At 38.3% G+C, this 72,089-nt stretch overlaps 1 protein-coding gene across 4 annotated transcripts; it reads left to right on the forward strand.

The window, feature by feature from the left end:
- The first annotated feature begins 14,847 nt into the window (after positions 1-14,847).
- LOC143855244 (coatomer subunit alpha-1-like) lies at positions 14,848-30,370 on the forward strand. Of its 4 annotated transcripts, XM_077365488.1 has the most exons (6): positions 14,863-14,985; positions 15,097-15,144; positions 15,398-15,430; positions 16,559-16,803; positions 26,143-26,637; positions 27,113-30,370. In XM_077365488.1, the coding sequence occupies exons 4-6, from the start codon at positions 16,596-16,598 to the stop codon at positions 30,067-30,069; spliced, it is 3,660 nt and encodes a 1,219-aa protein (XP_077221603.1). In that variant the 5' UTR covers positions 14,863-14,985; positions 15,097-15,144; positions 15,398-15,430; positions 16,559-16,595; the 3' UTR covers positions 30,070-30,370. The 4 variants fall into 4 exon arrangements, with proteins under 4 accessions (XP_077221601.1, XP_077221600.1, XP_077221603.1 ...); XM_077365486.1 differs by having other exon boundaries at positions 14,848-15,144; XM_077365487.1 differs by lacking the exon at positions 15,398-15,430 and having other exon boundaries at positions 14,864-14,985.
- Positions 30,371-72,089: the final 41,719 nt, after the last annotated feature.

Below are 72,089 nucleotides of genomic sequence, written 5' to 3' on the forward strand. Positions count from 1 at the left end.
GGGAAAACCCAAAAATTCTAAAAATAACAGGTTTTTTTCAGTTGGTTGGAAACTTGAATTTTCATCTTCTAGATACCATTGGAATACCCTAGAAACCTTTAAGATCGCGAATCAACTTCAGAATTCCTTCAACGAAGCAAAATCTACCATAAAATGCACAGATGCTTAATCCTAGATGGAATACGGACTCAAAGCTTGACAAACTACCAAATTTTTTACTTTTTAAAGCATAGCAAAATTGGGGTGTCTACAGGTTGCCCTCCAGATTCTCCAATTGATATGATCCTGGTTGTAGTATGCGGGAGACGCGATAGGGTCCTTAGGAGTCAACTTCCCCCAGTTACGAGGGTCGGAGACTTCCGCTCGTCGTAGCACTAAGACTCCTATTTTTACTGCCCTTTCTTTCATTTTGGAGTTGTAGTATCGGGCGACCCTCTGTTGATATGCTGCCATCCGGACTCGGGCCTATTCTCGGATTTCTACTACAAGGTCGAGGCTACTCCTTAGATGTTTGGGGTTCGCCTGCTCGTTGTATGTTTCAGGTCTTGGGGAGTGGACACCAATCTCCACTGGAATAACGGCATCTACTCCGAAGGCGAGGCTAAATGGCGACTCTCCAGTTGCAGTTCTAGGGGTGGTTCTATAAGCACAGAGGAGACTAGGTAATTCTTCTGCCCAAAAGCCTCTGGCATTTTCCACGCGCTTTTTTAATCCTTACAAGAGTATTCGGTTGGTTACTTCAACATGTTCGTTAGCTTGTGGATGACCGACCGAGGTAAATTGTTGTTCGATGCCGAGCTTACCACAAAAGTCTTTGAACCGCCTGCTTGCAAACTGAGTTCCGTTGTCGGTAACGAGGACCAGTGGAATCCCGAACCTGCAAATAATATCATGGTAGAAGAACTTTTTCGTTTCTTTGGAGGTGATCTTTTTCACCGCTTTGGCTTCGACCTATTGGGTGAAATAGTCGATGGCAACATATATCATTTGGTGTCCCTTGGTCGAGTTCGAAAAAGGTCCTAATAAGTCCATTCCTCACATGGCGAGCAGGACCGGGTTGAAGATGGGTTTGTAGGGAACTGCACGAAGACGAGGTACGGTAGCAAACTTCTGGCATTGTTCGCATTTTTTGACAAAATCCGATGCGTCCTATTAGAGAGTTGGCCAGAAGAAACCTCGACGGAGTATCTTATGAGCTAACACCTTCTCGCATGAGTGATCACCGCAGATTCCTTCGTGGACCTCTCTCATAGCGAGCTCCGCAGCTGTGGGTGAGAGACATTTCAATAGAGGCCAGGAGAAGGACCGCTTGTACAACGCCTGTCCGTCGAAGATGTAATGGGCGGCTTTGGTGATTAAGCGTCGGGCCTCTTTTTTATCAGGGGGTCAGGTGTCGTCTCTTAAGTAGAGCACTATCGGGTCCATCCAACTAGGCTCTTCTCCAATTTGCAGGATTTCCTTTCCTTTGATACTGGGTTGAGAGAGAATTTCGATGAAGACATTTCCTGATTCAACTATGCCAGATGACTCCATTTTGGAGAGTGCATTGGAACGGGAATTCATGGTTCGAGGAATCTGCACTATTTGGAATTCTTCGAAGGCGAAAATCTCCTTGCGTACATTTTCTAGGTATTTGATCATTCGCTCTTCTTTAGCATCACTAAAACCGTTGACCTGGCTCATGACTAATTGTGAGTCACTATGTGCTCTGACACGGTTGGTGCGTGACTCGACAACGAGGGTTAATCCGGCGATTAAGGCTTCATATTCTGCTTCATTGTTCGAGGCTTTGAAGTCCAGCTTCAGAGCGTACTCTGTGAGGAAGTTGTCAGGTCCTGTTAAAACCAATCCAGCGCCATGCCCCCAGTGGTAGCGGAACCATCAACGTATAGCATCCATAGAGGATTTTGGTCTGGCGATCCATGAGTCGGCTCTTGTGTTTCCGGTTTGTCCATTGGTGTAGTACGTTCGGCAATGAAGTCTGTGAGTACCTATGATTTGATCACAGACCGTGGTTTTAATTGAATGTCAAACTCCTCTAACTCAATTGCCCAATTAATTAGTCGGTCTGAGGTATAGGGCTTCTGCAATATCTTTCGGAGAGGTTGGTCGGTGAGGATTGTAATGGGATGGGCCTGAAAATATGGGCAAAGCTTCCTTGCAGATACGACGACCGCAAAGGCAAATTTCTCAACCTCTTGATATCGTGCTTCGGCGTCATGGAGCACTCAACTAACGTAATAAAAGGGTTGCTCCATTTTTCCCTCCTACCGAATGGACATGGAACTTACCGCGATGGGCCCTACAGCCAGGTACAAGTATAAATCTTCCCCCGGTACCGGCTTCGAGAGTAATGGAGGTGTTTGGAGATATGCCTTTAGTTGGTCAAAGGCAGTATGCCATTCTTCTGTCCATTGAAAATCTTTTACGCTTCGGAGGGTTTTGAAAAAAGGTAGGCATTTTTTGGCAGATTTAGACATAAACCTGTTGAGAGCTGCAATTCTGCCTATGAGCCTCTGCACGTTCCGAATTTCCTTTGGCGCTATCATCTCTAGTAACGCTTTTATTTTCTTGGGATTCGCCTCAATTCCTCGTTGGCTGACCATAAAGCCTAGGAATTTTCCAGAGGTAACCCCAAAGGCGCACTTCGCGGGGTTCAACTTCATTCGGTTTCGACGGAGCACGGCGAAGGCCTCTTCAAGGTTGGCAATGTGGTTTCACACTTTGAGGCTCTTGATGACCATATCGTCGACATACACTTCCATGTTTCTTTCGATTTGCTTGGCAAAAATCTTATTGACCAATCACTGGTACGTGGCGCCGGCATTCTTGAGGCCAAAGGGCATGACCTCATAACAAAATAATCCTTGGTCGGTGACAAAGGATGTTTTTGGAATATCAGGTCCGTACATCTGTATCTGGTTGTAGCCGGAGAAGGCATCCATGAAGCTCAGCATTTCTTGTCCGGCGGTTGCGTCAATGAGATGATCGATCCTTGGTAACGGGTAACAGTCCTTGGGGCAAGCTTTGTTAAGATCAGTAAAATCTATACAAATCCGCCATTTTCCATTAGACTTTTTGACCATCACCACATTGGCGAGGCACTCTGGGTAACAAATTTCCCTTATGAATTTGGCCTCAAGAAGCTTATCCACTTCTTCTTTGATGTGCTTTTGTCTTTCGGCAGTGAAGTTACGTTTCTTTTGTTTGATCGGCTTGTAACTCGGGTCCACATTTAGTTTGTGGACTGTTACGTCGGAGGGAATTCCCTGCATATCTGAGGCGAACCAAGTGAAGATATCCGAATTAGTTTCAAGAAATTGACAAGTTCGGCTTTAAACTTAGCTGTCAAGAGAGATCATATCTCGATGGTTTGTTCGTCGGATCTTGGAAACAAGGGGATCTTTATGAGTTCCTCGACTGGTTCTCCCTGCTTTATTTCAACTTGAGGGTCGAGGCCGCCGATCGAGAAGGTTTGTTTGGCGGCTTTTCTCTTTTTTAACAGGGTGGCGTAACATTCGCGAGCTTTCTCTTGATCGCCAATGACTTCCCCGACGCCGACTTTTGTAAGGAATTTTATTTTCAAGTGGGCAGTGGAAACCACTGCCCCCAGTTCATTCAGTGTTGGCCGTCCGATGATACCATTATAGGCAGAGGGGACGCAGACTATCACGAAGGTTTGCATGATGGTTCGCCGAGCAGGGTAAGTTCCAAATGTGACGGGGAGTTTGATTTTGCCCTGCACTTTGACCTCTGCTCCGGAGAATCCAAAAATAGACCAATCCATCGGTTCCAGCCTGTCTTTATGGATGTGCATCTCGGCGAAAGCATCGTGGTGGAGAACATTGACAGAGCTTCCAGTATCTACGAGAATTCGACTTACATTGAAATTAACGACAGCGAGTCGAATGACTATAACGTCATCATGATGTCGGTCTATCTTTTAGTAGTCATTCTCAGTGAAAGTGATAGGCACTGAATCCGACTTTGACTTTTTCGAGGAAGTCTCCACAGAATTGATCTGTCCCGCATATCGGTTGCATCCTTCCACAGTCGGTCCACCAGAAGCGGGACCACCATAAATGGTATCAATGTTCCCAGTGATCTTGGGTGCCTCTTCTTGATCCAAAGTTCTTGGTCTTCTACCCTTTGCTTGGGGACCGGGTGAACGTCGATGTTCGTCTGGTCAATGTACTTCGGATCTGGGTCGCTGCTGACTTCTCAGAGGGTTTTGGAGGTAACGATCGATCCGACCGAGTCCCGCAAGTATTTCAATTTCATTCTTAAGATGATAACAATTGTTGGTGTTGTGCCCATGATCTTGGTGAAAGTGACAATATTTAATGGAATTTCTTCCCTTCCCCGCGTTTCGCATTCTCTCGGGCCAATGTACAGGCTCCTTATTTCGAATCTCATACAGGATATTCGACACGGTGGTGTTCAGCGGGGTATAGTCGACCCTTTCAGGATGGCGATTAGGGGTGCGACGATTCTGGCGGTCGTTGTGTCGTGCTTGCTTGTGGTTTGGTCTCGATCTGAAATCGTCTTTCCGCTTCTCACTTCCTCGAGTACTTTCCAACTCTTTCTCCATCGTAAAAGATTCCTCGTTATTGATATACCGATCCGCGGTGGCCATGAGTTCTTGAAGGTCTCGAGAAGGGTTCACATTCAGGGCTACTTTCGTGTCCCTATCCCGAATGGCGTCGCGAAGCATGGTGCGAACCATATCGAAGTTTGGTTCGTTGATCTGGTGGAGTTCCGCACGAAAACGACCTATGAACCTCCTGAGTGTCTCGTCCCTCCCATGTCTCAGAGTCAGAAGAGTGTCGGCTGGTTTCTTTCTGGGCCGACTATTGACGAAATAGGAGACAAATTCCTTCCTCAATTCGTGAAAGGATTCGATGGAGTTAGGCCTCAGTCAGCTATACCAGTTACTGGCGTGTTTCTTCATATAGGCGGAGAATGCCTTGCACATTGTGGCGTCAGAAGCGTTCCTAATTACCATTGCACGGCGATAGGTTCGAAGGTATAAGCCCAAGGGTTCCCCATGGGTTCTATCAATCACCTTGTTTTAATGATTAACAAATGCAAATCGATTAGTCGTTTATGGACTGATCATTTGCCTTGAGTGTTGTGCTTTAGATAGGTCCTACACAAGTCAAATCATACTAGCACACACCTTGTTGGCCTATGCTTGAAGATGAACCAACCAATGGACGAATGAGCTAGAGCATTCTTGGACAAACCACACCTTGGAGGATCTACCAAGGAGAAGCTCAACATCATCCATATCAAGCATTGAACATACAGAGAAGATCATGAAGGCCAAAGCTGGAGGATCAAGAACCAATGCAAAAGACCAAGGAGCTTGTACCACAACTTGAAGAAGTCAAGCATGGAAGCTCAACCATAGAAGATCCCAGCTCAAGAGAAGAGTTCAAGAGAGTGATAGAAAGAGTAGAATGTATTCCTATCTCTCTTGTATTTTCTCTTGTCAAGGCATATTGTTTTAAACCCTTAAAACTAGTGAAAAATAATATTTTTCAAAGAGACTACAACACACCCTTAGAGCCTAATTGGATTAGTGAATGTCTATGTGGTGTTCCATCATTGTGGGACCCTCATATCATTCCAATCTTCATAGAAGATGAGTTCCAAAAGCCAAAGAAAATCAGCACTGGAAAACAGGAAATCCTGCTGTCTTTAGGCCTCTCGGAACTCCGAGAAATGGACCAGGAGTATAATTCATACTCTGTCCATTTTCTCGGAATTCCGAGAAATGGTCCAGGGAGTGAAATTTCACTTTTTAACTGTTTTCTCGGAACTCCGAGACGATTTCTCGAAACTCCGAGAAATGTTCTCTGAACTCCGAGAACACTATGAATTCAAAAAAATATAGTCGTTGCGGCTACAACGGCTAGTGGTCTTTTTGACCCAAAAATTACCAGTTTGCCCCTAAAACGGTAATATTGAGTTGGGAACCTATATATACATGTTGTATGGTTTTCAAATATCATGGAGACCATTTCCAACTCTAATTAAATCCTAGAAACACACTTGCAACTATTTTGGGTTAATTTTTCTTACCAACTAAACTCATTGTGCATTGATTTATAAAAATCATTTGAGATTGGTTTAGGCTTAAAACTTGTTTAGTTTTTAGAGAACATTGTGAGAGCTTCAATGTGCATTGTAGCCTACTTAGAGGCAAAGCTATCTTCTTCTTTGAAAAGCGCTTAGATCTCGGCGGTGAAGGAGAGACAAGAAAGGTGGAAGCGCTTAGAACTCGGCGGAGAAGGAGAGTCATTGTAAAGGTGGAAGGGCATCCTTATTTAATTCCCTTGGAGTGTAAAAGCCTCGGAGCCGGGCGTCGTGGAGGTCTCAATAGTGGAAATCCTCAAGTGCGACCTTGAGTAGAGTGGAGTAGGCCTTTGGCCGAATCACTATAAATCCTTGTGTCGCTTGTGTTGGTATTTCCCTTCCTCTCTCACCCTCTCACTCTATTATTTGTGCTTACATTTTTACATAGTTAGAATTGAGTGAGTAGTTAGCATGTTGTTTTCATTTGAATAATTGTACCATGCTAACTAAGCTATAAATCACCTAATTAAGTTTGCTAATTAATAAGGGTTTTGGAACTTATATTAATTTGTAATATTGTTTAAGTTCAACTATTTCAAACTTAATTAAACAAGGGATAGGTCTTGGGTGAAATATTATGAAAAGTTTTTTAAAAGGCAAAAGGTTTTATAAACATCCTATTCACCCCCGTTCTAGGTTGCCAAACCAAGTCACTACTTAGATTTCATTTGGTATCAAAGTGTGGGCTCTTGATTAAGACCCTAACCGATTAAGAGTTAAAAGATCAAATTTTTGGCAACTAGAAGATGGGATCTAGACTTCCAATTTTGGATGGTTAGGATTATGGATCATGGTTGATCCATATGAAGACATATTTAAAAGGTCTAGATAAAGATATGGTAAAGATAATTGAAAATGGATTTGTTTTAAATGCTAAATCTAAAGGATTAAATGAATATAATAAAAAATTATCTTTGCTAAATATAAAAGCCCTAATTGCAATATGTTGTGCATTACCACCTAATATTTATGAAAAAATATCCTTTTGCAAAAATGCTAAAATTATTTTGGACTCTATTGAAAATCTTCAAGATCAAAACATGTGCTTAATGGGATTATCTAATGAAGACCCATTGGATAATGTCGAATTCACATTTGAAGAACTTGTTGAAAATGTCCAAGAATTACATAAGAAACTTGATGATCAACTAGCTAAGAATTCAAACTTGAAAAATAATTTAGCTAGTATTCACAAGGAGTTTAGGTCAATAGAAATAGATCATGCACATCTTAGTGAAGAAAATGAAATTTTTAAAAATAATTTTATTGAACTAAGTGATACCATTTGTTCACTAAGAGAAGAAAATCAATTCCTTAAAGAAGATGAAGATAAATCAAGAATTTTTCATCTCTTGAAACAAATAACTTCAAAATGGAATCAATGATTTGAAAATCAAGAATGAGAAACTTGAGTTGGAAAATTACAAACTACAAGAAACTGTAAAACATAATTGCCATCATGACCATTCTTGTAGATCATCATGTTCATCCCTTTCATCTACCTACTCATATATGTCTTGTGATTTTTGTGGTAGATTTGGACATTACAAATCTAAATGCAAGTTTAGATTTGTAAAAAGTAGTAAGTTTGTTTGGGTTAGAAAAGATACATCAACTAGAATAAACTTGCTTGGAACCAACATGGTTTGGGTTCCAAAATCCTCTACCTGAATCACATCATATGATTAGTAGATTTAGGAGTATGAGCTTTAATTTAAATATCATTTCATAAATTTGATTGTATAGATACCATATGCTTAGTCTTGTTTTGATTCCATGTATCTATGCATGCTTGATGCTTAAATGATAAATCTATTTTTATAATCCAAAGTCTATATACTTAAATTTTGATTTGTATTAGTCTTTGACACATGCGCTAATTGTAATATCCATTGAAAAGGTTCCCTAGATATTCCATGTTGATATCTAGTTTATGTTTGTGCTTAATGATTACATCTTTGTAAAAAAATAAAATGTAGATACACTAGACTTATCATGTTTGATCCCCATGTATCTATGATAGGCTATTCATACCATATGTGACATGAGACACTAGAATTGTCTAATTTGTAATCTCATGTCATTATGCCTAGTAGAAGTAAACTAACCTCTTTGGTATGAATAGATTTTTGGCTAAGTGCACACACTATGACTTAGATCCTATTGCACTTAGTATCCATCCACATACACTAGAACCTAATGTAAAAATCATAAATTGATCCTTATAGAATATTCAACCACATCACTTGCCCATGTGTTCAAATTGTACTCACAAGTATATCCTCAAATTTGAACATTATTTGGTAGTTGCTAGAAGCTAGATTATACGATCTATCACATCTCTCTAGCGAAACCAAAAAGAGAAGAAACCCATAGGTTTAAAGACTTGAACTAAAATGAAAATTTATAGCATCAAATAATATTTGAGTAAAATTTGTGAATATGCCAAAATATTATTCTTTAAACTCTATTTTGGACAAACATGGCACTTGCTAGATAATTGGGTACTTAAATTGTTTTAAAATATGATTTCTAGCAAAACTAAAATATTAAATATCTTGTCTAAGAAAAACACATCAAATCCTTTCTTAGACATTTCTTGTGCCCTAGGTGAGCAACCATTTCAAATGACCTAGCACCTAGTTGTCCTTCAAGCCCATTCTATTACATGATTTATGATTGCCATCAAATGTAAAAAGAATCATAAATGGGTCATAATCAAATGTATTTCCAAAGGCTTAATTGGATAATCTCATGACTAAGTGTTTTCTTCAAGTAGTCATGAAGGTTCTTTTTGAAATACATTTGTCCAAGGTATTACCACTTATTGAATATTCTCTATGTCCTTGGATCATTCCCTAGATTCTTAAAGAATATATTGCGTAGGAAAAATTGAAAATGGTCTGGATTCAATGTATTTAATTAAAATTGAAAACATCTTATGAATCTAGTATCTTTTTGGGCATATTTCATCTTAGTGGTTGATACCCTATACCTTGTGATGGGAACATGTGTCTCCCACACATTTTGGTTTTCCTATGGGCTTAGGCACCTTGTGCTTAATGCCTTATCTTTACATATGTGGTATGTGGATGTAGGAAGTAGATGTTTGGAATTTGTACTTCATTTGTCATGTTCACCTTGTCCAAACATGATTGACTATCCATGAAGGCCTTGATATGGATCATATCTTTCTCATAAGGTATACTCTCACCTTCATGAATCATGGATGTCTCTCTAGTATTAATTGACCGTTCTTACTATGTCTTAATCCTATAGAATTGAACTCAAATTGGTTTATATGTATGTATTCTATAGTTATCACTCATTGTTTGATAATATCTACACGTATGAGATGTTATACCCTTACCTTAAAAATCACTCAATTGGTGCCCTTAGCCTTCTTAGTTTCTAAGAGGGAGATGGTACATTCACCTTAATTAAAACACTTAATTATGTGCTCTTGTGCCAACATCTCAACATGGAAAGATATATATTTGTGTGATCTTCCTTATCTAGTTTATATGATATACACTTATGGGAAATAAAATTTAAAATTGTAATCATTAATATCACACTTAGGGGGAGCATAAGCCAAAGATTGAAAATCTTTCGTGCTATGCTTGTTTATCATGATAAGCTAGACTATGGCTATCATTTTATCATGATAAACCGACACTTGGAGAGTAAGTGTCATAGTAGCCTAAGGGTTGAGTCTAACATGTCATCTTTTGAAAAATATATTCAAAAATCTTTAGAGTCTATGGAAGGACATCCCTTTGGATTCATGCATTGCATGATTCATTTTCGAAGGGGGAGCTTAAAGGTAAATTTGTCCTTAATTACTTATCATATGATTCTTAATGTGGTTATCACCTCACATATGATAAGTACAATCATTTGGAGCATGGTTGTTCCATATGGGTTGTCCAGGCTTGTCTTGTGTTCTTATTTTGGTATCATTTTCTTTTTGTATAGACAAAAAGCCCAAAGCTTAAAACTCAATGTCATATTTCTTTAGGCTTTTGACTTATCTTGGATAATTGAATATGCTATCATCCATTCCAAGGATAAGGTTTGTTGGCCAAGTATTCAATTGTTATATCTTTGGCCTATTGTGTCATGGCATGCCTTGCTTCATATGGTTTATATAAGGCCAATGACAAATACAAAGGGGAGAGCTAATCCTTGCTATTTTTATTTTTACATGAATCATTGTGAGATGCTCACATTGTCCATTCAAATAAATTCCCACTAATAGTCCTAAAAATTGCATATCTTTCTAAATATACATTCATAGGAGTGAACTAAAATTGCTAATCTTAGTTTCTATTGATTTGCTTGCTTATCATGTGTACCTTCACTTGGATATTTGTATTTTCATGATAAGTTTCACTGTCATGCCATATATCCTAATAGTTAGTCATATTATGTTCAAATGTTCATTTCTATACATGATAATTCAAAAGAATGTTTTTAACTTGAAAAATATATGTTCTTGCTTGTCATGATGAGTCTATAACTACATATCATCTCATGATAAGATTCTAAGAGGAATTTCAAAAACAAAAGGGGGTTTATCATGCTAAACTTTAAACTTGCTTGTTTTCTTTCATGATAAGTAAAATATAAGCTTTAACTTGCTAATCTATTATCATAATATGGGTCATAGGGTAGATTTATATTGAATTTATATATATACTAAGATATACCCTACAAATTTATGCTAAAATTGGAATGTCTCTTTGTTTTTTCAACATAGGCTTGATTTGTATTAGTTATTCCTTTCCTATGTTGTTTATCTCTTATGATGCCATATATAATTGATTTCATTGGCTAATCCTAAGAAGAAGCTAGGGGGAGCATCATATTCTTATTGAATATTTTTTATGCTTTATGTAATTATGCTTAAAATGCTTAATCATTCTTTTTTGCTTATGCCAAAAGGGAAAGAAGTTGTATAATTGATTAGATCCATTATCATATGCATTCTTGTATTATAACTTATTAAATATAACTCATGCATATGTGGAGGGGGAGTAGTAATGAATAAATTATTTATCTAATTCTCATAAGAGGTCCCTCCCACCTAGCTAATCAATTTGGTTTGTCATCATAAAAAAGGGGGAGATTGTAAGCCCAAGGGTTCCCCATGGGTTCAATCAATCACCTTATTTTGATTATTAACAAATGCAAATTGATTAGTCGTTTATGGACTGATCATTTGCCTTGAGTGTTGTGCTTTAGACAGGTCCTACACAAGTCAAATCATACTAGCACACACCTTGTTGGCCTATGCTTGAAGATGAACCAACCAATGGACGAATGAGCTAGAGCATTCTTGGACAAACCACACCTTGGAGGATCTACCAAGGAGAAGCTCAACATCATCTATATCAAGCATTGAACATACAGAGAAGATCATAAAGGCCAAAGCTGGAGGATCAAGAACCAATGCAAAGGACCAAGGAGCTTGTACCACAACTTGAAGAAGTCAAGCTTGGAAGCTCAACCATAGAAGATCCCAGCTCAAGAGAAGAGTTCAAGAGAGTGATAGAAAGGGTAGAATGTATTCCTATCTCTCTTGCATTTTTTCTTGTCAAGGCACATTATTTTAAACCCCTAAAACTAGTGAAAAATAATATTTTTCAAAGAGACTACAACACACCCTTAGAGCCTAATTGGATTAGTGAATGTCCATGTGGTGTTCCATCATTACGGGACCCTCATATCATTCCAATCTTCATAGAAAATGAGTTCTAAAAGCCAAAGAAAATCAGCACTGAAAAACAGGAAATCCTGCTGTCTTTAGGCTTCTCGGAACTCCGAGAAATGGTCCAGGAGTATAATTCATACTCTGTCCATTTTCTCAGAACTCCGAGAAATGGTCCAGGGAGTGAAATTCTGCTTTTTGGCTCTTTTCTCAGAACTCCGAGAAATGTTCTCTGAACTCCGAAAACACTATGAATTCAAAAAAATATAGCCGTTGCGGCTATAATGGCTAGTGGTCTTTTGACCCAAAAATTACTAGTTTGCCCATAAAACGGTAATATTGAGTTGGGAACCTATATATAGATGTTGTATGGTTTCAAAATATCATGGAGAACATTTTCAACTCTAATTAAACCCTAGAAACACACTTGCAACTATATTGGGTTAATTTCTCTCACCAACCAAACTCATTGTGCCTTGATTTGTGAAAATCATTTGAGATTGGTTTAGGCTTAAACTTGTTTATTTTTTAGAGAACATTGTGAGAGCTTCAATGTGCATTGTAGCCTACTTAGAAGCAAAGCTATCTTCTTCTTTGAAAAATGCTTAGATCTCGGCGGTGAAGGAGAGACAAGAAAGGTGGAAGTGCTTAGAACTCGGCGGAGAAGGAGAGTCATTGTAAAGGTGGAAGGGCATCCTTATTTAATTTCCTTGGAGTGTAAAAGCCTCGGAGCCGGGCGTCGTGGAGGTCTCAATAGTGGAAATCCTCAAGTGCGACCTTGAGTAGAGTGGAGGCCTAGAGTAGGCCTTTGGCCGAACCACTATAAATCCTTGTGTCACTTGTGTTGGTATTTTTCTTCCTCTCTCACCCTCTCACTCTATTATTTGTGCTTGCATTTTTACATAGTTAGAATTGAGTGAGTAGTTAGTATATTGTTTTCAATTGAATAATTGTACCATACTAAGTAGGCTATAAATCACCTAATTAAGTTTGCTAATCAATAAGGGTTTTGAACTTATATTAATTTGTAATATTGTTTAAGTTCAACTATTTCAAACTTAATTAAACAAGGGATAGTTCTTGAGTGAAATATTAGAAAAAGTTTTTTAAATAGCAAAATATTTTATAAACATCCTATTCACCCCCTCTAAGTTGCCAAACCAAGTCACTACTTGGATTTCAGAAGGAACTCAAGAGGGTCAGGTGATCCGTCGTAGAGGTCCAGTCAAGGGATATCCGAATTCGTAGCAACGATGGCATTGGCAACTCTCAGGATGAACGGGGAAGCGATCTCGGTATCCCATTCTGCCAGGAAGTCCGGATCACATGGTGCCTTCATCTGCTGTTGGAGTTCTCTTATCTGACGCTGGAGATCAGCCATGACGGTGGGGTTTTCTTCTGTTTGGTCGTTTTTCATCGGGCTTTCTCTTCGCGAAGGTATCTGGTCATCATTTCGTGGAGCCAAATTTATGGGTTCCATCATCGGGTCATTGCGTCTTTCACGACGGTCCTCATGACGATAGCTAGATGGCGAACTAGTGATTGATGCAGATCCTTGTTGGTGCTGGCGGGGTCTATGATTCCAAGGATTTCGCCCTTCTGAAGATTCTTGCTCTTTTGATATTTCGGCGTGTGAGATTTTCTCGGCTGGCGGGTTTACTAGCGGAGGTGGTGCCACCGGTTGAGGAGGGATTCTTTGAAGTATCTGTTGGAGTGCGACTGCAACATCTCCTAGTTGTTGAATTGGTTGAAGGCTGTCATAGTAACTGGAGCATCACCGGAGACACCATTTCTTCTGTCTCTTTCGGCCGTCCCTGGTTTCGTTGACTGGCTTGTCTTCTCGTCACCATTCTACCGTTAGGTTGGGATGTAAGTTTTGGTCTTGGCATAAACGGTCCCACGGATGGCGCCAATCAGATGACGCCCAAAATCTGACTGCACGAACTAGCTTGGCAAAACCTGGAATCCTGCGCTCACAGGAAAAGCGTCAGTGGGCCCGGAGTTGTGGCTCCGGATGGCCACTTCGACACTCAAGTTAGAAATAGGCAATCACAGATAGTGGACGGTGAATGGGGGAGAGCCAAGTCAAGTTACAGGACCAAAGGGGAAGAAGGAGAAGTGGTTGAATGCCTTCGCTTGAGTGTGCAGACCCCTTTTTTATAGGGAGGGAGACCCACGATCTTGGAGATATCAATTAGGCCTTTAATTTAGCCCACGTGGAGCGTGATGGATGGAGAATAAAATCGTGGAGATATGATTTCCGATGATTCTGGGCGGAGATCTTGGATAGTGGCCTGGGTGGGATGTTTGAATTTTGAATATTACGCCCGGCGTGCAACGGTAGTCTGGATTGGTCGCACAATGGCGAGATTCCCGTGATTGTGTTTGACTTCTTTTGAGGTTCGTTACCGTGTGAAGGCGTAGTTTTATGGGTGTGGTTCGTTAATGAGTGTTGCTTGTGGAGGTCAACGGGATCTAGTCAAATGACAAAGGATGGATTTGAGGGTCGGTACCGTGTATACCGATTTTACCCCTAACAGGACCCAAGGTTCTATCAGTTCAAATACACATTCAAACGAATCAAATTGAAGTGCGCCAATTTAATAGGCAGTAATGAAAAAGGAGGACTCTGTGGATGTCAGAAGGGTATCAGGGTCATTTTACCACCAAATTTTGAAGAATCGCCCGTGTTTCATTCTTTGTTTTAAAAGGTACCCGAAATGTAATTCCTTGAACCCAGAAGGGTGTGGCTCTTTGGAGTAAAGTCATGGGTTTGCTCCCCACTGACGAGCGTTCGAATCCCCCCTTGCTTACCCGATGTGCCTGGTTTCCGGGTGATTGCGCGCATCCGTAGGGAAATAGTCCTACCCTCGAAGTGGGTGGGGACACCCTTCGTTACCCAAAAAAAAAAAAATGTAATTCCTCGAAACATGTACCCCAGTCCGTACTTTTCTCTCATTTGAATGCTAGATCTTACTTAATGACTAAGAATCCGGGTCCGTCTATTTGCTTTCATTTCAAAGGATTTCCCTCATCTCTCTCTCTCTCTCTCTCTCTCTCGCTGAAACACACTTCTCTTGTAACGGGGGCCAGATCTGCGTAGGCCGTAGAGCGCAAACCCACTCTCTCTGGTCGTCTGTCTCAATAATTTTTAACCCTTCCTGATTAATCTCTACACCCTTATAGTTCTTCATTTTGCTTCTATTAATTTTGATGATGTTGGCATCGTGGATATTATTTAGGGGCTGATGGATACTCCTTGATCACGCCTCTCCCTTTTCAGATCCGAGGTAACATCTTTTTCTTTTCTCTCCACTTCTCTTCCCCGTAGATCTTCACCTCTAATTCTCTGGATCCGAAACCCTTAGGTGTCTCTTTCTCTCTGTAATTCGAATTGTTACAATCGAACCATCTCCCTTATACTTCTTTTATTCCCAATTACACCTTTTAGGTTATCTGAGCCGATCTGTGAAATTTCCTAAATATGTTGTATTTGTTGAAAGGAATTAGGTCTATCCCTTTAACTTTGTTTTTTGTTTACAGATTGCGCCTCTTAGGTTATCTGAGCTGATGTGGGTAATTTTCTAAAAATGTTGTATTTATTGAAGGGAATTAGTTTTTTGATTAGATTGTAATCTGTTCGTTTCATTATGAGAAGATCCTATTGGCAGATTTATTTTTCTTCTTACGAAGAACCCTAGATCCACGTTCTTATGTCTGGGAAAAGTAATGGGAAATACTTTTATATTGGCAATTACTTTGATTGAGATATTTACTGGTCGTTGAATCTATGTTTTCATTTGATAGATCTAAATCAGCTTATGATCAATGAATTGTTTTATGATTTGTTGGCTTCATATAGTTGGCCATTTTTACGGGGTTTTGTTAGACTTAAGTAGAACAGTTTTTTACCAGATCCTATGGTGAAATTTCAAAAACCCTCTTTTCAATTTTCTGTTTCATGAATTTTAGATAGCATTTCATTAGAAGTTGATTTGGACTTGTGTTTTGCTTTTTAAACCTGGGCATCAGTCGATTTAAAAGATCTATACTGTCTGCAACTCATTTCAATAAGATCTGGTCCGGACACGTTTCTACTTTTCGCAGAACTCAGAACAGTTTTCTTAGAAACTGTGATCTGTTACTGTAGTTGATTTGCATTGAATCTTTTAATTATATGATGTGATTCGCAAGTTGTGGCAATGAGTCCCCGTTTTAAAAAATTCTTTGTTAAGTATCTATGGTCGATCTTTTCGGATTCTTCAATGCATTTTTGAGTACGTAATTTCTGCCATATTTCTTGTTAAAAGAAATGTTGTTTTTTGCAACAGAAACTTTTTTAGAAACAAATTGCAATATTCAAAATTGTAATAATATACTGAACATGAGAATGGCAGAATGACTGAGTAAGAGAGTGGCATAAGGTGAGAAGAGGAATGAAAAAGTGAAATGAGTAACTAAAACGAAATTGATTTTGTTTAGAAGAAACTAAATTTTAACTCTATAAACTGAATTGGTAAAGGCAGATTTCATACCCATCTCCCCATAGCAAGGGAATTGGCCTTGGGAAATAATTGGATGGGCTTAGAATGTAAATTTCTTGATAGCAGTGGGTTTTGAATTTGATCAAAAGGTACATTTTTTACTGTTTTGTCTTTCATTCTCTATTTATTTATTGATTTATTTAATTTGGCTTTGATGCAGCTTGTATTTTTAGGGTTTGAGCGGCAAGATTCTGACAATGCTGACTAAATTCGAAACAAAGAGTAACAGGGTCAAGGGCCTAAGCTTCCACACCAAGAGGCCATGGATCTTGGCCAGCCTTCACAGTGGTGTGATCCAGCTGTGGGATTACCGGATGGGAACCCTCATCGACAGGTTTGATGAGCACGATGGCCCCGTCCGAGGCGTCCACTTCCACAAATCTCAACCCCTCTTTGTTTCTGGAGGTATAAAAAATCTTGCAACTGAACATTTGTTACTTTTATGGTTTTGTAATTTCTCTGATTGTACTTGCTTATCTTTCCCTCCAAACTAACTTGGATTGGTTCACTTACTTTATTATAATGGGGGATTTGCTCGGGACCATCACAGAAAGGCACTTTACGGCTGGCTCTTGCATGTGAGAGCGGCCACCTCTGATGAATTAAATGAATAAGACAAAATCTGCTGGAAAGTGAGCCTGTGTGGCTGCTCTCTCACATGCAACAGCCAGCTGCGAAATGCCTTTCTGTGATGGTCGCTAGCAAATCCCTTCTAATGGATTTATAATTGATGTTTAGCTCAAGGAAAACGTGTTCTCTCCTTCTCTCTCTTAACTGACTGTGATGAATTTTGATCATGATCTTCTTCATGTTTAATGCTTATTGTTGCAATTTGTAGCAATAGGAATGTTTCCATGGAGGCTTAGCAGCTCCAAATCCAGTCCCCATAGAACCTAACCTGCTATTACATTAAAAGGAGCAAAAAAGAAGATCTAAATAAAGGCTTGCAAAATATGCCTTATTATTGATGTAATCACCGACATCTGCATGAGGTCCCACATGCTTTTGTTGCATGAAAAGAAAAGGAAGGCATTTTTTTTAATATGATGTTTAGAAGATTCTTATGTGGCTTTTGAATGCATTTTATATAAATTTTTGGAAAGTCTTAGTCTGAAATATTTTTTGGGGCAGTCTTTTTAAACATTGCAGTTAGCTTAGGAAGAAGTTTTCGATGTTACTAGAACTGGAAACAATCTAGGTGCTTGTGACTAGAAAGGCAAGTGTTTGGAGGTGCTAGACTTCTTTATATAGGGCTTGGAACACTTATACATGCAGTTTTAGCTGGAATTATCAATTTATTGTTTGATATTTTGCTGTTTTCACATAGAAAACAATTGGTTGATACTATCTACTCCTCTCCATTATATCTTTCCATCTTTGCTTTTAGTGTGGTTGAAAGTACATCTCAATTGCATCCAAGTTGCAATATAGGTGTACATCCAAATGCACATTTACCTATTTGGGATTACAATTTAAATGGCTTGCTTGTGTTTTATGTTATGCACTAACGTATTGCAATTCTTCTCGGATCATTAGCTTTGTTAAGAAGAGCTGCTTTGGCTGGCATGTGTTTTATGTCAATGCACTAGAGCATTGCAATTCTTCTTGGATCCTTAGCATTGTTGAGAAGAGATGCTTTGGTGGTTGATCTTTGTTCGTAAGTATAAATTATAGAATTACTTTGATCCATCTATAGAGACCGTCGGGTTGAAACTTTGAATATCGTTTCCCATTTTTCTCTTGGATATGTTATAACCAACTTACCTATTGTTGTGGATAAAGAAAATGGACTCATTCATTGTTGCAGTGTTTTCCCAATTTCGTAATTTAGGTGCACAATCTTGTGAATAATTTAGTGCATGAATGACATGAGCTGTTTATTTCTAACCAAATAATTTGCCCTCACTTGTCGAAGGATTTTGCTTGTGTCACTTTTTTGTTGCAATTATTCTTGGATCATTAATTTTATTAAGAAGGATAGAATGGCTCCGGTGTTTGATCCCTTGTTCATTAATTTTCATTGTCGTCCATGTGATCTCTGAGTAGTACATCCTTTTGAGCATTAGCTAATCCTTCTATAGAAATATCATTGCTATTCAATGGCATCCGAACCAAAGCTCTGATACCAATTTGATGTAGGACCAACTCTGGGAGGGAATTTATAATCGAAGATTTGCAGAATCTGAAACTAGATGAAAACTGATCGTAGTCCAAGATTTGGGCAATGGACTAAGCTCAGTTGTACTAGGGTTTACGATATGGCTGAATCTGGACTTGTTGAGGTTAATAAATGTCACTTCTAGTAATTTGGAAGCACCTAGCAGTTGAGGAAGTGATCTAACAGTCCAAATCATATATGGAATTCTTAGAACAATATCAATGTTTGCATAGGGGTTATCAATAAGAAAGAAACAGATATTCAAGGATTGAGTTGCTTGCAGCGTTAGAAGTTGATCTTAAACCATTCAGAGGCTTGTGAAAGGACGAAAATGATCACAAGGCTTGAAATATATGGATCTAATGGAATTGTTAGGGAAGAAAAGAAAGAACTAAGGATTAGTGTCATGGCTCAAAAATTGTAACATTGGTATAAGTCTCAGGGTGTGACATCACGTGGTTATGCACTTAGAGCTTTTGAAAAATATTCACTTAATTTCATTATTTATTATTATAAGAGTACAAAATCAGAAGCAAAATTGAAGTTTAGAACTATCTCATTGTACAATGGGGTCTAAAACAAACAAAGTCCAAAGAGCTATAATATACAATAATCACATTTATCTAGATCTCAAAATTTACAACAATATCCGTCTCACTCTGCAAGCACACTAATATTCTCTTTTTATTCTATCTTATAACTAAAGGGAACTATCTTTGTTCCACGCATCAAATCTTGACACTGCAGTCAACTCAACATAAATGATAATATATAGAAGGAATGAGCTATAACATCTCAATAAGCAAACTTGAATAATAATATATAGTAGGAAAGTGAGCATATGTTACTCTATGGATCCATCAAAGTCACCTTCCATGGAGGGGAACTCCGCCAAGAGCCCTCAAGCTCTCCAAACTTTTCAAACTTCTCCAACCTTTCTAAAAAATCCAGGACTGTTTGAGTTGTACACCAGTGATAGGCACACTTGGAATCTTCTAGAGAGTCCAACTGGCAGCCAGCTCATTATCAGCTGTCTTGCCTGCTTTAGAGTGTAGACTGCTCATTTGATGATGATGTGGCACCAGAGACAAATTTATAGGCACACTTAGAATCTTCTAGAGAATCCGCTGGCAGCCAGCACATTATCAGCTGTCTTGCCAGCTGTAGACAGCGCATTTGATGATGATATGGCACCACACTCGTGTCCCCACGTGTCGACACTCCTTTGGACACTTTTAAAGGTATTGCTAGAAGTATTAGACTTAATGTGGGCATGTAGACATAATTTTGTATTGTGTCCGTGTCAAGTGCGACATTCAGTTTTATTATTGAATGTTGTGTTTACCTCTTTTATTATAAATTCTTTTTTTAGCTCTCCTTTAACTAATATTTGTTGTTATATCCCCTCCCATGAACCTAAAATCCTAAACAAACTCTCTCTTATACCAACACTATATTCATTGTATCATATTGGTCTCCCATTCTCGTTGTCTATTGGGGATGGAAGAGAACTATATTAAATTGATGAATGCATTTTTATTTGATTATCTCATATTTGTTTTAGATTATAATTGATTAATTCTAAGATTTATTAGTTTGTTAAATGAATATCATATTTATACAACTCAACTCAACTCAACTAAGCGTTTGTCCCAAACTAGCTGGGGTCTACTAATGAATCTTTTAGAAAATTTTCATAAAGAAAGTGAAAGGATCTACCCGGCTCAAATTGACTAAGTCTAATCCTGACACTAGTTGGGTTTGTCTACATGAATCATTTTCTTCCATTCTCTCCTATCCAAGGTCATGTTCTCTGTTATGTTCCTAGCCCTCGAGTCTTTTCTCACTATTTCTGCCCAAGTTGTTTTCGGTCTGCCCCTACCTCTTTTTACTCCATCAACTTGGCATGAGTCACTTCTTCTCACTGGAGCATCCAAAGGCCTACGTTGGATATGCCCAAACCATCTTAAGCGGTGCTCTCTCATCTTCTCCTCAATTGGTGCCACCCCCACCTTTTTACGCATGTCTTAATTATTAATTCGATCTAACCTTGTGTGGTCGCTCATTCATCTAGGCATTCGCATCTCCGCTACACATCTTTTGCACATGCTGCTTCTTGGTGGCCCAACATTATGAGCAGTACATCATGGCTGGCCTCACAGTTGTCTTATAAAACTTTCCCTTCAACTTGGTAAATATTTTACAGTCGCATAGAACTCCTAAAGCATGCTTCCACTTCAACCAACCTGCTCTTATTCTGTGGTTAACATCTTCTTCAATCCCTCCTTCCTTATGTAGGATTGAGCCAAGATAGCGAAAGATATCCTTCTTAGGTACCTCCTGTCCAGTCATATTTACTACTTCCTCGCCCCGCCTTCTTACATTGCTAAAGTTGGACTCCATATAAATGAATATCATATTTATATTGTTACAAATTATGATAGCAATAAGTGATTTTATATGTATGTACGTGTCACCATTTCTATATTTTAAGATGTTCCGTGTCAAACAACTCGTATCCGTGTGGAAAGACAACTCATCAATCTGTATCTATAAATCATGATCATATGTACTTTGTATTTTAGCCGTGTCCCCGTTTCTAAATTTTGGGGGTTTGCCTTGTCCGACACTGCACGTCTGTTACGGACTCGCGACACTCGTGTTCGTGTCCACAAATCATAGTGTAAAATGCATATACTAGAGCCTTAAAACTCTTAATGAATCTAGGTCTTCATCATCAATCACATCAATTGCGCCATCTTTATATTCACCAACTTCCTCAGTAACATCTCCAATATACATAATCCCTATCCCTTATTAAACTACATGCATCAACTTCTTTCATAGCCGCGTACTTGGACTATTTACGAGAGAAATTTACTAAACACATATTCTTCCCATCTCTGCTGTGCTGTCCACCCATCAGACATAATTATGCATCCTCTAGTCTTTTTCCATTATGTTGTTTATATTTTAAGCTTTATCTTTGAGGATCATCATTTTCTTGAATTATCTTTGAGCTTCAGTGTTATCATCTCCATTTTTTTGTTGAAAAAGACAACTGAAACTTTATTAAAGGAAAGAAAATGATTACAAGTCATTCAGCATACCATTCAGATAAAAAAGTCAATTCAACAAATATTGCGAAATAACTAAAGACCGTTCTGAAACTTTATTAAAGCAAATAATTACAAGAAGTCATTCAACAAATATTCCGATTTATCAACTATTGTAATCCCAATGGTTCCCACCTTGGCATTCCCATCTTCTTTTGATGATTCCAATACACAAGTGATTTAGATCACTAATGTGTTTGTATGTCTAAGTTGTAGATCATAATGGTGTTAAGACAAGATTGCTTGGATTGAGACCAAGAAGCTCTCATTGGACCACATTCAGAGGCTAAAGACATCGGAGATCCAAGACGAATGAAGACTTGAAGCATCACAATTGAAGATCGAAGTTTTTTTAGAATGTAAAGATCCAATCCTAGTTTAGGTGTTTAGAGGCACAAATAAAGTTAATCTCACACACCCTAAATGTTTAAGTGATTGTCCTTGTGGTGTTCCAACACTTTGGAACCCTCATAACAATCCCAACTTGGTGTAGAGTTAGAAGCCCAAAAACAAATAAGAAACAAAATTGAAAATCTGCCTGGAAATAGGCTTCTTGGAACTCCGAGAAATTCCTCGGAGCTCCGAGATTTGGTCCAGTAGCTCTTTTCCAACTTTGGTTTATATTCCCGGAACTCCGAGAGAAATTCTCGGAACTCCGAGAATTTCTCGGAACTTCGAGAAAATTTCTCGGAACTCCGAGACCACTACTTCGGGAAGAAAAAAGAGCCGCTGGTGTTTTTGCCAGAATTACGACTATGCCACCAAACGGTCATATTTGGGTTTTTCTATAAATATGGGTATTCTAAACTTCCTAACAATCCATCCTAACACTCTAAAACTCTATTTGAATATCCCAAGAGTGAATCAAAGCTTGTTTATGCCTCATCCTTTAAGATTTGGATTTGGATCATTAGGCTCAAATTTGTACATCTTCTACAAATCTTGTGAACCCTTGTGAGGGATTGTTTTAGTTCTTTTTTTCTTATTCTAAAGATTGTATTCGGGCGAGTGTTCGGAGAAGCGAAGCCCACTCTCCGTGGTGAGGATTGCCGCCAAGGTTAAAGGCGATTGGAATTGTAATCGGCATTGATCTTCGCCGAAGTTAAGAAGATCAAATAGTGAAGCCATCAACGGGTTTAGTTGGTGGAGTGGAGTAGGCCTCGTGTTGGAGGACCGAACCACTTTAAATCTCGGGTGCACTCTCTCTTATCTCTTGCTCTATATTTGCATTGCACTTAGGATTTAACTTGTGTGCTTAAATTTTCATCTCTGATCTCTTAATCTTCAAAATTGGGTTAGAAGTTTTCAAAAGGTTAAAACTTGTTAGCAACCTAATTTTACCTCCTCATTAGTTGCCGTTAGAGTAAGTACTCGGGACCACCCTTGGAATTTCAACTATCAATCTTCAAATGCCCGATAAGTATAATGAAGCGTATTGAATATATTGAAAGAAGATTTCTTTTTTCTTTTTTTGGGAGTGGGGGGAATTCTAAAAGGAAAATGGCTTTGCTGAAATGGAAGGAAGTTTGCAAACTGGTTAAGTCGGGTGGCTTGGGGATTAGAAGACTGGAGGAGGTAAACATGGCCCTTCTAGGCAAGTGGCTGTGGAGATTTGGGGAGGAAAGTCAACATTTGTGGGTCCGCATAGTTGGAGATAAATATGGAATAGTGCCTAGAATCTAGGTGTCTGACGATAAATTCAAGAAGAGGGGTGTGACAGTGTGGAGTTAGATTTTGGCTTGATAGGTGGTGTTCTCAAGATACTTTTAAAGAGTTGTTTCCTGATCTTTTATCTATTACAGTTGATGGGGAGGCCTGAGTTTTGGCCTATATGGTGCACGGAGAGAATGATATTGCTTGGAATTTTAATTTTTGCACAAACTGATTTGATTGGGAGCTAGAGGGGGTAGCTCGTCTGCTAAAAATCCTAGACTCGCAATACATAAGTCGCTCAAGGGTGGACAAGAGGGTTTGGATTTGGTTCACTTCAGAGGAATTCAATGTCGATTCCTTCTAAATTTAGCTCCCTCCTTGCACGAGATCTCTGCAAGAAGCCAAAGTATGGAGCTTCCCTGCTCCCCACAGGGTTTGTGCATTTGGTTGGACGACGATTCTTGATAAGATCCCAATGGTTGACCATCTTAGACGTCAGAATATGTTGATAGTGGATCACTGTGCTTTGTGTATAGAGGCAGGGGAGTCGGTGGATGACCTTCTCTTGCACTATAGTTTCGTTAGATTCGTGTGGAGCAGGATCCTGTAGAGGTTTGGATTGTATTGGGTTTTTCCCTCTAAGTTGGTGGAATTGGTCGATTGTTGGGATGTCTCCCCATGGCATCAGAAAGGCAAAATATTATTGAAGTTATCTCTGCTGGCTGCGATTTGGTCGCGTTGTAAGGAGAGAAATGCTAAAGGAGTGAAAAGAGTCCTCAGTTCGTTTCCACCATGGTTTTGGCTTTAGTCATCTCTTGGGCTAGATCTCTCTCCGAATTTAGATTCATCTCGGCTTATGATCTCTGGTATGGTTGGATGGTGGTTTGTTCTAGCAGTGAATGTGAAGAATCAAGTGGTCCTAAATGGAGTCCTCTGCCCTTGGGTGCCTTAAAATTAATTTCGTCGATCTTGTTTAGGTAACCATGGTCCTTCAGGGATTGGTGTTCTCCTAAGAGATGAGGCGGAGGTCACGATCTGGGCCTTTTCAGGTCCGATAGGAGTGGAAGACTCTAATGAGGCAGAAATCAGAGCGCCTTTACAGGGTATCAGATTTGCCGAGTCTCTTGATTTGGAGAAGGTGATCTGGGTGGGTGATTCACATAACGTCATAAGGTGGCTGAAGGAAATAAGCCCACCCCTTGGAGATTTGCCGGGTGGTTCGATGAGATTAGGGATCGGTTGGGAGACTCTGAGGTATTCTTTCAGCATGTTAAAAGGTCCGCTAATGTAGAGGCGGATACTCTTGCTAGAGCTGGAGTGGGGTGTCAGAAGCTAGAGCTCTTTGTTTTTTGCCCCCTTAAGAGCCGCGTTCAACGAACTGTTGATTTGTTCTTCTTTCTTCTTTTTACTCTCGGTCAACTTTCTCAGTCGGCTTTGCTTTGTATCCTATTCGTCTTCTTCATTAATGAATTTCTTACCATTAAAAAAAGAAAAAGAAAAAAAGATTACAAGTCATCTATTAGAGATTGCTAAATAACTAAAGACCATCTATAGACGGTCTATCAGCCAAGTCATTAGCAATTTTAGCGATACCTCTAATAAAGGCTTCCTATATGAAAAATACACTTAATAAAGGCATAACTTTTGGAAATGTGCTATGGATATTATTTTTCCATATAAAACTTTCACCTCAATAAAGGCTTAACTTTTGGCACCTTCCTGTTCTGTGGTGTTCTGGGAAAACAAAAACCTTCATGAGCCTGTTCAACATGGGGATAACAAGCAGGGATTTATTTTATCCTTGGATATACTTCCTATCCTCTGCGAACTTCTTGGATAAAATATTACGAGAACAAAATTAGTAAATAGCGGACAAGATAATTTTTAGATAAACTTAACCAAGCAGGGTACACAATTGTAGGAACAGCTTATCCAAGGATTTCTATTCCTGTAACGAACAACCTCAACCTTGGGACTCTCAAGGATTTTGGGTTTTGTTTGTTTCACTTTATTCACTAAATTACTGTGAGCATGGTAGTTTGTTGGATAAACTATTACTAGTTTATCTAGGGGACCGGGCATCCACAGTCCGATTGACCCTGGTTTCAGGATTTCTGCTAAAACAGAGGCATTGATTCTCTGATTGAGGGTTCATTTGATCTAGAATAGTTACAATTCATCATAAGATGGAGGTGAATCCAAGCAAGAAGACTGCAGGGTGGTTTGTAAAATGCTCTTCGGAGGGATCAAAAGTTGCATCTGAGAATGCTTTTCCAGGGAATTACGCTTCACTGCATGATCGGTCACCAAAACAGAGACGTTTAGGATTTGTGGAGAGGCTTCGCTTATGCGAGAAAGTTCTATTCATATTTCTTCTCGCCGTTTGAACTGTAATCTGCCCTTTCAGTCACTAATTCCTAGGTGAGAGTGCTACATCACAGGTATATATTTGGGACTGGCATAACCTGATTATTGCTACTTTAATAAAATATTTGTTACTTTTTGGTGAATGGATTATTTATTAATGTTTAATATATATTCTTAAAGAATTATGAATTCTTCTAGCTTTATATTGGTACCTAGGATAATGCCATGAACTCATGGTGGAATTTGAAGGGAATTTTCTTTCTTAATTCTTACATAATATTTTTTGTATACCAAATAACATATATAATTGTTTTATTGAAAGAACAATGAATGATGCATGATGAATGCTTTTCCTGTACTCACGTCCTTTTCTTTGAACAGAAATTTCTTTTATTTATTTTCTTATTTTTTTCGTAGCACTTCTTTTATGACCAAATCTGGGTTTTGCAGGAGATGACTACAAGATCAAAGTCTGGAATTATAAGATGCATAGGTGCCTTTTCACTCTCCTTGGACACCTCGATTACATCCGTACCGTTCAATTTCACAACGAGTACCCATGGATTGTTAGCGCTAGTGACGATCAAACTATAAGAATATGGAACTGGCAATCACGCACTTGCATTTCTGTTTTAACTGGACATAACCATTATGTCATGTGTGCTTCCTTTCATCCTAAGGAAGATTTAGTCGTTTCTGCTTCATTGGACCAGACAGTGCGTGTTTGGGATATAGGTTCCCTAAGGAAGAAGACTGTATCTCCGGCAGACGACATTCTGCGGCTGAGTCAGATGAACACTGATTTATTTGGTGGAGTTGATGCCGTTGTCAAGTATGTCTTGGAAGGCCACGATCGTGGAGTTAATTGGGCTTCATTTCATCCTAGCTTGCCTCTGATCGTTTCTGGAGCAGATGATCGTCAAGTAAAACTTTGGCGGATGAATGGTAAGCTGAGAACTATGTCACAAATATCTCTGATATTTTCAAAATATTGCATTTTTATCTTGACATTTTGATAAAATGACAAAATCCCAAAATTAAAAAAATATAGCGATATTTTAATTTTTATCGTTAAATATCACGATAATATCATGATATTATCCTATATTTTTACGATATTTTTATTTTATATTTTTCTTAAATTTTATCTATTAATATATTTAAAAAAAATTATTTTTATCGCTTTTTACCGATATAAACCCGAAAAAAAAAATTAATATAAAAAAATATCCTAAGATTTTCCCTTGCCGAGAAATTCCCGGGAACAATATTTGTGTTGTGACATAGGCTGTGAAACCTGTGTTTTCTAGCTTTAGTCCCTTTGCGTTTAATGTTTATCATTTGTCTCAGTTATATAGAATTCAGAGAGTTCATGTAGTTACATTGGAACCTAATGCTAACTTGTGTATTTTATTATTAGATACAAAGGCTTGGGAAGTGGACACATTGAGAGGGCATATGAATAATGTGTCTTGTGTAATGTTCCATGCAAGGCAGGACATTATCGTGTCGAACTCGGAGGACAAAAGTATTCGTATGTGGGACGTTACTAAACGGACTGGTGTTCAGACATTCCGTAGGGAGCATGACAGGTTTTGGATTCTGGCAGCACATCCAGAAATGAACCTTCTGGCAGCTGGGCATGATAGCGGTATGATTGTCTTCAAGTTAGAGAGAGAAAGGCCTGCTTTCTCAGTGAGTGGTGATTCTTTATACTACGTCAAAGACCGGTTCCTACGTTTTTATGAATTTTCGTCCCAAAAAGATAACCAAGTAATTCCTATTCGTCGACCTGGTTCCAATACCTTGAATCAAGGACCGAAAACTCTCTCTTACAGTCCTACGGAGAATGCTGTGTTGGTATGCTCAGATGTAGATGGTGGATCATATGAACTTTACATTGTTCCCAAGGATAGTATTGGCCGGGGTGATACTGTGCAAGAAGCAAAGAGAGGAGTTGGTGGGTCCGCTGTTTTTGTCGCTCGCAATAGGTTTGCCGTGCTCGACAAGAGTAACAATCAAGCATTGGTCAAAAACCTTAAGAATGAGATTGTTAAGAAGAGCACCCTTCCCATTGCTACGGACTCAATTTTCTATGCGGGGACAGGGAATTTGCTTTGTAGGGCTGAGGATAGGGTGGCAATCTTTGATCTCCAGCAGAGGACTGTCCTTGGCGATCTTCAGACCCCATTTGTTAAATACGTTGTTTGGTCGAATGACATGGAGAGTATTGCTTTGCTAAGCAAACATGCTATTATTATCGCCAGTAAAAAACTTGTGCACCGATGTACACTTCACGAGACAATTAGTGTCAAGAGCGGTACCTGGGATGAGAATGGTGTCTTTATATATACGACCTTGAACCACATCAAATATTGCCTTCCAAATGGAGACAGCGGAATTATCAGGACTCTTGATGTTCCCATATACATCACAAAGGTTTCTGGGAGTACGGTTTATTGCTTGGACAGGGATGGAAAGAACCGTGTCATAGAAATTGACGCAACAGAATATGTTTTCAAACTCTCCCTCATTAAGAAAAAATTTGACCATGTTATGAGTATGATTCGGAGTTCTCAGCTTTGTGGGCAGGCCATGATTGCGTATCTCCAACAGAAAGGTTTCCCCGAAGTTGCTTTGCATTTTGTCAAAGATGAAAGAATGCGCTTCAACTTAGCACTAGAGAGCGGTAACATCCAAATTGCGGTTGCATCGGCAAAGGAGATAGATGAGAAAGATCATTGGTACAGGTTAGGGGTAGAGGCCCTACGGCAAGGCAACGCTAGCATTGTAGAATATGCTTACCAGAGGACAAAGAACTTTGAGAGGCTCTCCTTTTTGTATCTCATAACAGGAAACATCGATAAGCTATCCAAAATGCTAAAGATAGCCGAGATTAAGAATGATGTAATGGGTCAGTTTCACAATGCCTTGTATCTTGGTGACATTCGTGAGCGTGTTAAGATCTTAGAAAACGCTGGTCATTTGCCTCTCGCATATGTTACGGCTGCTGTTCATGGGCTCGGAGAAGATGCTGAGAGGCTTGCAGCTGAGTTGGGAGATAATGTTCCGTCTTTGCCTGAGGGAAAAGTTCCTAAACTTTTGATTCCTCCTAAACCAATTTTGTGTGGTAGGGATTGGCCCTTGCTTAGAGTCATGAAAGGTATCTTTGAAGGAGGGCTGGACAATATCGGCAGAGGCGGGACTGAGGAAGACGACGAGGCTGCTCCGGCTGACTGGGGTGATGACTTGGACATAGTCGATGCAGATGGCATTCCCAATGGAGATGTTGGAGTAATAGTCGAGGACGAGGAGGTCAATGAAGCGAATGACGAGGAGGGAGGGTGGGACCTCGAAGACTTGGAGTTACCCCCTGAAGTTTATACTCCAAAAGCCACTGTCAATACCCAATCCACCTTGTTTGTTGCCCCAACACCAGGTATGCCTGTGAGCCAAATATGGATCCAAAAATCATCTCTCGCAGGGGAGCATGCGGCTGCTGGCGATTTTGACACTGCAATGCGTTTACTAACCCATCAGTTGGGTATAAAGAATTTTGCTCCATTAAAGCCTATGTTTCTAGATTTACACAGTGGCAGTCACACCTATCTACGCGCCTTTGCTTCATCTCCAGTGATCCCACTGGCAGTCGAGAAGGGATGGAGCGAGTCTTCTAGCCCCAACGTGAGGAGCCCACCTGCTATCGTTTACAAGTTTTCACAGTTGGATGAGAAACTTAAAACCGCTTACAAGTTCACCACAGAGGGGAAGTTTAATGAGGCTTTAAAGCTTTTCCTCAATATCCTTCATACCATTCCACTCATTGTGGTGGAATTGAGGAGAGAGGTGGATGAAGTTAAAGAGTTGATTGTTATAGCAAAAGAGTATGTGCTGGGCCTTAGCATGGAGGTTAAAAGAAAGGAAATCAGAGATGATGCAATTCGTCAACAGGAGTTAGCCGCCTACTTTACCCACTGCAACCTTCAAAGGATTCACCTTCGGCTTGTGTTGGCGAGCGCTATGAGTATTTGCTTTAAGGGAGGAAACTATAATACGGCTGCCAGTTTTGCGAAGCGACTTTTGGATACAGACCCAACTAATGAGACTCAAGCGAAGAGGGCTAGACAAGTCTTGCATGCTTGTACTGAAAGGAATATGAAAGATGCAAATCAGCTGAATTATGACTTTAGGAACCCATTTGTGGTTTGTGGAGCGACATTTGTGCCGATATACCAGGGACAAAAAGGTGTATCGTGCCCTTATTGTGGGGCACGGTTCTTGCCATCCATTGTAGGGCAACTCTGTGCTGTTTGTGATCTTGCTGTAGTTGGAGCGGATGCGTCCGGTCTGTACTGTTCACCTTCCCAGATAAGATGATGCTCCTGTTTTGACTCTGCAGACAATGGTAGGAATGTCGTGGTAAGTGTTTGTTTTTCTTTCTCCTTTTTTTTCGCCTAATTTTGATTATGATTTTAAAGTTCCATCTCTTGGAATAAGCAACTTATTTCTCGCAGACTATATGCTGTCTATTCTTGTAATAGAGAAAACTATCGACAGCAACAGAAAGCCCCATTTCAAGTCAGTGGTAGGTAAAATGTGGCAATGGAAAGCTTGGACAGGGCTATTCTAGCGCCATTCAATGGTTCTTTTATTTGTTTTTAAAGAGGTTTTTATTTGCTGGGTGAGAGTTTTTCATGCCATTCATGCGTATTTTTGTTTTCTATTTGCCTGCTAGCATCTCGTAACTTAATTGTTATGAAATTGGAAATGATATTTCCACCCTCCCTTTACAGCATTGCATCCCCATTAGCTTGTCTTTTCTTGAAAATTGAGTCAGTTTTAAGAAATTAGAAACAAAAGGGGTTTGCAAATATCATCTCCCTTGTGATATATATATTTAGTAAATGGGTAAGACCTTGTTTTCCATAATGGAGGCTAACTCACTCGGTTAAGTTTTTTAATTGTCTGCATGAAGTACTAACGGGCTAACGGCGGAGATGATTAGGCGATTTTTAAACATTGCTCTTCTTTACCATTGGTTCTGTCATAATAAGCTATATGAATAAAATGAGGAGGATATATCAGCTGAGTCAATAATTCAAGATGATCCTGGGAAGAATTCACATAGTGGGACTAAATTATAAGATTATAACCAGATACTTTTTTAGTGTGATTTTTATGAAGACTGAGGGCGAGCACGCATTGTCTCACTTTGTGCCATTGCTTCTAGCCCTGACTCAGAAGAACGGGTTCTGTCACCATCAATGAAGAAAAACTGTCGATAACGCCATTAGCTGGCACCATAGATGAATATATATGGTTCCTGAACCCTATAACTTGAATGACGACCCATATCTCCAAAAATGAAAAATGAATGTGCGTATGCATACCTAAACAACGTAGAAGTTGATAATAGAAGAATCTTTACAGGGAACTTTGTCAAGTCTGTGCCTCTTAACGGTAGGGGTGCAATTTGAGTAGGGTCAGGTTGAGCTTTTTGCTAAAAGATGAATTAGAATCAATCCAAATCGGATCCGATTTTCAGGTAGAAGTTTAACCCAAATCCCCAAAAATTGACCCGTGTAACCGTGTTAGCACCTCTACTTAATAATAGGTCAGCTCTAGACCTTTTGAAAGAAGTATGGTACGACACAGGGTCACCAAACTTTTCAAAAGAATCATGGTCCGACAGGGTCTCCAAATCTTTCAAAAGAAGCGTAGTCCAACAGAGACTCCAAACCTTGGATGCTTGGGTGCAACAGAGTTAGCTCCCACATTGGACCTACAAACTGAGGGATGCGCCCCCCTTGTATCATGATTTGACGTCGAAAAGGGGGGCTCATCCCTCCTGGGGAGAGGGGGTGAAAAAATTATCTCCCTAAAACTAAGATCCACAACCCTAAATAAATAACTACATGTAACCATGGTTTTAAATTTCGACCGAAATCCAAAATTTAGGAGGATTTCGGTCCGAAAAGTACCGAAACCGAAATTCGAATTTCGTCGAAATTTGTGTTAAAATAATAATATTTTATTCCGTTGAAGAATTTCAAACGAAATTAACGAAATTTCGTCCCAAAAAATAGGTGTTTCAAGATCTAATACCAAATTTCTACCGAAATTTCGGTTTCGGATAAGTCCGAAATTTTAGCCAAAACCGAAATTTAAAACCATGCTTGTAACCAAGGTTTAAAATTTTGGTTTCGGTACCGGTTTCGGACCCTGAAATTTAGAAAAAATTTTGACCAAAATTTTGAAATTTCAATCGAAATCTGGTACAAAACCCAAAACCAATATTTTATTCAATATTAAATTTCGGCCGAAATTTCGGTGAAATATTAAATTAATATTAAAAAAAACAGATTTTTTGGGTCAAATTTCGGGAAAACATAAATTTTGACCGAAATTTCGGCTGAAATAAATGACCGTTTCGGTTTTGGGTGATTTCGGTGTCGGTCTCCACCGAAATCCGAAATTTCGGATTTTGGTCGAAATTTAAAACCATGCCTGTAACTACTTTGCAACTATAGCACATACACCATAGAGATACGTATCATTCCTCCCCCCTTGAAATGACCTTGTCCTTAAGGTCAAATTATTTGAGGAAAGACTCTATTCCACTTGAGTCCCAAATCTTGTTGGACATGATTTTGTTGAACACAATTACCATTAAGCTTTCACGATCTTCGAAAACAATGATCTCGATCTTTCGAACACCGCCTTCAAAATCAGTTATGATCAATGTTGGAAAGAAATATGATTTTTCATGGAATTGCATTGAAATGATGAAGGGATCAAATGACTGAACAAAAGCAATATGATCCTTGGCAGAGCGTTCAACAAAACTATCTTTGTCCCTATCAATTCTTGTACTTTTCTCTATCGGAACATCAACATCTTCGATTTTCTTCATCTTTGAGCATTTCCTCAAGCGCAATGCTGATTTTGATCAAGCCTTCCGCAAATTGTCGTTGTCCTTCTAACAATTTCGAAACAAGCACTTTGATCTTGCAAAAATCGTCACGTATGGAATTCAAAATCTCCGAAGATGTAGCGGTGGCGCATGATCGACATCTCTGTTACTACTTGTTATGTGCCTAATCGGCCATAACGCAAATTAACAAAACAGAAGATAGAAATAGAGAGGGGAAAGGTCGATTCGAGGCAACCGGACCTCCTAACGGTTCAATTCGAGAGGAACAAAAACTCTCCTAGAACCAAGTATCCTTTGCTGCTGTAAAATTCTTCTCTTCTTCCCATTTCATTCAAGTACAAGAACTTAAGTACATGCACAAAGTGCCAGATCAACATCACATTAACCCACAAACTTTACCCACTAACATGACACATAGTAAAACTAACATCCACAACACTATATAAATAACTACGTGATAACTACTTTGCAACTGGATCACATACACCATAAAGGTACGTATCACATTCTGTGGTGAGAAGGGGTTTGTATCTTTTCTGGACGCATAGGACAGGAAATGGTTTACATTAAACCATACCCTTGCAAATTAACGATGTACCAATCCTCCCTTGTTACTAGACCGAATTTTGCTACCTTTAACTAAGTGATGCCTTTGTGCCCCCACTTCTTATCTGATGCTAAGATACCCCCGTCTAGACCCTTTCTAATGTGCCAATTTATATAAATAATAACCGGTTCGACTTGCACACGGTACTGCCAGCAATCTTTTGGCTGATTCGATTGCAAAGATGGGAACAAATGACACTTTTTTCTGTGTCCGAAGAGATGTTAACTTCTCAGAACTCTCTCGGATGAAGATGATGACGGGCGAGTGAGTCCAGACCTTCATCACTTGCTCTGTGGAAGGATTTGTATTTGCAGTGTAATTAGGCATTCTTTGAGAGGGAATCGGTCCATATGTGAGCAGACAACAAGAGGCAAGATATCGCCTTCCAGTTGCAAGGCATTGAACTAAGCACCTATGTTGGTGGCAGATCTCGAGTATAGGCTTGTCATCAAAGCTCTTCAAAGAGCGCATAGGGTTGGTCGGCACTTTTAAAAGCTTGAGATAGTGAGAGTCACTATTAGGTATTCAAATATACTATGTGATCACATTTTAGATTAACGACATCATGATTATTTGTACAGCTTCATTTATTTTCTCCACATTATATGGATTGTAATAATAAGTAAAATTTCCCACTGACTGTTTTGGACCATGTTTATGTTTCATGCATGTATGCAGGTATATATTAGCGTCAGAAAGGATTACCACTGGTATACTTATGTGATATGCTATTAGGTGGAGTTGGTGATCCAATGAGTACTTGATTTATTGTTAAGAATTTTTACTGAATTGAGTACTATAATGAGTACTTAACTACCTAAAGTAATAATCATGTTGTCTTGCACAGGAATGTTAAGAATTGATCCTAACCCTTGGTGTGGCCTTTGCAAGGTCAATTGCAATGATAAAGACTGTTATGATCATTAAAACATTACAAACTCAAAGTCCTGGTGTGGAATTGTTTTGAAGAGATGATGAGTGCCAATCTCTCTCAATTCTATATATGAGCGGTTGAGCCTCTAGGTCATTGGTAAAAGGCTTCGTATCTCAACCAAGATGTCGGGGGTTTGATCCCAGCTTACCGATCCCCCTCCAGAAATAAAAAAACTCTGGATATATGAACTTCCCATGGTCCCTGCTCAAGGACAACCATTGCCTTTGGAACTTTCTGCTTCTGCATCTACGGAAAGCGGTAAGAGAACAGGGAATCACAGCTTGCACAGGGAATCACAGCTTGCACGGCATGTAAAGGGAGTAGCATGATTAGGGAGGGACCGTTTGTGTTTCTCTGATGCCCGGACCTGATGCCTGAGACGAGAACAATAGGCAGCAACCCGCGAGTGGTACCTGCCCGTGAGTGGTAACAGACTAATCTTGTTAGAATCCGTTGACGTCACCCATATTTATTATGGATTTTGTCAATTGATTTCAAGTCCAAAACTTACAATTGAATCCAAAATTAAAAACAATTTTGACTCCAACAGTCAGTTTTGGACTCAAAATCCAAAATGAACAGGCCTTCCGAAATTGCACTCCACCTTCATCTCAACATGGACTCTATCTTTTATGGAATAGATAGATAAAAAAGGGGGAGAGAGGTTGATTCGAGGCAACTGGACCTACTAACGGCTCAATTCGAGAGGAACCATGACTCTCCGAAGAACAAAGTCTCCTTTGTTGCTGTAAATTTTTCTTCTCTAAATTTCCATTGTAATACAAATAATCAAATACTATAACAAGGTAGTAACAAATCAATCATCCATTTGCTCACTGACATGTGCAAGTTAATCTTGTATATGGGGTTAGTTATTATCTAGTTATTATGTAGTGGCTATGTGTTTTAGAGTTATGGGGTTAGTTATTTGTGATGTGTCTTGTTAGTGGGTAAGTGTGCTTGTGAAGTGGCACTCTCTCTTGCTTGTATTTTTGTAGTAGTAATCCAATGAAATAAAAAGGAGAAGATTTTTACAATAGCAAAGGAGACTTTGTTTTGGAGAGTCATGGCTCCTCTCAATTTGAGCCATTAGGAGGTCCGGTAGCCTCGAATCAACCTCTCTCCCCCTCTTTTCTATTTTCTTTTTGTTATTTGTGTTATGGCCAACTAGGCACGTAACAAGTGGTATCAGAGCCGTCGATCTTGCGTCATGGCTGCGTCGTCGGAGTTTTGAAAATCCGTACGTGAAGATCTAAAGGAAATTAAAACATTGGTTTTGAAAATGATTGAAGGACAACGAAGATTTGTGGAAGGTTTGAAAATAATCAGCACGGTTAAAAAGGAAATGCACAACGACGAAGAAAAACTGAATCTTGAAAATGTTGATTTTCAAATGGAGAAAAATGCGAGAATTGATGGGGACGAATATACTTTAGTTGAACATCATGTCAAGTTTTTCGATCAATCTGTCGTTTCGATGCGCCTCCACGAAAGATTGTATTTCTTTCCAACTTCATTTGCAATTGATTTTGAAGGAGGGATTCAAATTATGGCGGCCATTATGATTTGGGACCCTGGTGGATTATAAGTATTTTCTCAACAATTCAACCTTGAGGACAAGGTTGTTTGTAAGGGGGGTGGAATGATATGTGCAAGTTAATCTTGTATATGGGGTTAGTTATTATCTAGTTATTATATAGTGGCTATGTGTTTTAGAGTTATGGGGTTAGTTATTTGTAATGTGTCATGTTAGTGGGTAAGTGTGACACTCTCTCTTGCTTGTATTTATGTAGTAGTAATCCAATGAAATAAAAAAAGAGAAGATTTTTACAACAGCAAAGGAGACTTTGTTTTGGAGAGTCATGACTCCTCTCAATTTGAGCCATTAGGAGGTCCGGTTGCCTCGAATCAACCTCTCTCCCCCTCTTTTTCTATTTTCCGTTTGTTTGTTTGTTTGTGTTACGGCCAATTAGGCACGTAACACTCACTTACAAGATATATCATCAACAACTAACACCCACTACCCTAAACACATAACTCATAACCACATAATGACTACATTCTAACCAACCCCACGTAAAACACTAAAATGCACATATCATAATCTCATTGTGACACTCCTCATTGGAAATTCTGTTGGGCATTACTTGGCCATGGTCACTACGATAACTCTGTGTTCGCTCGTCATCAAGGAAGCACCTAAGTCAAAACAGTAAAAATTGAAAGAAATGCTTCTCAAGAAAAGGAACAAATATTTGAAAAACTTGAATCCTCCAAGACTAACACTAACACTTTCATCAAAGAGTGCCAGTAGGTCATTTTTGTGTGATGGCAGGGTAAGGTAGCACAGGGAGTTGTAATCCCAGCCTTGGCATCATACAAGGACACTCTCAAATCATTTTTCATAATCAATTGAATCGCAAATAGCCCTCCCGATTGTGTCATATTTTCAACAGGATTGTCAACTGATCCAATTTGGACCGGTTTTTGATAAATTAAAAACATACCCCTGTATTGATACATTACGGAATATGAGCAGAACTATTAATCAAAAAAATAAGCAAAGAAACAAGTCTGAGATAAAAGAAAACAGCTTTTCTGTTCATGTAAAGATCTGGTAAAAGAAGAAACCCATGGCTAGATCTGGACCTGGATCTGCAAATTGAAATGGATGAGGCATCATAATCAAATTCCCTTTCACATGGTTGTGGTGTCTTTCTTTTTGTTGGGTTTGATCCGATTGTTGTATTCTTCAAGTTCCTCGTAGTAGATATCCCAAACGCAGCGTACACAACCACTGCCACAACAATCTCCAGGCAAAGGCGCCTCCGGTGGGGGCGTAGGAGGCGGAGAAGGGGATTCAGATTCCCTTTCCTTATTCAGAAAACCCTCTTTATTAACCTCTTCTTTACTCTTATATAAGATCTCCTTCTCCTTCTTGCCCTCTATAGATTTCTCTTCTTCTGCCATTTTTTCCACAACACGATCAAAGAAGCTCTGTTGTTGTTGTTGTTGTTGTTTCTGGTGGAGATTGAGAGCATATGGAAGGCGCTTGCAAAATCTGGCGTGGAAACCCTTTCCGCCCAATCCTGCAGACAGACTTCTCATGTCATATGAGATATGACGACCCATTCATTGAATATTTCAGTTCTTATCTTATTTTGCTTTCCAAAAAGGATTATATTCCCTGCCCTCTCTTTTTACTAAGGACACCAATGGCCCATTCGACAGAAGTTATCAAGATGTGATAGGTAAAAAACGGGAGGGGAAAATTCGAGTTTAATATGGCGTTGGATAAAAACAAGTAGTAAAAAGGTCAAATAAGTGAAAACACGACAACACGGATTTAATATGTTCAATTGTTTTTGTCATTTGCAAAATATAGCATGTGTAGACCTGGCAGGCTGGCAAAATGAAACCCGTGCCGCGGGTACACCCGCCGGTAGTGAAATCCACGGGTACGGGTACAAAACTCAATACCCGTAAAAAATCAAACCGTGCCCGGCCCGTACCTGTGATCTGGGGCCGGGCTAGGTCCGGGTGCCCGCGGGTTTACCCGTAAGTGTTAAAAAAAATCAGCTAGGATTACAACTTACAAAAGTAACAAAACTAATAGCAGATTTCTTTCTTTTTTAAAAGACCTAGCTTTATGACGAGAGAGACTTCCTCTCTTCTTCTTCGCCGTCGCCGACTTCTCTGAACTTAATTCTCCCTTACGCTTCTCGTCGGCAGGCCCCTATGAGAGAGATTTGGGAGGTGAAACTTCTCCCCTACGCTTCTCCGAACTTCTCCCCTACACTTCTTGCCGGCAGCACCGTACCTTGGAAGGTGAAACTAAATCCAAAATCAGTTTTTGGGATTTGCTTGTTTTTCTTTTACTAAATCCTAAATCATTTTGAATGTTTCATTTCTATTAGGGTCTCTTTGGATTTCTTGGGTTTGATTCTTCACTAAACCCTAAATTTTATACGAAGGGTTGATTTCTTCTTGGGTTTCTTGATTTCTTGGAGAATTTGTTTAGGAGAGAAAAGATAAGCACTGTATATACAAAAGGGCTGATTTCTTCTTGGGTTTCTTGATTTCTTGGAGAATTTGTTTAGGAGAGAAAAGATAAGCACTGTATTGAGTAGCTACCATCAGCCCAATTTTATTGTTCTTGTTTTCTTTTTCTCTGAGTACTCGATTTAGGCAAAAAAGAAAGCATGTAACAAAGGAAGCATTATTATTGTTCTCTCCATTCTGAATGCGATCTAGTTTTTTCAAGTTTAAGATTTAGTCAATGAGATATGTTTCTATTTGGATTCTTCTTGGTTCCAAACTTTTTTCTTTTTTATTTTTTATTTTTGAATGACTATTGGTTTCAAAATGTTAGGCTTATTTGGCCTACTGGGTCTGGTTTTTAGAATTGGTGCCTCCTCTGGCTGTATGTTTGTTCTTTCCAGTTCCTTAAAGTATTGTTGAAACTAGGATTGCAACTCGGGTCGGGTTTTCTAAAACCCTACCCTACCCAAGAAATTATCTCGGGCCGGGTCGGGTCAGGTTTCTTTTGGAAAAACCCATGATTCTTAAACCCGGCCCTACCCAAGATAGTTTCTCGGTTCGGGTCGGGTCAGGTTTTTTCATATCGTCGCCTTTGGCATTTTTGCATAACTAAATTGTTGAAGACAATATTACAATGATTTCAGTTCACTAAATTTTCTAAGATAGCAGTTCACTTAAACCCAGCCCTACAAGGACATGGGCTCACTAAATTTTTTAAGAAAATCAGTTATTGGGTTCACAATTAATTCTCAAAATCTAAAACAAACAGGGCCTAAATTTCAGATCATAAAAACCAATTAGTACAAGAGTTAAGGGTAACGTCATAAGAACCACATGCTGTTACAGGTGAAGGATCATTAGCATACATACAAGGAGTAGCATGAGATTCTAATACAAGAGTTACATGGTAAGATAGGATAAAAGAGAGGAGCATGCTGTTATGAGTGAAACATTATTAGCATACAGTCAGTAGCTCGACTAAAAATTTATTAGCATAAGAGAAACAAGGGTTACATATAAGGCAAAAAGAGGAGGAAGCAAGGACTACATGCAAATTGAATTCCAAGGAAATGGCAAATAAGAGGTGCACAGAATAATTTGGAATTGGAAGATGGAAACAAGAACACTATCGGTTCTCAAAATAAAAGGACTCACAATTGGTTCTCAAAATCCAAACAAATAGGGGCTTAATTAAGAACACCATATTTAGAATTTTTTTGGGTGCAAAAAATACAAACAAAATATGCCCTAATATCCTATAACTATAAGGTACTTCTGCGATTTAAATACCGAATATCAGAGTTGGGTATGCTGTATAAAAGACACAAAAACTGATTATTGGACTCCACTCTGGTTGGGTATGCTGTATACATTTGTTTTCCCATTTTCTTTGATAGACCAGCTATTTGAATCCATAACCACAAGAGATTGGATTTGAATACCGAAGATCAGAGTTAAGTAATTTTCCATCTAAGAATAGAAGACGAACGCTGGCCAACGAGAGTCGGGGAGTCACCAAGAGAGAAAAAGGATCGAAGTGCTAGGGTTAGAGAAAGAGAGAAAAGGGGGAAAAGCCAAATCGCATGGGCTAGTTGGGTTAGAAAAGTTGAGAACGAGTGTTAGGGTCAGTATTTTACGCTTATCTTATAGTTTATATTAGGGAAAATTGTTACAATAATGCAAAGTTTTCATGATATTGTGAAGTAAGGGTAGTGTTTTCAAAATTATAGAAAAGGGGCTGTCAGGGTACGAAATTAGGCCTTTATGACATATATACCCCTTGGTTTTTCCCACCCTTTTGAGAAGCTCATTTCCCTATGCTATTTCACCTACCACCTTCTCTTTTTCTTTCTTCTTCCCAAATGAACTTCCAACGTGAAAAACCACCATTGATGAGCTACTATCCAACGTGAATAACAGCCGGTCGTTTGGGAAGAAAACACCATTATTTCTTCTTGGTTGATAATCATAGCTCCAAGTATGGCCATTCTCCTCTAGTTGAAAAGGGTTTACATATTCTTTTCTTTTCATGTTTTCATGTTTTCATGATTTCTTGGGTTTTCATATTTTTCATGTTATTTGTGAGGTTTTTTCATATTCTCATGGTCTACCAGCTTATTTGTTCATTTTCGTTGGAAAATTTGGGGAGAGAGAGAGAAGAGAGCATTTTTCAAAACCCTAACTGAGCCTCATTCTTTATCCAAACTCTCATTCGAAACCCTAACTTTTGATCACCTCTTCCGATCAAATCCATGCCGGATTCTGGCCAATCCTCACCGGCGGCTAGTTTTATTCTTCCTCTCATGCTAGGCTAGCTTCATTGATCTTGTCTTTTCTTCTTTGTTGATCATCTTCTTCATTAAACCCTAGCTCAATTGGTAACCTTAGAACCCTGAGATTGAAGCTATAAATCTGTAGATCGAAACCTTTTATCTGAGATTTGAGTTGCCGAACCCTATATCTGAGCTAAAAAATAATAGATCACTTGCATTTTAATCGGATTTGTCATTTCTGCTATTTTTCTGAGAGAGATCTGAACATTTTCACTCAGTTTAGGATCAGTATTGAGTCAGGCACAAGCAGTTTCTGAGTTAGAAATTCGAGGCGAGCGTGGCTAAATGAGCATAAGTCTGAGGAATTTGAGTTCAAGCATCAACACGAGGTAATTCATCACATGTTTTCTTTATTTGATTGGCATACGGATAGTTATTTTAGATAATAGCTCATTGTAGTTTATAGCATCCTAAAGCCTATTCTTTGTTGTAGGAACAATACTCTGTTTGTTGAGATCTTGATTAACTTAAATTATTTTCACTGGAATTTTTCTTATGAAATTCTATGTTGAAATTTTCCTCAACAGGCATGTGTGTTTTGATATAGAGTTTTAATACTCGATTCTTTGGTAATAGTTATAACTCTTTCGCTTTTCTTGATCTAATATTAGCCTTATTAAAGGATAGATGAATGATTTCAGTTTTGGTGATGCTTTTAATCTTATAGCTATGGAATGATAAATCATTTTGTCAATTTTGGGTTTTGTGTCTGAAGAAAATTTACAGTTTAGCAAGTGCAGATTTGGATCTCCATATTTTTAATTGTGTTCATAAATAAGCATAATCCCTTAAGCACAAGTGTGTAATCTTATGATCGCACTCACTTTTTCTCTATAGGTGTTGTAGCCTTCATCTCTCTTGTATGTGTATCTGTGTCTGAGTGCGTGTGTATGTATGAATATGTGAGTGTATGTTTGTGTAAGTGTGTGTGGCTGTGTTTGTGACTGTGTATGTATGTGTCGTGTGTATGTATGTGAATATGTTTGTGTGTGGCTGTGTTTGTGAGTGCTTGTGTATATGTGTGTATGTGTGTCTTTGTGTGTGTTGTGTGTGTTGTGTGTATGTGTGTATATGTGTGTATGTGTGTCTTTGTGTGTGTTGTGTGTATGTGTGTATATGTGTGTATGTGAGTCTTTGTGTGTGAGTGCATATATATGAATGTGTGTGTCTATGTGTAAGTGTGTGTATGTGTTTAGAAATGAAAGATCATTAGGTCTACAGTTATGAGAAGTGTAATTGGTCTGTCTATTTGCACTATACATGAGAATTTTCATATTTATATCTGTGTAAATGTCACCTGTTTGAATTGTTTTTGTGATTTTTTTAGTGTGTTTGTATACATAAAGTAAACTAAATAATCATATAGTCGATCAAGTAAACTAAATAATCATATAGTCGATCTAGAGAACATTTTCCCTCGGATTCTCATGTGCTCTCATATAGGATTTTAGGGATTTGCTAGTTAATTTTGAGGAAAAGCCACTTGGCAGCTTTCATTTACAAGAGGTAGCAGCCACACAGGCTCATTTTTTTTCTTCGTTTTCTTTACAGTAAGTTGTGTGTAAGGCCTTTGAAGTGTTAAACTGAGTCCCTCATATTTGAATTGTACTTGGTCGCTATTGACATAATAATTCACTAATGATAAGGTTGGCTATAAAAATTTCTTTCCATCAGCTTGTTCTAACAAACCCCAACTTTATCTTATCCATATCATGACCTGATTCCTGCTCTTACGATTACTTGATGGTGTGGACTGGTTTATCTTGTTCAATTTGTTCTCTAATTATTGGATAGAACACTAAATAAAGTAAAGCTATTTGAGGTAAGGAGAGTTAGTGAGTCATATGGTTGTAGAAAAATGTGTCTTTTTCCTGCTATATTTTAAAATCAGAACTTCAGAAGGCAGGCAAGAAGATAATTTTTACCAATGTTGTCAACCCCCATGCTTTAGGACAAAAGCTACTGACCTTTCCATATACTTCAATCATCTAGCTTGATCATTTCTCACATCTTCCAGCCTATAAACTTGTCTATGTAACTTTGAAATTTTATCCTTATACTTCACCTGCTGTTTGTTGTATCATTTTGATTGTCTTGTCTTTTATCATGACAGTTATGTCTTGTATGTTGTGTGATTGCTTTTGAATTTGTAGTGTGTATTCTCATAATGAATGATAAGCAGAGTTTTATATAAGTATCAATTGATGTTGTGCTTGTGTTATCTACTAGTTGTAGTAATTGTGTAAAATCATTTTGTATATGTATTTTGTCTGAGTAGTTTTGTGAAAGAATTCAGCCATGGCATCGAGCACCATTGACAAGGTGGACTTATAATTAATACCTGAATAGATTTCTACTCTAGCTAAATGTTTTGTTATTGTAATTTAAAGTTATGCTATAGCTGGTGAGTGTTTAACTTATATATTTTGCTTTTATTGTAGCAATTAAATTGCCTTGAACTTTAATGTGCATTATTGATAGGAATATATCATTATTTATGTGTTAAAATTTTGAAGACATCTATAGTCTCTAAATTATGTATTTGAGCTAAGATGTGAGAATGGGTGTTCTAGAGGCTGTTAGTGTAGGATCCCTTACGCCATTTGTACTTTAGCAATCCAATTAGGATATATGGCCTAACTGTTGGAATTCAGTCATTCTTGGGAATTCATTACCAATCATGCTACACCCTTTATACAAGCTTTGAGAATGAACAATTTGACCTATGTGCTCGGATGTGCAAAAAGAAGAGGTCTCCATTTTCATGAAAGTGAATAAAAAAATTATGTGTGTAACTCTATTAAATTCTGTGTCCAAAAATTTGAAATGAATGGCTTCTCGTTCCATGTTTGCATACTTAGGAAATGCTTTAGAACACATCTGTTGAGTTCTATAGTTATGCTTATAGCATTTTATCTATGTGCATGACTTCATTAAATCTTGAATTCACATACTTGGAATGAGTGTCTTTTGGTTTTATATTTGCAAGTTCAGGAGATTTTTTACTGCACTTTCTCAACTTGCTGAGTCAGGATTATGACGTTTTCCAGTTGTGTGTATAACTTTATCAAAGCATGTATTTATATACTTGAAAAGAATGTTTACTGTTTCTATATTTGTACACTTAGGGAGTGTTTCTGAATGAACCTACACAATATGTTAGATTTTAAAAATCATGCTTATATCAGTTCTAGTAAGTAGTAGATGTAGAGTAATGTGACAGAATTGACCAACTCATCAGATTACGGGTGATGAAGGCGTTAGCCCAAGCCTATCCTTTATAGGGACATACCTGGACATGGTGGTACCCTCTTTCTTCTTCTTCCTTGTATAGTCTTTTCAGTCTTTTAGATACCTTTAGATATTAGTTTTCCTTCATTGCAAGGGCAATGAAAGAGTCATCTAGAGCCCCTACTAGGAGACATACTTTATCTCCTAAGGTGGTTCTCCTTTTGGAGAAAGCCTTGTTGTTTAGAGTTTACCCATAAGTGGCAAGCCTTGCCTCATTTATAGAACCCTCTCTAAGTTGTACCCCAACTTGTACCCCCTACTAGTTGGAGACCAACTTGGTCTGTTAGTTGTCTTATCTCTATTTATCATTGCAAAGGCGATGATAGGCATACTTGGAGCCCACCTTTATGTCTAGGAGACTTGCCCAGTCTTGCTAGCACCCTTGTTTATCTTATATGTGTTTATGAGATATATTTTGATAGCACCCCCTTTATAGAGTATTTAGAGAGTTTTTGACTTATTTGTCCCCCTTTGGCAGAGTTATTAGCGAGTCTTTGACTTATTTGCCCTCATTATTGGTAGCATTATTAGAGAGTCTTTGACTTATTTGCCCCATTCTTTATAGAGTTTTTAGTCATACTTTGGCTTACTTGTACTCCCTGTTAGTGTTGATTGTTTAGGAGTCTATTCCATAGACTATTAGTTTATCTTCTAGTTAGGAGTTGGTCTTTTAGTGTTGTTGTCTTCCCTTTTCCTTAGAGACTGGCTCAGTTTTATTAGAACTTTACCTACTTGGGATCTTAGATCATTTTTACTTTTCTTGGGATACTAGTTTACTCGTTTTGGGATTATTTCACCTTTAGTGAGTTTATTTGTTCAGGGGTTTCTCCTCTAGCCCTAAGGCTTTGCCCCGGGGTATTGTTTTGTATGTTCCCTTTGGCCTTTGACCAAAATGGTGAAAACATTTTAAAAATCTAAAAAAACACTTGAAAAATTTTAAATCCAAAAACATGAAAAATTTAAAACTAAAAAATATTGAAACATCTTAAAAGAACAAAAACATTTGAAACTTAAAAACATTCAAAAAGTCAAAAATATTAGGAGTAGTAGTTAGGAAAGTTTGTTTCCGAATTACGTTGGCTTAATCCTCTCTCACGAGGTACGCAGGTAGCTTGGGATCTTTATCTCAAGTCCAGCCGAACTTTGTAACTAACCATTTAACCCTCTTAAATATAGAAAAATCGTTTCATAAAACAAATTTTTGAAAAGATCTTCCTCTAGAGTTAGGTGTTTATCTTAGATAGAGGGTTTTATAGTTAGGAGTTTGTCCTTGGTGTGTTGTGTGCTTTGTTTGTGTTTGTTTTGGTGTTTTGTATTTGTGTTAGACTTAAGAGTTTGTCCTAGCTAGGAACGCCTCTGTCCGGTCAGTTGGTGTAAGCCCAAGGGTTCCCATGGGTTAATCATTCACCTTACCTTCTTGTTTTTATGCTAGCAAACTAAATTGATTAGCATTTATGGACTGATGTGTTGCTTTGAGGTGTTGTGTTGTGTACAGGAATTTCATGTCATAATCGCCATTACACGACTCTTCACAACACATGGCTTGTGGATCAAGAGACAAAGGAACAAAGAGCTTGCACCTACATTGGAGTCATCATCATTTGGAGATGATCAAGTCAAGAAGCCTAACATGATGATCGCACAAGTTCCTAAGCAAGTGTCAAGAAGGAGCTTGGAGTTGAACATGCCATGGTGACACCTCATGCACCTTTCAACATGCAATGAAGATTGGAGGACAAGTCACAAGAGCCAAGACAAGGTCAAGATGTTCACTCAAGGTGAAGAAGTCCAAGAAAGTGCAAATGAGCCATGACATTCTAAGAAGACTCAAGGTTCCTATTTTTAGAATGCATTTAGAGTCTCTTGATTTTATGTTTAAATGCACTTTCAAAAGGTTTTCAAATGGTTTTCACACTTAACTTTTTTTACATCTTTGAAAACTATACACACACCCAAAAATGTGTTTGAAAACCTAGGACTTAAGCCCAAAACCATGGCCTAAAAGCCCCTAATTTTTAAAGTTAAAAATGAAATTTCACACAGGACCGGTCGACCGGGCTTTTTCGGCGACCGCGAGATGGAACCTGAAAGTTCAGGACATCTCGAAATTTATCGGGCCGGTCGACAGGGACAATCCGGTCGACCACGGATTGATTTTCTGGAAATCCAGAAAACATCAAGGTTGGGCTTGGCGGACGATTGCAATGGGTCGGTCGACCGCGGATAGGTTTTTGAGCCGATATTTTGAGCTAACAGGTTAGCCTCGCCGGACGACCACCATTGGGCCGGTCGACCACGACGATAAGAAATTTGAAAATATAAAAGGGCACCCGATAGGGGCGGGCGACTGCGTGTGGACCCCGATCCGAGAGAAGCGGGGGACGAGCCCCCGAAAGTCTCTAGATCATCCACGTGAAGGAGAGCTTTACCAAGGAACTCTAAAAAAAGTGCCTCTCACAGCATGAGTGCCGATGTAAAGTGAGATACCTCTCGGTTCGGGGACTAGCCCGGATTTGAGACGTACCTTAAACAAAGAAGAGTCGTCATCCAAGGAACTCTGTCCTGGATCCCATACTATGCTCTGTTGAATGGATAACCAGAGATACAATAGGTTCGTGCCTGATTACGAATTTAAAAAGTCCGAAGAGCACCTCATCCGCCCAAGTGCAAGGACCTGGTCTCTTATGCCATTTATTTATTGATTTTGAAGAGTTTTGGGTAAAAATTATGTGAAATGGGAACATATATCTACGAGAAGACATCAATCTAATCATGCATGTCTCGGAGATGAATAACAAGCACACACAAAAGAAATGAAAGAAATGTCACCTAAGAATAGCTAGGTTATGAGTGTCATGCCTAATTGGTGTCTATGTTCTGGTGGGCAAACACATGCATGCTACAGCTAAAGGTATAAGGTCTGCACAAGATATAACAAATACGATAAGCTAGAAAAATAAATGAGATACAACTCAGCATATGATCAAGTTAAATAAGCAGGTAAATGCTACAACTAAACATGTGAGTAAGTAAAGAAATGATCACACATTATCATAATCCTATACAAGAAATCATAATCAATATACAAACATAAGCCTTAAAGTAGTAACAACAAATCCTAAGACTCTATGGCCTAAACCTTGTCTTTGGATGATCTGATGTTCATCCAAAGAAGCCTACGTATCCCCGCCTCTTATAGGAATCAAGGCAACGTAGTTCTTTGTTATATTTTAAACTATGATGCCTAACACATCTAAGACTGCTATCCTAGACTTGACCTAGAAGACTTGACTTGTTCTTAAAACTTCTTTTGCGATTTTTTAGATTCAGGTGAATTGTGGATTTTTAGGACTCCATATATGTCCTAACTAGATGTAAGTTAACTTAGTCTAATGCAGGTGGCCCTACACCCTATATATAATTAGGCTGTGTTCCTAAGGAAAACAATGGGATCACTAGCGCATCCTAGTCTAGTCACCAGTCGACGATGTGGATCGCCAACTGACCGGACAGAGGCGTAACATACTCCTAGCTAGGACATACTCCTAACTCTAGAACAAACACAATCGGGACAGGCTCCTAACTCTAAGGGAAGATCTTTTTGCAAAGGGTTTTGAAGAATTTTTGTATTTTTTGAAGGTTTGAAATGTTTATTTTGAAAGGTTTGATTGAACTTGGGATAAGAATCCCAAACTGCCTACGTACCCCGTGGAAGAGGATCAAGCCAACATAGTTCGGGTACAGACTCTCCTAACTACTCAACTAATGACTCAAAACTTTTGAGATTTTTGGAATTTCCAGATGCTTTTGGAATTTTGATATGTTTTGAATTGTTTCAAGTTTCTAATGTTTTTTTATGTTTAGAATTTCAGATGTTTTTTGGCTTTTCAAGAGATTTAACACTTTTAGCCAAAGGGAAACAAGGAGACAACCAGAAAGAAAAGAACACACCTGTGATCCATAGCCTGGAGAAATGTCAGATGAAAAGACGGAACCCTTTTAGCCTAAGGGTTGTCCTAAACAAGCAAATCAGTGTCTTAAATAGATGATAGAATGGATGAAATCCCGAGAAGGTGTGAAAACCTAAGAAGACTGAGTTAAACCTTAAGAGAAAGAAGAAGAACTAAATAAAAAATGAAGTCTTGCACTGCTCTTCTCTGAAAGTGAAATTCCAATGATAGGCCCGAGTATTATGATTGACAACTTAGGAGGAGGGAGATTAGCTTATTTATAAAAACAACGTTTAATCTTTTGAAACACTTTTAACTCAATTTAAAGATTAAGAGATCAAAAATAATTTAAACAAGTTAAATCTAAAGTGCAATGTAAATGAAAAGATCAAGAGTCAAGAAAGAGTGCGAGGTTTAAAGTGGTTCGGTCCCCAAACACGAGGCCTACTCCACTCCACCAACCAAACACGTTGATGGCTTCACTATGTTTATCTTCTTTCCTTTAGTGAAGACCGGTGCCAATTACAATCTTCAATAGCTTTAACCTTGGTGGCAATCCTCACCACGGAGAGAGGGCTTCGCTTCTCCGAACACTTGCCCAAATACAATGGTTTATCAAGAAAGAAGAATTAATAAAAATCCCTTCCAAAGGGTTACAATCTTGAAGAGGATATACAAATGAGAGCCTGTGATCCAAATCCTAAATCTAGAGGATGAGAGGCATAAAACAAGCTTAATTCACTCTAAGGATGTTCCAATATGGTTTTAGAGTGTTTGGATTGATAATGGCGAAGTTTAGATCTCAAATATACATAGAAAACTCAAATATGACCGTTTGAGGGGCATAGTCATAATTCTGTGAAAGTCCCCAAAGGATATAATTTTTTCCTGTCATAGTGTTCTCGAAGTTCCGAGAGACATTCTCGGAGTTTTGAGAAATTCTCGGAGTTCCGAGAATTACTCTCGGAGCTCCAAGAAGCCTATTTCAGCGGGATTTTAAGTTTGATTTGCCGATTGCTTCTGTGCTTCATGGACTCCCAATTCAATACAAAGTTGAGATTGTTATGAGGGTTTCAAAGTCCTGGAACACCACAAGAACAATCACTTAATCATTTAGGGGTGTGTGATTACTTCATTTATGCTTCTCAAAACCTAAACTAGGATTAGATCTGTACAAACTAATAAGACTTCAAAGATATGGTCTTCACTTTGCATTGCTTCAAGTCTTCTTGCTTCTTGGATCTCCAATGACTTTGGCCTTCCGAATATGGTCCAACAAGAGCGCTTCTTGGACTTGATCCGAGCAATCTTGAGGTTAAACTATCATTATCTATGAAATCCAAGGAGTGACTTGGTTTGGAAACCTAGAGGGGAAGTGAATAGGATGTTTATAAAACTTTTGTCTTTTAGAAACTTTTTCTAAAATTTCACCTAAGACTTATCCCTTGTTTAATTAAGTTTGAAATATTTGAACTTTAAATAATATTACAAATTAATATTAGTTCAAAAATCCTTGTTGATTAGCAAACTTAATTAGGTGATTTATAGCCTAGTTAGCAAGGTACAAATATTCAATCAAAACCAAAATGCTAACTACTCACTCAATTCCAAATATGTAAAAATTCAAGCACAAATAAATAAGAGAGTGAGAGGGAGAGAGAGATAGAGAAATACCAACACAAGTGACACAAAGATTTATAGTGGTTTGGCAAACGGCCTACTCCACTCTACTCAAGGTCGCACTTGAGGATTTCCACTATTGAGACCTCCACGACACCGGCTCCGAGGCTTTTACACTCCAAGGGAATTAAATAAAGATGCCCTTCCACCTTTACAATGACTCTCCTTCTCCGCCGAGTTCTAAGCGCTTTCTCCCAAGGGAATTAAAAACGGATGCCCTTGGCACCGATCAAATGAAGAAGAAGAAGAACTATTAGCCTCTTACTAGGCTTGATTACAAGTTGTAGCTCACACACTTTCTCTCAAGAATAATTTGCAAATGAAAGCCTAAACCAATCTCAAATGATTTTCCCAAAATCAAGGCACAATGAGTTTGGTGAGAGTTTTTACCCAAAAATGATTCACAAATGATTTTCTAGGGTTTGTTAGAGTTGGACAATGTTCCTCTAGTGTTTTAGACCCATTAGATGGGTATATATGGTGTCCCAACTCAATATGACCGTTTCAGGGGCAAAACGGTTATTTTCGGGTCAAACAGTCAACTAGCCGTTGGACCACAACGGCTATATTTTTTTGAACAAAAACACTTCTCGGAGTTCCGAGCAAATTCTCGGAGTTCCGAAAATTCAAACAGTGCTTTTAATTTTAGAACCTGGATCATTTCTCGGAGCTCGGAGCTCCGAGAATAATTCTCAGAGTTCCGAGACTGGATTTCCAGCAAACAGTGTCTCATTTGAAAAATTCATATCTCCTTTGTTTCGCATCATATTTTGATGTTCTTATACTCTACGGATATAAGAAAAATGAGAGCTATCTGTTAAAAATATTTTCAAAAAAATGAGAGCTATCTGTTAAAAATATTTTCAAAAATATTTGGAAATGTTTTAAATAAGTTTTGATAGGATTTAGTTGCTGGTCCAGGTTGTTGCTTCGGAACTCTGTTTTGTTCATTTTTGTGCTGAATGTCATATGGGTCCCAACATGTTGGTACACCACCATGGCCATTCACTTATCCATTTAAGTCCTTAAAGGGTGTGTTAGTCTCTTTGAAAAATATATTTTTAGGGGTTTTAAGATGTGCCTTGATAAGAAAAAACACAAGAGAGAAATGTGATACATACTACCATTCTAAGTACTCTCTTGTTCTCTTGAGCCAATCTTCATTTGATCTTCAATGGTGTGCTTGGCTTGCTTTGAGATCTTCAAGGTTGAGCTTCTTTGCTTGACACCTTCCAAGGATGATGCCACCATTTGGTTCAAGCTCCTTTAAAAGTTGTTAATCCACAAGCTTTAGCCTTCATTGATCTTCCTTTGTTTGTTCAATGCTTTGAGATGGTTGTGTGGAACTTCTCCTTGGTTGATCATCCAAGGTATGGTTTGTCGAAGTATGCTCTAGCTCCTTTGTCCTTTGTTTGGTTCATCTTCAAGCTTAGGCCTTCTGTGTGTGTGCTAGCATGGATTGACCTGTGAATTACATGTCTATAGCACAACAGTTAAATCAAACAATTAGTCCATAAATGACTAATAAATTTGCGTTTGTTAATCATCAAAACAAGGTGATTGAGTGAACCCATGGGGAACCCTTGGGCTAACAATCTCCCCCTTTTTGATGATGACAAATCAAATTGATTAAAGAGGTGGGAGGATCCTCTTATGAGGATTAGATAAGTAAGATGCGTGCGACTACTCCCCCTCAACATATGCATAAGATATATTTAACAAATTATTGTACAAGAATGCATATGATTATGGATCTAATCAATTACACAAATTCTCCACCTTTTGGCATTAGCAAAAAGGAAGGATTAAGCATTTAAGCACAATTACATAAAGCATCAAAGATATTCAATGAGAATATGATGCTCCCCTAACTTCTTATCATGAGTTACCAATTAAAATCAAAGTATAATCCAAAGTATATATGGCATGATAAGAGACAATCAACATAGAAATGAATAATCACAAAACAAATCAAGCCTATGTTGGCAAAACAAAGAGACATTTCAATTTTAGCAAAAATTTTTAGGGTGTATCTTAGTGTATATATATATATATATATATATATATATATATATATATAAATCCAATATAAATCTACCCTATGACTCGTAATATAATAATAGATTAGCAAGTTAAAGCTTATATTTTACTTATCATGAAATACACCTTTCAGTAGTATCAATACAGTCACATGGATCGTAAATGCATGAATGTGATGTACCAAAAAATCTGCGGTTCCTAATGGAATAGGTAACAAAGCGAAACAAGCAAGTGTAAAGTTTAGCATGATAAGCCCCATTTTGTTTTTGAAATTCCTATTAGAATCTATCATGAGGTGATGTGGAGTTATAGACTCATCATGATAAGCAAGAATATATATTTTCAAGTTAAAAATATTTTCTTAAATTGTCATACATGTAAATGGACATTTGATCCTAATATGGTTAACTATTAGGATATATGGCATGACGGCTAGCTCTATCATGGACACAAGGATAGCCAAGTAGAAATACACCTGATAAGCACTCAAATTCATAGAAACTAAGATTAGCAATTTTAGTTTACTCCTATGAATGTATATCTAGAAGGATATGCAATTTTAAGCACTATTAGTTGGGATATATTTGAATGGACAATGTGAGCATCTCACAATGATCCATGTGAACATAAAAATAGCAAAGATTAGCTCTCCCCCTTAGTATTTGTTATTGGCCTTAGATAAACTTAAGATTTTAGGCATGACATGACATAATAGGCCAAAGATATGACAATGGAATACTTAGCCACCAAAACTTATTCTCGGAATAGATGACATCATATTAGATCATCCAAGATAAGTCAAAAAGCCTAGAAGAATATGTCACTAAGACCTAAGCTATGGGCTTCTTGTCTTAAACTCTAAAACACACATAAAGCACAAGACAAGCCCGAACAACCCATGTGGAGCAATTATGCTCCAAATGAGTGTACTTATCATATGTGAGGTGATAACCACATTAGAAATCATATGATAGGTAACTAAGGACAAATTTACCTTTAAGCTCCCCCTTTGAAAATGAATCATGCAATGCATGAATCCAAAGGGATGTCCTTGCATAGACTCGAAAGGTTTTTGGATATATTTTTCAAAAGATACCAAGTTAAACTCAACCCTTGGGCTACAATGACACTTGCTCTCCAAGTGTTAGTTTATCATGATAAAATGATAGCCATAGTCTAGCTCATCATGATAAACAACCATAGTACAAAAAATTTTCAATCTTTGGCTCATGCTCCCCCTAAATGTGATTTAATATTTTTCAAATTCACGCTTTACTTCCCTAAGTATGTAATATACATAACTAGCTAGGGAGATCACATATAAATGTATACCTATTCATGTTTGAGATGTTGGCACAAGGCCAATTTGTTAGATATTTTAATTAATGTGAATGTACCATCTCCCTCTTAGAATCTAAGAAGGCTAAGGGCACCAATTGAGTGACTTTTAAGATTAAGGTTTAACATCTCATATGTGTAGATATTATCAAACAAGGGGTGATAACTATAGAATATGTATATACCAATTTGAGTTCAATTCTATAGGACTAAGACATAGTGAGAATGGTCAATAAAATACCATGTCTTAGAGAGACATTCATGATTCATGAAGGTGAGAGTATACCTTATAAGAAGATATGATCATCAAGGTTTCCATGGATAATCTACCATGTTTGGACACAAAGGGCATGACACATAATGTGCATGGTCCAAACATTACATCTACATCCACAACCACATGTAAAATGACAAGGCATTAAGCACAAGGTGCATAAGCCCTATTGAAAAACCAAAAATGTGTGGGAGGCACATGTTCCCATCATAATCTAATGTATACAACCACCATAGTGAATTTCAATTTTACTCAAGTGAGTAACTGCCCAAATATGATTCTAGATTCCTATGATATTTTTATATCAAGTCATACATTGAATCTAGATTCATGTTTCAACTTCCCTACATATTATATCATTTTGTGTTTCTAGGAAAAGATTCAAGGAAAATAGAGTTTAAAGAATAATATTTTGGCATATTCACAACTTTTACTCAAATACTATTTGATTGCCAAAAAAATTTCATTTAAGTCCAAGTCTTTAAACCTATGGGTTTCTTTTCTTTTGGTTTTGCTAGAATCATCTGATCAATTAACCTAACTCCTATCAACTACAAAAAATGGTTCAAATTTTAAAGATGTACTTGAAGTTTTAATTTGAACACATGGGCAAGAGTTGTGGTTGAATATTCTATAAGGATCAATTATGATTTTCACATTAAGTTCAAGTGTGGCATGTTATGTGGATGGATACTAAGTGCAATAAGATCTAAGTCATAGTGTGCGCACTTAGCCAAATATCTATTCATACCAAAGAGGATAGTGTACTTCTACTAGGCACGATGACATGGGATAACAAATTAGACAATCCTAGTATCTCATGTCACATATGGTATGAATAGCCAATCATAGATACCTACGGATCAAACATGATAAGTCTAGTGTATCCATATTTTATTTCTTTACAAAGATGTGATCATTAAGCACAACATGCATAGATGCATGTGAATACAAGTAATCACATGATATCTATACAGACATATTCTCAAAAGATTCTCACATTGAAGCATAAAACAAATACTAGACATTAAAGGATATCTAGGGAACCTTTTCCAAAAGATATGACAATTGAGTGCAAGATATCAAAGTCTTATAAAAATCAAGTTTCAAGCATAAAGACTTTGGATTTTCAAAAGATAATCATTTGAAGCACAAAATATGGATACATGGCATTCAAGCAAGACAAGTATATTGTATCCAAACAAATTTTCATATGATATAAAATTAAAGCACATCCCCTAATCTAAGATAAACATAATACAGATCATGTTGGGGTCTTTGGAACCCAAACCATCTTGGTTCCAAGTAAGTTTGTCCAAGGTGATTAGTCCTTTTTCGCCCAAACAAACTTACTGCTTTTTACAAGTTTAAATGTACATTTAAACTTGTAATGTCCAAATCTACTACAATAGTCACAAGATGCATAAGAGTAGGTAGGTGGACGGGATGAACATTATGAATTACAAGAGTGATCATGATGGTAATTGAATTTTACATTCTCTTGTAACTTATGATTTTCCAACCTTAATGTTTCATTCTTGATTATCAAATCATTGATTTTCATTTTGTAGTTGATTGATTCAAGAGATGGAAACATTTTTATCTTTTTTTTTTTTTTTTAAGGAGTTGGTTTTCTTCTCTTAGTGATACAATAGTTTCACTTAATTTAATAAAATTATTTTTAAGCATTTCATTTTCTTCACTAAGATGTGCATGATCTTTTTCTACTTCCCTAAACTCCTTATTAATACTAGCTAAATTATTTTTCAAGTTTGAATTCTTAGCTAGTTGATCCTCAAGTTTCTTATTCAAATCTTGAAAAGCACAATGTAGTTCTTCAATTGTGAAATCAATATTTTTCAATGCATTTCCATTAGACTTCTCAATTATTCCATTTAGGCATAGGATTTCACTTTGACTAGATTTTTCAAGTTTGTTTAAAATCTCTTTAGCATTAGTACATGAGGATACCTTCTGTGGGACCCGATCCCGCGAGAGGGGTGGGGCGCGAGCCGCCACGCTCCCTCTTGGTCTCTCGTACCCACGCGATTGGCGTGTGCCTTTTAGTATTGATTTTAATTTATCTTTTATGTGAACTTGGGATCACTAAGGCAATCCGAATTCCACACAAAAGAGACTGACAGAGTCGCCACCTAGATGTGGGATCTAGGACCCATAATTAACCAGAAATCTAGACTCGCTACCTGGTTACGAGAATGGAAGGTATGGGGAGTTATCCACCACATGCACCATTCCTGCCCGATAATCGGTCTTCGATTCCAAAAGCTAACTCTTTTAAATTTATTTTAAATGGCTCATTCAACTCTATATTAATGTGCGAACTATGTGACATGCATCCTATGATCTAATTTCAATGTAAATCCTAAATGTGTATCTTGATTACTTTATTTGTCTGGATTCAATCTAAGTGAAAGTTCTCCTCAAATTCTAATTTCATGGAAAAATCATAAGTGATTTAATTAAGCATTTACAAGAAAATTAATATACAAAACCCCACAATTTGTTGTGGAGCCGACTCGTGATTAGTATGCCATCAGACATCCAAGCTGCCTATGTACCCAAGCCTCACTGGGATCAGAGTCGACGTAGTTCGGTGCATCTAAGCTAAGCTACATATGCCTAACTCAACTAAGACACCGACCTAAACGGATTTGACTGTTTCAACAGTTTTAAGAGGAGTTATTTAATTCAAGTTGAGGATTTTATTATCCTAGGATTTCATCTAAGATTCTATATGATTCTTATCTAAATGCAAGTTGTTCCTTAGACTAATGCAGGTTAGCCTACATCCTAGTTTACTAGGCTTGTCCTACGGAAAGATGGGGTGACTAGTGTGACTAGACCTATGGCACAGTTGCTATCCATAGCAAGCGTACGTGATGAGGCTGGACTCCTAACTCTAGGACTCCCTAAAACCTAAGACTCCCTAAAACCTAGGACAAGACACGACACCAGTGTTCCTAAGTTGGGCTCTAAGGGTTCTTACGACGGAAACCGTGATCCAACGGTTCGGAGAGACGCGAGACAAATCGATTCAAGTTCGTGAAGTTAGTTAATTTCAGATTTCAAGGATTTTCAGGGTTTGGACATTTAAGGATTACCAATGGCTCTAGGGTTCACCAATTTCGGCCAAGAATAGCATCCAAGGAAGGGAATCGTGCGCTCTTTCCTTGCGCAATTTAATACTTAGGTTATAGCATCTTATTGCCTGGCATATCTCAGGATTTCCGTGGACAGTAACCTCGGAGCCAATAACATGCTATAGCTTAAGTATTCAAATTGTCAAAGATCGGTTGCAATTGGGATACGATTATGGATGCATTGGCCATTTTTCCAGGGAAATCTAAAGATCCTAAGATTTCTGTTTCAATGGATTAAGGAGTTAATACGTGACAGATTTTTAAGGTTCTTTAGAGATTTTCAGATGATTTTCAATTAATTTCGGATTTTCAATGAATTTTATCAATTTTAAACATATGAGTGATTTTACAAGTGAAACTGTTGCAAACGAATTCGAAATGAGTTGAAACTTCTACAGCAGCAAGATATGATGAGATGTAGCTTACTGGAAGATTTTTACAGATTTTTACATTAAGCTCATATTTAATTTTGATTTAACAATTAATTGATCAGATTGTAAAAATAACACAGAAACTACTAGAAATAGGAATCTAAATTCAATGAAATTTCTACAGTAACAATATATAAGTAAAAATAGCATGCTGTGAGATTTTCATGAATTTTGCAAACACTTTACTATCAGTTTCGGATTTTTTAATGTTCAGACAAGATTATGAATTAACAATACATCCCATATGAAACAAGATCTAAATCACTTGAAAATTTTAAAGCAACTAGAAATATAGAATATAAGACTACTGTAAAAATTTTGAAAATTTTATCCATGATCCGATGTCTGTAAAAATTCTCCCAAAATCTGATAATTTTCAAAGAAAGCATAAAATAATATACCAAACCAATTCCACAAATTCTCAAAAATTCATGGTAGAATGTATCAGCATTATATTATTTTCCTACGAAATGTCAATAATTTTGGAATTCGTTTAGTATATATTTTATTTTTCTTCGTCGAAAAGATATTTTTGAAGAGTTTTCTATTTTTAAAACACGATTTTCGAGAAAATTACGATTCCGGAAAATGTCCTCCAACCTTGTTCTGATGTGATGAACACAAGAAAAATTTAAAATTCCAAAAAATAGATCATCCTGAGATGGCTATTTTTTCGAATTTCGTAATTTCTCAGCCAATATTTTAAATAAAATTCTACTCTTCACTCAAATTTTAAAAAACCGTTGATCCAATGTCTGATCCGATCCGATAGTTATTTTAATCTATTTAAGTAGAACATCGTATTAAATTTTGGGACGAAACGGAATTGAAACACCCATGCAGATCATGATTTTGAGCACACACATATAATATTCAATTAAATTCAATTAAATGTTTAAAAATCATGCAAAAATATAAAAAAATACCAAATCATCCGGAAAAAATCTGAGAATAATGTATTAACCTGTGATAGAAATTCTCGACGAATCCGAGAGCCGAAAAAATCCGAAAATCACGCCGACGGGCAATCCGCTCGCTTTCTTCTCTTTCTTTCTTCTTTTTTTTTTTTTTTTTTTTATCTTGCTTCTCTCACGATGGATGGGGAGAGAGAGGTAGGGATGTGCTGTGAGAGAGAGAGAGGGGGAGAGAAATAACAGATACGGCACTCTTTTTTTTTTTCTTTTTTTTTTTCAATGAGGATCTGAGTAATAGAGATGAGAGATGATGGACGGAGTGATAGGGAGAGAAGGGCCGAGAAAGAGAGGGAGATGGACGGATCGTGAAACACAGAATAGGAGTAAGAAAATCGTAAAAAAAAACAGAGGTAGAGAGTAGAGAGTAGGGAAGAGGAGATAACAGAAGCTATGAGGTTGAGGTGAAGAGAGATAGGGAAGGAGAGTGTGAGGGAAGATGGAGATGTGGAGAAAAACAGAGGGAGTGGGGAAGAGCAATGGAGGCTGCTGTTCTTCCTCACCGTACAAAAAAAAAACAGAGTCACCGTGATGGGCTATTGTTCACGGTTTTTTTCTTTTTTATTCGAACCTCCCCCCCCTGTTGATCGTGAGAGAATGAAGACTTAGCCAATCAAAATGGAAATCACTCCCCTTCTTTGCATAGAAAGAAAACTCTCCTCTTCATCCCCGCCTCCGAGCCACAGACCCCGGTCCTTTTTTCGTTCGGCCTTCCTTCTTCTTCTTTTTTTTTTAGAATCTTCCAGCCGGTCCTCCCTTTTTTTTCTTCTTTTCTCCCCAGAGAGAATCCCCTTGTTATCTTTTTTCTTCCTTTTTTAATACTGGAATTCCTTTTCCATTCTTTGACAGCCGTTTGGGAATGTTTCCCATACGAGAAGCATATTTTCCTTTTTATTTTTTAATAAGTAAAGAATCTTTCTTCACTATGCGTTTCCACTAGCATGATCTAAACTGTGCATTTGATGGGACCACCCGACAATCTTAACCGCTCAAATATTGGGCTGCGATGAATTGATTGACCGTACCTTAACCTCTTCTATAAGATGATCCTAGCTATTCAATTGATGGGCCGCAACAAGAATGGGTTGGGCCCACCAACCATTTTCATGGGAAGATCTAACCCGTTCAACCTGTGGGCCAAAATGTAAATCGGTCGTGCTCATTAAATCTATTCCATGGGGTGATCCAAATCATCCAATTTATTGATCTGTAATAAAAGCAATTTGTATTCCTCAAACCCTCTTCGTAAGATGATCTCAACCGGTCCAAATGGTGGGTTGATCCGAGCCATCCAACTCACGACCTATCAAGTGAGTGACTTGGATCATCATAATGTGGGCCCCATTCCATGCTAGATGAACTCATTTTTTCTTAAAATTTGATCTTTGAAATCCATAGCGACCTTTTTAGATGACTCGAACGCTCTTTTAGCTGGGCCCACTTACTCGGTCCAAATTTAATCAAAATGCATCATGCGGCCCCTCCAAATGGGTCCACACTCTCTCTGGTTTGGATTCTTCTGAATGACCCCTCTCAACGCTTGGCAGAAAAATGCAGAACATGACCAAGATGACCGAAAAGATCGAGAAAACATACGAGGCGGACACGGGAATAGAAAACACTGAAAAATTGACAGCGAAACCCTAATTTCTTTGTTGATCAAAGCGGAGCAAAAATGGGGTGTCTACAGATGCCCCTCTTTGGTAGAGATGACGTAGTCATCGAATATCAAAGCAAAAATGACAGAACCATTTTGCGTGGCTTTAATCGACAAAGGACTCTCTAGACACAATGCAACTTAATATAATGCAAGACCTTAGATGAAACCGTAGAACTTGAACACATATCAAAAATCTTTTATTCTAAACCATTGGAGGACTCGATTATCGGAGGATTAGAGGCTTAAGGACTTGAGAACTGGAGAACTGAATAATCAAACAATGGGTGGACCGGAGAATTGGAAGACTAGATGACTTGGAACTGGAGATTTGAAGATTTGATGAACTGAAGAATTGGAAAACTGGAGAAGTAGAAAATTTAGGGACTGGATATTTACAGAGCTAAAAATTTGGAGAACTGGATGATTAAGAGACTCAATAGTCAGATAACCGGAGAATCAAAGAACTGAGGAGTTAAGGAGCCAGTTCACTGGGAATTGTAGAACTTGATTACTGGAAAATTGGAGAGTCAAAACTTGATAATTGGTGATCTGGGGATTAGATTAGATTGACATTTTGATTGGTTCAATTGGGATTGGAATTTGATCACTGGATGTTAGGACTGAAAACTGGAGACTGGAATCTTAATCTAAACATCGGGAACCGGAACTCTAGAACGAAGACATACCGGATACTAGAATTAGAGTACTGAAACACTGGATTTTCGGACACTGGAACTGGGTGTTGGAATTGGAGTGTCGAAATACTGGGAACAGGAACACAAGTACTGGAAAATGGAACAGTGGAATATTGGTGATAGTGATACTGGACACTAGAACCATGATACTAGAACATTGGATACTGGAACTGGAGACTAAAACTGGCATAGTGAAATACTGGAACACTGGAATCGAAACTGGATACTGGATGCTGGAACTGGAATACTAGAGTACTGGATATTGGAACTGGAATACTAGAATACTGGATACTGGAACTGGAGTATTGGAATATTGGATACTGGAACTGGAACTGGAATACTGGAATACTGGATACTGGAACTGGAATATTGGAATACTGGATACTAGAACTGGAATACTAAAATACTGGATACTGGAACTGGAATATTGGAATACTGGATATTGAAACTGGAATATTGGAATACTGGAATACTGGATACTGGAATATTGGGATACTGGATACTGGATACTGGAACTGGAATATTGGAATACTGGATACTGGAACTGGAACTGGAGTACTGGATAATGGAACTGGAACTGGAATTGATAATTGATGAACTAGTAAACTGTTTTTTTACACAAGTTTATTCGCATTTTGATCTTCTTTACTGAGGATACAAACTGGGATCTCGGAATATTCGGACACTGGTACAGAGGATTCTTCTTTTGACAAGCATTCAAACAAATATTCAACTGACTGGAAGGAGATTCCGATTTTTAATGGTTCATCTTTATGAGAAACTAGCTCAACCACCATTGCATCTAAGGCTCTTCCAAGCTCAAGGTGCCTTCCTGGGGTATGATCTTCTTACGAGAACCGGGCTTTCTGATGTTTATACTCCTGAATTCTCCTGAGCTGATCTTCTTTAAAATGAAGCTGTTTGACTAGATTCTCGAGCTTTTTCAGGTACAATCGAGGGAGCTGACGAGGCTGGGCCTCCTTCACCGAGACAGTTGCATCATTTGGACACAAGGACGACGATTGACTCTTTCTAAAGAGAACTTAGATAAAAGGCACCACTCAAAGGATTGAGGAGCTCTGAGGGAGTGAACATAGAATGACAAAGATTGACTAACTACACTGACAGACACAGTAATGCTTCTGACTTAGTCAACGCTTTATTTGGTAAGTCTATCCTTTCGAGGAATGTTTTTTTTTTTTTCAATTGGTAAACACTGGACCTTTTCCTTAAAACAGTAATGCCTCAAGGATTTAATTACGACCCCTAAGATCGCTTAGCTTCAATGCCCCCAGTTTTGAGGATGTCACTTGAATTTGTTTGAACTTCAGTTGATCTTCAGTCTTGATACCGGTTGTAGCCTTCTTATAATGATTCTCTTATCGTGACCAAGTCACCTCTTCGGGGTTTTTAACTTGGCGGACTGTGCTAGCCTTAACTTTTGCCTGAACCGCCTTTCTAGGTTTCCGATTCAGCAGGCTATCCCCTTAGCTTTTGCCTAAGCCGCCCTTTCGGGTTTTCAACTTAGCAGTGGAATGATATTAAATTTTGCCTAGACCGCCCTTTCAGGTTTTCAGTCTAGCAGATCTTCAAACTCCGTTCTTTTTCTTATTCATCATTTTTTTTTTCTTTTTGTGTTTCGGGACCTAGATCATTAGTTCTGAACACCGGAAGGACTTTATAGGTAGGATAGGACTTTTCAAAGAATGGCTTAAGGCTCAACAAAGATTTCGACAGAACCTGTGAACAGGTTGCCTCCATATCCCCAAGTAGGAATCAGGTTATGTGTAGTTCAGGGCGAATGCCCCTAGTTTGAAGATAAATTGTTTGAAGGTTAATTGATTTTTCTTTTTTTCTTTTCTTTCTGGAATGATTGACTTCTCTTCTTTTGGAACTTGTCCCCTTTTTTTTTCTGAAACAATTGAATTTCTTTTCTTCTTCTCTTTTTTTTTGAATCGACCGAACTTGGTTTAACCGAGCTGCCTATGTACCCCAGTGTAGGGATCATGTCTCGCGTAGTTCGGGGGGATGCCCCTAGTTTGATGGGTTTTCAAGAAAATTTCATTCAGGCTCGAAGGGTTTGCAAACCGGTATTCTTTTGACGTTGGGTTCTGATTTTGGGGTTTATTCGGCCAAAGGAGGCCTTCCGATGTTCAGATTGGGAATTGATATAGGTTACTAGAGTCCCTCTGGTACTGATTATTTTTTTTGCTCTTTTTTTTTCACGGAGTTTGACGGCATTTCCCGGTAAGAGATAATGATTCTTCTTCCTTCTGGATATTGATAAGTAATTTGACTTTGAGGGTGCATACTGGTTTTTGGACATCATTTCATCCTTGAATCGGTGGCCCTTGATATTTTGATGATCGCTCTGTGATGATTGCTCTTACATTGTCACCGGTGAAACCTATGACCGGGGCCATTGACTGGAGATATGGAAGTTGTTTCGAATCCATGCCCCTTGTATAGCATGTGATATTCACTTCATTCTTTCTTGAACCTTCTACTTGGGTCTTTCTCTTGGCATTAATGGTAGCGCTTACTGGACCATCTCTTTATTCTCGAAATAGGTTTATCAATTCCTCACATTCTTCAGAGGGTAATGTATTTTCAATCGGCATTCACTGAATCAAAGTTTCAGTGCCAGTGTTTACCACTTCAATTTCATCTTTGAAAGGCTGGGATTGGCGCTCCTCCTCTTGTTCAAGTAATTGTTGTGACTCAAGTGGAGTTTCATCAATTTTGTCCTCATTTGAGGAGGGAGTATTATTCTCATTATTTATTAAAGTCAGAAGCGCAAACTGGAATGTATAGAGAAAGCAAGTTTCATTGAATTGAAAAAGACCACATCAGATAAGACTTATTCTGAACAGACTCAGAATTCACACTCTTGACTCAAAAATAAAAGTAAGAAACGACTCAACTGGACTAGAAATTTATCCAAACTTTTAGAAGACTGCACTTAATAACTGGACTTGACATCATGACTGGACTTAATTAAAATAACAAAAGGACTAAGACTGCTGCAACTGTCTGGCTTTAGAGGCTCGGCGAAAACTGAATCATCATCATAACAAGTGCCTTTTAACTTCTGGTTCTTCTCTATCACTGCAACTGAACCTGAGCTTCTCAAACCCCAAGTGCCTAAACATCATCCAGCGGCGGTACAACCTAGTTTTGTATAGGACTATCAGCAATATTTGGCGCTTGCTGAAATGGTAGCTTGCGCTCATCGATCAACTTCTGGATCACATGCCTCAGAGTTATGCACTGATCAGTACTATGCCCCGATCCTCGATGAAAATGGCAGTGCTCTTCCGCTCTCCATGTCCTGGGAGCGGATTAGGAGGTTCCTTAATGCGAGGCAAGTAGAGATCGCCGGATTCCAATCCTTGCTGCAATATGACAGATAGTGGAAACAGGAGAGGGGTGAATTCCCTATTAGGCTTTTGCTGAGCTGCAATCCCTGATTGAGTATATTTGAATACTAGAGAGTTCCGTGACGGGTTAGCCATTGATACATTATCAACCTCAGAGATCTTAGCTAGAGTCTGTGTCTTAACTTCTTTTGAATTGGGGTTTCCTCTATTGTAAACTCCTTGTGCCATTGCTTCCTCAATTTGCATACCAGCATTGATGAAGTGTTTAAAATCTGGATAATACTGAAGAGACATGTGATATTGGAGCTGAGAGGATATATTCTTCATAATCATCTGGACTTGCTCCTCTTCTGAGGGACGCTGCATCATTTGAGCCGCTAACCTTCTCCATCTCTTGAGGAAAGTTAAGAATGACTCTTTTAAGTCCTGCTTAGTTCTCTCAAGATCCTTCCTAGTGACTTCGGTCCCATCATCATATTTGAACTGCCTGATGAATTGCTCACCGATATCCTTCCATGTCCTGTAATGAGTCTTGTCCAAGACCATGAACCATCTCCTAGCAACCTTGGTTAGGGAAACCGGGAACAATTGAGCCATTTGCTCAGGAGATAAGCCTTGAGGCTGACACATGATGGTGAACATTTGCAAATGTGTGATTGGACAACCCACACCATCATATTTGTCGAAATCGGGCATTTGAAAATTAGCAGGAAGGCGGATTTCAGGAAATAGAGTAAGGTCACTTGGATTAAAACCACCCTGGTCCTGAAACTGGATGTCATGAACCTTCCTAGTAAGAGTTTCTAATTTTTCCATAACTGCCTTGTCTATCATGGACTGAGAAGGCCTACTGCGATCCTCGCTGTACTGCTTTTTTTCTAAGTCTTCTTCGGCTTTATCAGGGATATTGATGAACACTGGTTGGGCAGGTGCTGCTGAAGTAGCTGCTTGGTGCATAGGCCCTTTATCCTTGGACAATGACGGTCCCAACTTTTCAGAAAGCTGAGCCTTGATAACTCGGTTCTCTTCTTTGAGTTCTTGAAGCTGTTGGAGAATCAAGGTAAGAGTATCGGTAATGGCAGCGGGTGGAGGATTCTCTTGGTTTTCTGCCATGGGTGAGGAGAAAGAAAGGGACGCCGGAGTTCTCACAGAGGGTGGTGGAGAGACAGATTTCCTCTCCAACCGTGAAGAGATCCGAACCTAAAGAGTGGTAGACTTAGCTATGGTGCCAACTTCCTGTGATGGAAACAATGAACACGAGGTATATGAGCTTGACATTCATGGAGTGTTCATTCTCAATGACTAAAAAAAAGATTACACATTTAAGCAAGTAATTGGGACAATAGAATGAATCATAATGGACCAAGACATGACAATGATGACAGATTCGAATAGGGGGATGCCCCTAGTTCAAGGATTATGATAGTGAACTCTGAAGGACTTAGCAAAATATTCTTGAAAAAGGTTGCCCTTAGAGTAAGAAAAGACTAAGGGTACAAGCACGATCAGATCATCAAGATTGCACGATCAAATGATTGAAACACAATTCTTGCCAATTGAGGAAGGGAATGAAGATATAATCGAATCACACAAGAGGCGAATGATAGACACACGATCAAAAGATGAGATTGCATAGGATTGCTTTCAACGGGTAGATCAAGAATAACTAATTCTATGAGATCTTTGGAAATGATGGGATTTATATCCTAACCCCAAAGGGAATTTTTTTTAATCTTCGCACATTTTAACAGTGTTACCTGAAGGCATCAACCCTAATCCTAATCTAGCGGAGTGGAGATAGGATCTCGACTCATGACTTTGTTCGTGTATCTAAGGACCGATCGTAGCCATTGGAAGATGGACTACGGCCTAATCTAGACACAAATGGGTAGGATATCCTAAACTAGGCTCACACACGTGATGCACAAGTGTTCGTATTCTACATGCATGTGTGGGTTAATCTAGGGGTAAGGCCAAGAGTTCCCTTAGCGCGAATCCATGTTCGATATACTGTACCAGTGTCCGGCGTATCAGTACGTGAACAAGAGATCCGTTTACGCACCATAAGGTGCTAGGCTAAGGGTGGAATGCTTATCTAGCACAGAGGCACCAGGTGATGAAATCCCAGTCAACCATGCTAGATAACACTCCGGGTTCCTAAAATAGGACGTGTGTGCATGTGAGATGCAGGGTTTAGATGCAAGTGATGTAAGTGTGTGCAATAAGTTCGCGCAATCTATGATGCCTTCAGGTTTTGTTAGATTAAGTTCAAGTAAAATCTGATGAGAAGATAAAACAAGACAAACTAATCTAACAAGTATAGAGTTTTTATGAGCCAGTTAAATTAAATTCAAATGAATTAGCCTTTGGAATTGTAATGAAGTTAGGTGGTCCCCAGCAGAGTCGCCAAACTGTGGGACCCGATCCCGCGAGAGGGGTGGGGCGCGAGCCACCACGCTCCCTCTTGGTCTCTCGTACCCACGCGATTGGCGTGTGCCTTTTAGTATTGATTTTAATTTATCTTTTATGTGAACTTGATCACTAAGGCAATCCGAATTCCACACAAAAGAGACTGACAGAGTCGCCACCTAGATGTGGGATCTAGGACCCATAATTAACCAGAAATCTAGACTCGCTACCTGGTTACGAGAATGGAAGGTATGGGGAGTTATCCACCACATGCACCATTCCTGCCCGATAATCGGTCTTCGATTCCAAAAGCTAACTCTTTTAAATTTATTTTAAATGGCTCATTCAACTCTATATTAATGTGCGAACTATGTGACATGCATCCTATGATCTAATTTCAATGTAAATCCTAAATGTGTATCTTGATTACTTTATTTGTCTGGATTCAATCTAAGTGAAAGTTCTCCTCAAATTCTAATTTCATGGAAAAATCATAAGTGATTTAATTAAGCATTTACAAGAAAATTAATATACAAAACCCCACAATTTGTTGTGGAGCCGACTCGTGATTAGTATGCCATCAGACATCCAAGCTGCCTATGTACCCAAGCCTCACTGGGATCAGAGTCGACGTAGTTCGGTGCATCTAAGCTAAGCTACATATGCCTAACTCAACTAAGACACCGACCTAAACGGATTTGACTGTTTCAACAGTTTTAAGAGGAGTTATTTAATTCAAGTTGAGGATTTTATTATCCTAGGATTTCATCTAAGATTCTATATGATTCTTATCTAAATGCAAGTTGTTCCTTAGACTAATGCAGGTTAGCCTACATCCTAGTTTACTAGGCTTGTCCTACGGAAAGATGGGGTGACTAGTGTGACTAGACCTATGGCACAGTTGCTATCCATAGCAAGGGTACGTGATGAGGCTGGACTCCTAACTCTAGGACTCCCTAAAACCTAAGACTCCCTAAAACCTAGGACAAGACACGACACCAGTGTTCCTAAGTTGGGCTCTAAGGGTTCTTACGACGGAAACCGTGATCCAACGGTTCGGAGAGACGCGAGACAAATCGATTCAAGTTCGTGAAGTTAGTTAATTTCAGATTTCAAGGATTTTCAGGGTTTGGACATTTAAGGATTACCAATGGCTCTAGGGTTCACCAATTTCGGCCAAGAATAGCATCCAAGGAAGGGAATCGTGCGCTCTTTCCTTGCGCAATTTAATACTTAGGTTATAGCATCTTATTGCCTGGCATATCTCAGGATTTCCGTGGACAGTAACCTCGGAGCCAATAACATGCTATAGCTTAAGTATTCAAATTGTCAAAGATCGGTTGCAATTGGGATACGATTATGGATGCACTGGCCATTTTTCCAGGGAAATCTAAAGATCCTAAGATTTCTGTTTCAATGGATTAAGGAGTTAATACGTGACAGATTTTTAAGGTTCTTTAGAGATTTTCAGATGATTTTCAATTAATTTCGGATTTTCAATGAATTTTATCAATTTTAAACATATGAGTGATTTTACAAGTGAAACTGTTGCAAACGAATTCGAAATGAGTTGAAACTTCTACAGCAGCAAGATATGATGAGATGTAGCTTACTGGAAGATTTTTACAGATTTTTACATTAAGCTCATATTTAATTTTGGTTTAACAATTAATTGATCAGATTGCAAAAATAACACAAAAACTACTAGAAATAGGAATCTAAATTCAATGAAATTTCTACAGTAACAATATATAAGTAAAAATAGCATGCTGTGATATTTTCATGAATTTTACAAACCCTTTACTATCAGTTTCGGATTTTTTAATGTTCAGACAAGATGATGAAGTAAGAATACATCCCATATTAAACAAGATCTAAATCACTTGAAAATTTTACAACTACTAGAAATATTGAATATAAGACTACTGTATAAATGTTGGGAATTTTATCCGTGATCTGATATCTGTAAAAATTCTCCCAAAATCTGATAATTTTCAAAGAAAGCATAAAATAATACACCAAACCAATTCCAAAAATTCTCAAAAATTCATGGTAGAATGTATCAGCATTATATTATTTTCCTACAAAATTTCATTATTTTTTGGAATTCGTTTAGTATATATTTTATTTTTCTTCGTCGAAAAGATATTTTTGAAGAGTTTTCTATTTTTAAAACACAATTTTCGAGAAAATTACGATTCCGGAAAACGTCCTCCAACCTTGTTCTGATGTGATGAACACAAGAAAAATTTAAAATTCTAAAAAATAGATCATCATGAGATGGCTATTTTTTCGAATTTCGTAATTTCTTAGCCAATATTTTAAATAAAATTCTACTCTTCACTCAAATTCTAAAAAACCGTTGATCCAATGTCCGATCCGATCCGATAGTTATTTTACTCTATTTAAGTAGAACATCGTATTAAATTTTGGGACAAAACGGAATTGAAACACCCATGCAGATCATGATTTTGAGCACACACATATAATATTCAATTAAATTCAATTAAATGTTTAAAAATCATGCAAAAATATAAAAAAATACCAAATCATCCGGGAAAAATCTGAGAATAATGTACTAACCTGTGATAGAAATTCTCGACGAATCCGAGAGCCGAAAAAATCCGAAAATCACGCCGACGGGCAATCCGCTCGCTTTCTTCTCTTTCTTTCTTCTTTTTCTTTTTTTTTTATCTTGCTTCTCTCACGATGGATGGGGAGAGAGAGGTAGGGATGTGCTGTGAGAGAGAGAGAGAGAGAGAGAAATAACAGATACGGCACTCTTTTTTTTTTTTTTCTTTTTTTCTTTTTTTTTTTCAATGAGGATCTGAGTAATAGAGATGAGAGATGATGGACGGAGTGATAGGGAGAGAATGGCCGAGAAACAGAGGGAGATGGACGGATCGTGAAACACAGAATAGGAGTAAGAAAATCGTAAAAAAAAAACAGAGGTAGAGAGTAGAGAGTAGGGAAGAGGAGTTAACAGAAGCTATGAGGTTGAGGTGGAGAGAGATAGGGAAGGAGAGTGTGAGGGAAGATGGAGATGGAGATGTGGAGAAAAACAGAGGGAGTGGGGAAGAGCAATGGAGGCTGCTGTTCTTCCTCACCACACAAAAAAAAAACAGAGTCACCGTGATGGGCTATTGTTCACGGTTTTTTTCTTTTTTATTCGAACCTCCCCCCCTCTGTTGATCGTGAGAGAATGAAGACTTAGTCAATCAAAATGGAAATCACTCCCCTTCTTTGCATAGAAAGAAAACTCTCCTCTTCATCCCCGCCTCCGAGCCACAGACCCCGGTCCTTTTTTCGTTCGGCCTTCCTTCTTCTTCTTTTTTTTTTAGAATCTTCCAGGCGGTCCTCCCTTTTTTTTCTTCTTTTCTCCCCAGAGAGAATCCCCTTGTTATCCTTTTTCTTCCTTTTTTAATACTGGAATTCCTTTTCCATTCTTTGACAGCCGTTTGGGAATGTTTCCCATACGAGAAGCATATTTTCCTTTTTATTTTTTAATAAGTAAAGAATCTTTCTTCACTATGCGTTTCCACTAGCATGATCTAAACTGTGCATTTGATGGGACCACCCGACAATCTTAACCGCTCAAATATTGGGCTGCGATGAATTGATTGACCGTACCTTAACCTCTTCTATAAGATGATCCTAGCTATTCAATTGATGGGCCGCAACAAGAATGGGTTGGGCCCACCAACCATTTTCATGGGAAGATCTAACCCGTTCAACCTGTGGGCCAAAATGTAAATCGGTCGCGCTCATTAAATCTATTCCATGGGGTGATCCAAACCATCCAATTTATTGATCTGTAATAAAAGCAATTTGTATTCCTCAAACCCTCTTCGTAAGATGATCTCAACCGGTCCAAATGGTGGGTTGATCCGAGCCATCCAACTCACGACCTATCAAGTGAGTGACTTGGATCATCATAATGTGGGCCCCATTCCATGCTAGATGAACTCATTTTTTTCTTAAAATTTGATCTTTGAAATCCATAGCGACCTTTTTAGATGACTCGAACGCTCTTTTAGCTGGGCCAACTTACTCGGTCCAAATTTAATCAAAATGCATCATGCGGCCCCTCCAAATGGGTCCACACTCTCTCTGGTTTGGATTCTTCTGAATGACCCCTCTCAACGCTTGGCAGAAAAATGCAGAACATGACCAAGATGACCGAAAAGATCGAGAAAACATACGAGGCGGACACGGGAATAGAAAACACTGAAAAATTGACAGCGAAACCCTAATTTCTTTGTTGATCAAAGCGGAGCAAAAATGTGGTGTCTACACCTTCTCATAAATGTGTGGTGGTAATGCACAACATGTTGCAATTAGGGCATTTGTATTTAGTAAAGATAATTTTTTATTATATTCATTTAATCCTTTAGATTTAGCATTTAAAATAAATCCATGAACAATTATCTTTACCATATCTTTATCTAGACCTTTTAAGTATGTCTTCATATGGATCAAACTTGATCCATAATCCGAAACATCCAAAATAGGTAGTCTAGATCCCATCTTTTAAGTTGCCAAAAAATTTGATCTTTTAACTCTTAACCGGTTAGGGTCTTAATCAAGAGCCCAAGCTCTGATACCAATTGGAATCCAAGGAGTGACTTGGTCTGGCAACCTAGAGGGGAGGTGAATAGGATGTTTATAAAACTTTTGTCTTTCAGAACTAAGACTTATCCCTTGTTTAATTAAGTTTGAAGTATTTGAACTTTAAATAATATTACAAATTAATATTAGTTCAAAAACCCTTGTTGATTAGCAAACTTAATTAGGTGATTTATAGCCTAGATAGCAAGGTACAAATATTCAATCAAAACCAAAATGCTAACTACTCACTCAATTCCAAATATGTAAAAATGCAAGCACAAATAAATAAGAGAGTGAGAGGGAGAGAGAGATAGAGAAATACCAACACAAGTGACACAAAGATTTATAGTGGTTTGGCAAACGGCCTACTCCACTCTACTCAAGGTCGCACTTGAGGATTTCCACTATTGAGACCTCCACGACGCCCGGCACCGAGGCTTTTACATTCCAAGGGAATTAAATAAGGATGCCCTTCCACCTTTACAATGACTCTCCTTCTCCGCCGAGTTCTAAGCGCTTTCTCCCAAGGGAATTAAAAACGGATGCCCTTGCCACCGATCAAATGAAGAAGAAGAAGAAGTATTAGCATCTTACTAGGCTTGATTACAAGTTGTTGCTCACACACTTTCTCTCAAGCATAATTTGCAAAAGAAAGCCTAAACCAATCTCAAATGATTTTCCCAAAATCAAGGCACAATGAGTTTGGTGAGAGTTTTTACCCAAAAATGATTCACAAATAATTTTCTAGGATTTGTTAGAGTTGGACAATGTTCCTCTAGTGTTTTAGACCCATTAGATGGGTATATATGGTGTCCCAACTCAATATGACCGTTTCAGGGGCAAAACGGTTATTTTCGGGTTAAACAGTCAATTAGCCGTTGGACCACAACGGCTATATTTTTTTGAACAAAAACACTTCTCGGAGTTCCGAGCAAATTCTCGGAGTTCCGAGAATTCAAACAGAGCTTTTAATTTTAGAACCTGGATCATTTCTCAGAGCTCCGAGAATTTTCTCGGAGTTCCGAGACTGGATTTATAGCAAACAGTGTCTCATTTGAAAAATTCATATCTCCTTCGTTTCGCATTAGATTTCAATATTTTTATACTCTACGGATATGAGACAAATGAGAGCTATCTGTTAAAAATATTTTCAAAAATAATTGAAAATGTTTTAAACAAGTTTTGATAGGATTTAGTTGCTGGTCCAGGTTGTTGCTTCGGAACTCTGTTTTGTTCATTATTGTGCTGAATGTCATATGGGTTCCAACATGTTGGTACACCACCATGGCCATTCACTTATCCATTTGAGTCCTTAAAGGGTGTGTTAGTCTCTTTTAAAAACATATTTTTCGGGGTTTTAAGATGTGCCTTGATAAGAGAAAACACAAGAGAGAAAGGTGATACATACTACCATTCTAAGTACTCTCTTGTTCTCTTGAGCCAATCTTCATTTGATCTTCAATGGTGTGCTTGGCTTGCTTTGGGATCTTCAAGGTTGAGCTTCATTGCTTGACACCTTCCAAGGATGATGCCACCATTTGGTTCAAGCTCCTTTGAAAGTTGTTGATCCACAAGCTTTGGCCTTCACTGATCTTCCTTTGTTTGTTCAATGCTTTGAGATGGTTATGTGGAACTTCTCCTTGGTTGATCCTCCAAGGTA

The sequence above is a fragment of the Tasmannia lanceolata genome, unplaced genomic scaffold (assembly GCF_043159265.1).
Source record: "Tasmannia lanceolata isolate RefF3 unplaced genomic scaffold, GAP_Taslan_0.1 ptg000020l, whole genome shotgun sequence".
Classification (NCBI taxonomy): domain Eukaryota; kingdom Viridiplantae; phylum Streptophyta; class Magnoliopsida; order Canellales; family Winteraceae; genus Tasmannia; species Tasmannia lanceolata.

Coding starts and splice junctions, on each gene's coding strand:
- LOC143855244 (XM_077365486.1), top strand. CDS start 16,596: ATGCTGACTAAATTCGAAACAAAGAGTAACAGGGTCAAGGGCCTAAGC. Junction 16,804..26,142: donor ACCCCTCTTTGTTTCTGGAG/GTATAAAAAATC, acceptor TGGGTTTTGCAG/GAGATGACTACAAGATCAAA. Junction 26,638..27,112: donor AAAACTTTGGCGGATGAATG/GTAAGCTGAGAA, acceptor TTTTATTATTAG/ATACAAAGGCTTGGGAAGTG.